Source organism: Gorilla gorilla, chromosome 4 (assembly GCF_029281585.2).
Source record: "Gorilla gorilla gorilla isolate KB3781 chromosome 4, NHGRI_mGorGor1-v2.1_pri, whole genome shotgun sequence".
In the NCBI taxonomy this organism is placed as follows: domain Eukaryota; kingdom Metazoa; phylum Chordata; class Mammalia; order Primates; family Hominidae; genus Gorilla; species Gorilla gorilla.
This window is the reverse complement of record NC_073228.2, coordinates 190,299,060-190,371,148: the sequence shown is the minus strand read 5'-3', so window position 1 is coordinate 190,371,148 and position 72,089 is coordinate 190,299,060.

Below are 72,089 nucleotides of genomic sequence, written 5' to 3'. Positions count from 1 at the left end.
TACACCGCTATCTGTATAAACATGGAAATATCTACACCGCTACCTGTATAAACATGGAAATATCAGCACCGTTATCTGTATGAACATGGAAGTACCTACACCGCTATCTCTATGAAGATGGAAATATCTACACCGCTATCTGTATGAACATGGAAATAGCTACACCGCTATCTGTATGAACATGGAAATATCTACACCGCTATCTGTGTAAATATGCATACATCTTCACCGCAATCTGTATAAACGTGGAAATATCTACACCGCTATCTGTATAAACATGGAAATATCTACTCCGCTACCTGTAAAAACATGGAAATATCAGCACCGCTATCTGTATCAACATGGAAATATCAGCCCCTCTATCTGTATGAATATGGAAATATCTACACCACACTCTGTTTGAACAAGGAAATATCTACACCGCTATGTGTATGAACATGGAATTATCTTCACCGCCATCTGTATGAACATGGATATGTCTACACAGCCATCTGGATGAACATGGAAATATCTACGCCGCTATCGGTATGAACATGGAAATAGCTACACCGCTATCTGTATGAACATGGAAATATCTGCACCGCCATCTGTATGTACATATAAATATCTACTCCGCCATCTGTATTAAGAAGTAGATATCTACACCGCTACATGTATAAACATGGAAATATCTACACCGCTATCTGTATAAACATGGAAATATCTACACCGCTATCTGTTTAAACATGGAAATATCAGCACCACTATCAGTATGAACATGGAAATATCTGCACCGCTATCTGTATGAACATGGAAATATCTACACCGCTATCTGTATAAACATGGAAATATCTACACTGCTATCTGCATGAACATGGATATATCTACACAGCCATCTGGATGAACATGGAAATATCTACACCGCTATCTGTATGGACATGGAAATATCTGCACCGCAATCTCTATGAACATGGAAATATCTACACCGCTATCTGTTTGAACATGGAAATATCTAAACTGCTATCTGCATGAAAATGGAAATATCTACACAGCTATCTGCATATACATGGAAATATCTACACAGCTATCTCTTTACACATGGAAATAACTACACCGCTATCTGTATGAACATGGAAATATCTTCACCGCCATCTGTATGAACATGGATATATCTACACAGCCATCTGGAAGAGCATGGAAATATCTACACCGCTATCTGTGTAAACATGCATACATCTTCACCGCTATCTATATAAACATGGAAATATCTACACTGCTATCTGCATGAACATGGAAGTATCTACACCGCTATCTGTTTGAACATGGAAATATCTACACCGCTATCTGCATGAAAATGGAAATATCTACACGGCGATCTGCATATACATGGAAATATCTACAAAGCTATCTCTTTACACATGGAAATAACTACAGCGCTATCTCTATAAACATGCAAATATCTACACCGCCATCTGTATGAACATGGAAATATCTGCACCGCCATCTGTATGAAGATAGAAATATCTACACCCCCATCTATATTAAGATGGAGATATCTACACCGCTATCTGTATAAACTTGGAAATATCTGCACCGCTATATGTATAAACATGGAAATATCTACACTGCTATCTGTATAAACATGGAAATATCTACACCGCTACCTGTATAAACATGGAAATATCAGCACCGTTATCTGTATGAACAAGGAAATATCTACACCGCTATCTCTATGAAGATGGAAATATCTACACCGCTATCTGTACGAACATGGAAATATCTACACCGCTATCTGTATGAACATGGAAATATCTACACCACTATCTGTATGAACATGGAAATATCTACACCGCTATCTGTATGAACATGGAAATATCTACTCCACTATCTGTATGAACATGGAAATATCTACACCGCTATCTGTATGAACATGGAAATATCTACACCGCTATCTGTGTAAACATGCATACATCTTCACCGCTACCTGTATAAACATGGAAATATCTACACCGCTATCTGTATGAACATGGAAATATCTACACCGCTATCTGTATGAACACGGAAATATCTACACCGCTATCTGTGTAAACATGCATACATCTTCACCGCTATCTGTATAAACATGGAAATATCTACACCGCTATCTGTATGAACATGGAAATATCTACACCGCTATCTGTTTGATCATGGAAATATCTAAACCGCTATCTGCATGAAAATAGAAATATCTACACAGCTATCTGCATAGACATGGAAATATCTACAAAGCTATATCTATACACATGGAAATAACTACACTGCTATCTGTATAAACATGGAAATATCTACACCGATATCTGTATGAACATGGAAATATCTTCACCGCCATCTGTATGAACATGGATATGTCTACACAGCCATCTGGAGTAACATGGAAATATCTACAACGCGATCTGTATGAACATGGAAATAGCTACACCGTTATCTGTATGAACATGGAAATAGCTACACCACTATCTGTATGAACATGGAAATATCTACACCGCTATCTGTATGAACATGGATATATCTACACAGCCATCTGGATGAACATGGAAATATCTACACCGCTATGAGTATGAACATGGAAATATCTACACCGCTATCTGTATGAACATGGATATATCTAAACAGCCATCTGGATGAACATGGAAATATCTACACCGCTATCTGTGTAAACATGCATAGATCTTCACCGCTATCTGTATAAACATGGAAATATCTACACAGCTATCTGTATGAACATGGAAATATCTACACGGCTATCTGTTTGAAGATGGAAATATCTACACCGCTATCTGCATGACAATGGAAATATCTACACAGCTATCTGCATATACATGGAAATATCTACACAGCTATCTCTTTACACATGGAAATAACTACACCGCTATCTGTATGAACATGGAAATATCTACACCGCCATCTGTATGAACATGGAAATATCTGCACCGCCATATGTATGAACATATAAATATCTACACCGCCATCTGTATTAAGATGGAGATATCTACACCGCTACCTGAATAAACATGGAAATATCTACACCGCAATCTGTATAAACATGGAAATATCTACACCGCTATCTGTATAAACATGGAAATATCTACACCACAGCCTGTATAAACATGGAAATATCAGCACCACTATCTGTATGAACATGGAATTATCTACACCGCTATCTGTATGAACATGGAAATATTTACACCGCTATCTGTATGAACATGGAAATATCTACACCGCTATCTGTATGAACATGGAAATATCTACACCGCTATCTGTTTGAACATGGAAATATCTACACCGCTGTCTGCATGAAAATGGAAATATCTACACAGCTATCTGCATACACATGGAAATATCTACACAGCTATCTCTTAACACATGGAAATAAGTAGTCCGCTATCTCTATAAACATGGAAATATCTACACCGCCATCTGTATGAACATATAAATATCTACACCGCCATCTGTATTAAGAAAGAAATATCTAAACCGCTATCTGTGTGAACATTGAAATATCTACACCGCTATCTGTATGAACATTGAAATATCTACACCGCTGCCTGTATAAACATGGAAATATCAGCACAGCAATCTGTATGAACATGGAAATATCTACACCGCTATCTGTATGAACATGGAAATATCTACACCGCTATCTGTATGAACATGGAAATATCTACACCGCTATCTGTATGAACATGCATACATCTTCACCGCTATCTGTATAAACATGGAAATATCTACACCGCTATCTGTATGAACATGGAAATATCTACACCGCTATCTGTATGAACATGGAAATATCTACACCTCTATCTGTGTAAACACGCATACATCTTCACCGCTATCTGTATAAACAAGGAAATATCTGCACCGCTATCTGTATGAACATGGAAATATCTACACCGCTATCTGTATGAACATGGAAATATCTACACCACTATCTGTGTAAACATGCATACATATTCACCGCCATCTGTATAAACAAGGAAATATCTACACCGCTATCTGTATGAACATGGAAATATCTACACCGCTATCTGTATGGACATGGAAATACATACACCGCTATCTGGATGAACATGGAAATAGCTACACCGCTATCTGTATAAACATGGAAATATCTACACCGCTATCTGTTTAAACATGGAAATATCTACACCGCTATCTGTATAAACATGGAAATATCAGCACTGCTATCAGTATGAACATGGAAATATCTTCACCGCTATCTGTATGAACATGGAAGTATCTACACCGCTATCTGTATGAACATGGAAATATCTACACCGCTATCTGTATGAACATGGAAATACCTACACCGCTATCTGTAAGAACATGGAAATATCTACACCGCTATCTGTATGAACATGGAAATATCTACACCGCTATCTGTATGAACATGCATACATCTTCACCGCTATCTGTATAAACATGGAAATATCTACACCGCTATCTGTATGAACATGGAAATATCTACACCGCTATCTGTATGAACATGGAAATATCTACACCTCTATCTGTGTAAACATAAATACATCTTCACCGCTATCTGTATAAACAAGGAAATATCTACACCGCTATCTGTATGAACATGGAAATATCTACACCGCTATCTGTATGAACATGGAAATATCTACACCACTATCTGTGTAAACATGCATAGATATTCACCGCCATCTGTATAAACAAGGAAATATCTACACCGCTATCTGTATGAACATGGAAATATCTACACCGCTATCTGTGTAAACATGCATACATCTTCACCGCTATCTGTATAAACATGGAAATATCTACACTGCTATCTGCATGAACATGGAAATATCTACACCGCTATCTGTTTGAACATGGAAATATCTACACCGCTATCTGCATGAAAATTTAAATATCTACACAGCGATCTGCATATACATGGAAATATCTACAAAGCTGTCTCTTTACACATGGAAATAACTACAGCGCTATCTCTATAAACATGCAAATATCTTCACCGCCATCTGTATGAACATGGATACATCTACACAGACATCTGGATGAGCATGGAAATATCTACACCGCTATCTGTATGAACATGGAAATATCTACACCGCTATCTGTGTAAACATGCATACATCTTCACCGCTATCTGTATAAACATGGAAATATCTACACTGCTATCTGCATGAACATGGAAATATCTACACCGCTATCTGTTTGAACATGGAAATATCTACACCGCTATCTGTGTAAACATGCATACATCTTCACCGCTATCTATATAAACATGGAAATATCTACACCGCTACCTGTATAAACGTGGAAATATCAGCACCGCTATCGGTATGAACATGGAAATATCTACACCGCTATCTCTATGAAGATGGAATTATCTACACCACTATCTGAATGAACATGGAAATATCTACACCGCTATCTGTATGAACATGGATGTATCTACACCGCTATCTGTTTGAACATGGAAATATCTACACCGCTATCTGCATGAAAATGGAAATATCTACACAGCTATCTGCATAAACATGGAAATATCTACACAGCAATCTCTTTACACATGGAGATAACTACACCGCTATCTGTATGAACATGGAAATATTTACACTGCCATCTGTATGAACATGGAAATATCTACACCGCTATCTGTATAAACATGGAAATATCTACACCACTATCTGTATGAACATGGAAATACATACACCGCTATCTGTATGAACATGGAAATATCTACACCGCTATATGTACGAACATGGAAATATCTACACCGCTATCTGTATGAACATGCATACATCTTCACCGCTATCTGTATAAACATGGAAATATCTACACAGCTATCTGTATGAACATGGAAATATCTACACCGCTATCTGTATGAACATGGAAATATCTAAACCTCTATCTGTGTAAACATGCATACATCTTCACCGCTATCTGTATAAACATGGAAATATCTACACCGCTATCTGTATGAACATGGAAATATCTACACCGCTATCTGTATGAACATGGAAATATCTACACCACTATCTGTGTAAACATGCATACATATTCACCGCTATCTGTATAAACAAGGAAATATCTACACCGCTATGTGTATGAACATGGAAATATCTACACCGCTATCTGTTTGAACATGGATATATCTACACCGCTATCTGCATGAAAATTTAAATATCTACACAGCGATCTGTATATACATGGAAATATCTACAAAGCTATCTCTTTACACATGGAAATAACTACAGCGCTATCTCTATAAACATGCAAATATCTACACCGCCATCTGTATGAACATGGAAATATCTGCACCGCCATCTGTATGAAGATATAAATATCTACACCCCCATCTATATTAAGATGGAGATATCTACACAGGTATCTGCATAAACTTGGAAATATCTACACTGCTATATGTATAAACATGGAAATATCTACACCGCTATCTGTATAAACATGGAAATATCTACACCGCTACCTGTATAAACATGGAAATATCAGCATCGTTATCTGTATGAACATGGAAGTACCTACACCGCTATCTCTATGAAGATGGAAATATCTACACCGCTATCTGTATGAACATGGAAATAGCTACACCGCTATCTGTATGAACATGGAAATATCTACACCGCTATCTGTGTAAATATGCATACATCTTCACCGCAATCTGTATAAACGTGGAAATATCTACACCGCTATCTGTATAAACATGGAAATATCTACTCCGCTACCTGTAAAAACATGGAAATATCAGCACCGCTATCTGTATCAACATGGAAATATCAGCCCCTCTATCTGTATGAATATGGAAATATCTACACCACACTCTGTTTGAACAAGGAAATATCTACACCGCTATGTGTATGAACATGGAATTATCTTCACCGCCATCTGTATGAACATGGATATGTCTACACAGCCATCTGGATGAACATGGAAATATCTACGCCGCTATCGGTATGAACATGGAAATAGCTACACCGCTATCTGTATGAACATGGAAATATCTGCACCGCCATCTGTATGTACATATAAATATCTACTCCGCCATCTGTATTAAGAAGTAGATATCTACACCGCTACATGTATAAACATGGAAATATCTACACCGCTATCTGTATAAACATGGAAATATCTACACCGCTATCTGTTTAAACATGGAAATATCAGCACCACTATCAGTATGAACATGGAAATATCTGCACCGCTATCTGTATGAACATGGAAATATCTACACCGCTATCTGTATAAACATGGAAATATCTACACTGCTATCTGCATGAACATGGATATATCTACACAGCCATCTGGATGAACATGGAAATATCTACACCGCTATCTGTATGGACATGGAAATATCTGCACCGCAATCTCTATGAACATGGAAATATCTACACCACTATCTGTTTGAACATGGAAATATCTAAACTGCTATCTGCATGAAAATGGAAATATCTACACAGCTATCTGCATATACATGGAAATATCTACACAGCTATCTCTTTACACATGGAAATAACTACACCGCTATCTGTATGAACATGGAAATATCTTCACCGCCATCTGTATGAACATGGATATATCTACACAGCCATCTGGAAGAGCATGGAAATATCTACACCGCTATCTGTATGAACGTGGAAATATATACACCGCTATCTGTGTAAACATGCATACATCTTCACCGCTATCTATATAAACATGGAAATATCTACACTGCTATCTGCATGAACATGGAAGTATCTACACCGCTATCTGTTTGAACATGGAAATATCTACACCGCTATCTGCATGAAAATGGAAATATCTACACGGCGATCTGCATATACATGGAAATATCTACAAAGCTATCTCTTTACACATGGAAATAACTACAGCGCTATCTCTATAAACATGCAAATATCTACACCGCCATCTGTATGAACATGGAAATATCTGCACCGCCATCTGTATGAAGATAGAAATATCTACACCCCCATCTATATTAAGATGGAGATATCTACACCGCTATCTGTATAAACTTGGAAATATCTACACCGCTATATGTATAAACATGGAAATATCTACACTGCTATCTGTATAAACATGGAAATATCTACACCGCTACCTGTATAAACATGGAAATATCAGCACCGTTATCTGTATGAACAAGGAAATATCTACACCGCTATCTCTATGAAGATGGAAATATCTACACCGCTATCTGTACGAACATGGAAATATCTACACCGCTATCTGTATGAACATGGAAATATCTACACCACTATCTGTATGAACATGGAAATATCTACACCGCTATCTGTATGAACATGGAAATATCTACTCCAATATCTGTATGAACATGGAAATATCTACACCGCTATCTGTATGAACATGGAAATATCTACACCGCTATCTGTGTAAACATGCATACATCTTCACCGCTACCTGTATAAACATGGAAATATCTACACCGCTATCTGTATGAACATGGAAATATCTACACCGCTATCTGTATGAACACGGAAATATCTACACCGCTATCTGTGTAAACATGCATACATCTTCACCGCTATCTGTATAAACATGGAAATATCTACACCGCTATCTGTATGAACATGGAAATATCTACACCGCTATCTGTTTGATCATGGAAATATCTAAACCGCTATCTGCATGAAAATAGAAATATCTACACAGCTATCTGCATAGACATGGAAATATCTACAAAGCTATATCTATACACATGGAAATAACTACACTGCTATCTGTATAAACATGGAAATATCTACACCGATATCTGTATGAACATGGAAATATCTTCACCGCCATCTGTATGAACATGGATATGTCTACACAGCCATCTGGAGTAACATGGAAATATCTACAACGCGATCTGTATGAACATGGAAATAGCTACACCGTTATCTGTATGAACATGGAAATAGCTACACCACTATCTGTATGAACATGGAAATATCTACACCGCTATCTGTATGAACATGGATATATCTACACAGCCATCTGGATGAACATGGAAATATCTACACCGCTATGAGTATGAACATGGAAATATCTACACCGCTATCTGTATGAACATGGATATATCTAAACAGCCATCTGGATGAACATGGAAATATCTACACCGCTATCTGTGTAAACATGCATAGATCTTCACCGCTATCTGTATAAACATGGAAATATCTACACAGCTATCTGTATGAACATGGAAATATCTACACGGCTATCTGTTTGAAGATGGAAATATCTACACCGCTATCTGCATGAAAATGGAAATATCTACACAGCTATCTGCATATACATGGAAATATCTACACAGCTATCTCTTTACACATGGAAATAACTACACCGCTATCTGTATGAACATGGAAATATCTACACCGCCATCTGTATGAACATGGAAATATCTGCACCGCCATATGTATGAACATATAAATATCTACACCGCCATCTGTATTAAGATGGAGATATCTACACCGCTACCTGAATAAACATGGAAATATCTACACCGCAATCTGTATAAACATGGAAATATCTACACCGCTATCTGTATAAACATGGAAATATCTACACCACAGCCTGTATAAACATGGAAATATCAGCACCACTATCTGTATGAACATGGAATTATCTACACCGCTATCTGTATGAACATGGAAATATCTACACCGCTATCTGTATGAACATGGAAATATCTACACCGCTATCTGTATGAACATGGAAATATCTACACCGCTATCTGTTTGAACATGGAAATATCTACACCGCTGTCTGCATGAAAATGGAAATATCTACACAGCTATCTGCATACACATGGAAATATCTACACAGCTATCTCTTAACACATGGAAATAAGTAGTCCGCTATCTCTATAAACATGGAAATATCTACACCGCCATCTGTATGAACATATAAATATCTACACCGCCATCTGTATTAAGAAAGAAATATCTAAACCGCTATCTGTGTGAACATTGAAATATCTACACCGCTATCTGTATGAACATTGAAATATCTACACCGCTGCCTGTATAAACATGGAAATATCAGCACAGCAATCTGTATGAACATGGAAATATCTTCACCGCTATCTGTATGAACATGGAAATATCTACACCGCTATCTGTATGAACATGGAAATATCTACACCGCTATCTGTATGAACATGCATACATCTTCACCGCTATCTGTATAAACATGGAAATATCTACACCGCTATCTGTATGAACATGGAAATATCTACACCGCTATCTGTATGAACATGGAAATATCTACACGTCTATCTGTGTAAACACGCATACATCTTCACCGCTATCTGTATAAACAAGGAAATATCTACACCGCTATCTGTATGAACATGGAAATATCTACACCGCTATCTGTATGAACATGGAAATATCTACACCACTATCTGTGTAAACATGCATACATATTCACCGCCATCTGTATAAACAAGGAAATATCTACACCGCTATCTGTATGAACATGGAAATATCTACACCGCTATCTGTATGGACATGGAAATACATACACCGCTATCTGGATGAACATGGAAATAGCTACACCGCTATCTGTATAAACATGGAAATATCTACACCGCTATCTGTTTAAACATGGAAATATCTACACCGCTATCTGTATAAACATGGAAATATCAGCACTGCTATCAGTATGAACATGGAAATATCTTCACCGCTATCTGTATGAACATGGAAGTATCTACACCGCTATCTGTATGAACATGGAAATATCTACACCGCTATCGGTATGAACATGGAAATACCTACACCGCTATCTGTAAGAACATGGAAATATCTACACCGCTATCTGTATGAACATGGAAATATCTACACCGCTATCTGTATGAACATGCATACATCTTCACCGCTATCTGTATAAACATGGAAATATCTACACCGCTATCTGTATGAACATGGAAATATCTACACCGCTATCTGTATGAACATGGAAATATCTACACCTCTATCTGTGTAAACATAAATACATCTTCACCGCTATCTGTATAAACAAGGAAATATCTACACCGCTATCTGTATGAACATGGAAATATCTACACCGCTATCTGTATGAACATGGAAATATCTACACCACTATCTGTGTAAACATGCATAGATATTCACCGCCATCTGTATAAACAAGGAAATATCTACACCGCTATCTGTATGAACGTGGAAATATCTACACCGCTATCTGTGTAAACATGCATACATCTTCACCGCTATCTGTATAAACATGGAAATATCTACACTGCTATCTGCATGAAAATGGAATTATCTACACCGCTATCTGTTTGAACATGGAAATATCTACACCGCTATCTGCATGAAAATTTAAATATCTACACAGCGATCTGCATATACATGGAAATATCTACAAAGCTGTCTCTTTACACATGGAAATAACTACAGCGCTATCTCTATAAACATGCAAATATCTTCACCGCCATCTGTATGAACATGGATACATCTACACAGACATCTGGATGAGCATGGAAATATCTACACCGCTATCTGTATGAACATGGAAATATCTACACCGCTATCTGTGTAAACATGCATACATCTTCACCGCTATCTGTATAAACATGGAAATATCTACACTGCTATCTGCATGAACATTTAAATATCTACACCGCTATCTGTTTGAACATGGAAATATCTACACCGCTATCTGTGTAAACATGCATACATCTTCACCGCTATCTATATAAACATGGAAATATCTACACCGCTACCTGTATAAACATGGAAATATCAGCACCGCTATCTGTATGAACATGGAAATATCTACACCGCTATCTCTATGAAGATGGAAATATCTACACCACTATCTGAATGAACATGGAAATATCTACACCGCTATCTGTATGAACATGGATATATCTACACCGCTATCTGTTTGAACATGGAAATATCTACACCGCTATCTGCATGAAAATGGAAATATCTACACAGCTATCTGCATAAACATGGAAATATCTACACAGCAATCTCTTTACACATGGAAATAACTACACCGCTATCTGTATGAACATGGAAATATTTACACTGCCATCTGTATGAACATGGAAATATCTACACCGCTATCTGTATAAACATGGAAATATCTACACCACTATCTGTATGAACATGGAAATACATACACCGCTATCTGTATGAACATGGAAATATCTACACCGCTATCTGTACGAACATGGAAATATCTACACCGCTATCTGTATGAACATGCATACATCTTCACCGCTATCTGTATAAACATGGAAATATCTACACAGCTATCTGTATGAACATGGAAATATCTACACCGCTATCTGTATGAACATGGAAATATCTAAACCTCTATCTGTGTAAACATGCATACATCTTCACCGCTATCTGTATAAACAAGGAAATATCTACACCGCTATCTGTATGAACATGGAAATATCTACACCGCTATCTGTATGAACATGGAAATATCTACACCACTATCTGTGTAAACATGCATACATATTCACCGCTATCTGTATAAACAAGGAAATATCTACACCGCTATGTGTATGAACATGGAAATATCTACACCGCTATCTGTTTGAACATGGATATATCTACACCGCTATCTGCATGAAAATTTATATATCTACACAGCGATCTGCATATACATGGAAATATCTACAAAGCTATCTCTTTACACATGGAAATAACTACAGCGCTATCTCTATAAACATGCAAATATCTACACCGCCATCTGTATGAACATGGAAATATCTGCACCGCCATCTGTATGAAGATATAAATATCTACACCCCCATCTATATTAAGATGGAGATATCTACACAGCTATCTGCATAAACTTGGAAATATCTACACTGCTATATGTATAAACATGGAAATATCTACACCGCTATCTGTATAAACATGGAAATATCTACACCGCTACCTGTATAAACATGGAAATATCAGCACCGTTATCTGTATGAACATGGAAGTACCTACACCGCTATCTCTATGAAGATGGAAATATCTACACCGCTATCTGTATGAACATGGAAATAGCTACACCGCTATCTGTATGAACATGGAAATATCTACACCGCTATCTGTGTAAATATGCATACATCTTCACCGCAATCTGTATAAACGTGGAAATATCTACACCGCTATCTGTATAAACATGGAAATATCTACTCCGCTACCTGTAAAAACATGGAAATATCAGCACCGCTATCTGTATCAACATGGAAATATCAGCCCCTCTATCTGTATGAATATGGAAATATCTACACCACACTCTGTTTGAACAAGGAAATATCTACACCGCTATGTGTATGAACATGGAATTATCTTCACCGCCATCTGTATGAACATGGATATGTCTACACAGTCATCTGGATGAACATGGAAATATCTACGCCGCTATCGGTATGAACATGGAAATAGCTACACCGCTATCTGTATGAACATGGAAATATCTGCACCGCCATCTGTATGTACATATAAATATCTACTCCGCCATCTGTATTAAGAAGTAGATATCTACACCGCTACATGTATAAACATGGAAATATCTACACCGCTATCTGTATAAACATGGAAATATCTACACCGCTATCTGTTTAAACATGGAAATATCAGCACCACTATCAGTATGAACATGGAAATATCTGCACCGCTATCTGTATGAACATGGAAATATCTACACCGCTATCTGTATAAACATGGAAATATCTACACTGCTATCTGCATGAACATGGATATATCTACACAGCCATCTGGATGAACATGGAAATATCTACACCGCTATCTGTATGGACATGGAAATATCTGCACCGCAATCTCTATGAACATGGAAATATCTACACCGCTATCTGTTTGAACATGGAAATATCTAAACTGCTATCTGCATGAAAATGGAAATATCTACACAGCTATCTGCATATACATGGAAATATCTACACAGCTATCTCTTTACACATGGAAATAACTACACCGCTATCTGTATGAACATGGAAATATCTTCACCGCCATCTGTATGAACATGGATATATCTACACAGCCATCTGGAAGAGCATGGAAATATCTACACCGCTATCTGTATGAACGTGGAAATATATACACCGCTATCTGTGTAAACATGCATACATCTTCACCGCTATCTATATAAACATGGAAATATCTACACTGCTATCTGCATGAACATGGAAGTATCTACACCGCTATCTGTTTGAACATGGAATTATCTACACCGCTATCTGCATGAAAATGGAAATATCTACACGGCGATCTGCATATACATGGAAATATCTACAAAGCTATCTCTTTACACATGGAAATAACTACAGCGCTATCTCTATAAACATGCAAATATCTGCACCGCCATCTGTATGAACATGGAAATATCTGCACCGCCATCTGTATGAAGATAGAAATATCTACACCCCCATCTATATTAAGATGGAGATATCTACACCGCTATCTGTATAAACTTGGAAATATCTACACCGCTATATGTATAAACATGGAAATATCTACACTGCTATCTGTATAAACATGGAAATATCTACACCGCTACCTGTATAAACATGGAAATATCAGCACCGTTATCTGTATGAACAAGGAAATATCTACACCGCTATCTCTATGAAGATGGAAATATCTACACCGCTATCTGTACGAACATGGAAATATCTACACCGCTATCTGTATGAACATGGAAATATCTACACCACTATCTGTATGAACATGGAAATATCTACACCGCTATCTGTATGAACATGGAAATATCTACTCCACTATCTGTATGAACATGGAAATATCTACACCGCTATCTGTATGAACATGGAAATATCTACACCGCTATCTGTGTAAACATGCATACATCTTCACCGCTACCTGTATAAACATGGAAATATCTACACCGCTATCTGTATGAACATGGAAATATCTACACCGCTATCTGTATGAACACGGAAATATCTACACCGCTATCTGTGTAAACATGCATACATCTTCACCGCTATCTGTATAAACATGGAAATATCTACACCGCTATCTGTATGAACATGGAAATATCTACACCGCTATCTGTTTGATCATGGAAATATCTAAACCGCTATCTGCATGAAAATAGAAATATCTACACAGCTATCTGCATAGACATGGAAATATCTACAAAGCTATATCTATACACATGGAAATAACTACACTGCTATCTGTATAAACATGGAAATATCTACACCGATATCTGTATGAACATGGAAATATCTTCACCGCCATCTGTATGAACATGGATATGTCTACACAGCCATCTGGAGTAACATGGAAATATCTACAACGCGATCTGTATGAACATGGAAATAGCTACACCGTTATCTGTATGAACATGGAAATAGCTACACCACTATCTGTATGAACATGGAAATATCTACACCGCTATCTGTATGAACATGGATATATCTACACAGCCATCTGGATGAACATGGAAATATCTACACCGCTATGAGTATGAACATGGAAATATCTACACCGCTATCTGTATGAACATGGATATATCTAAACAGCCATCTGGATGAACATGGAAATATCTACACCGCTATCTGTGTAAACATGCATAGATCTTCACCGCTATCTGTATAAACATGGAAATATCTACACAGCTATCTGTATGAACATGGAAATATCTACACGGCTATCTGTTTGAAGATGGAAATATCTACACCGCTATCTGCATGAAAATGGAAATATCTACACAGCTATCTGCATATACATGGAAATATCTACACAGCTATCTCTTTACACATGGAAATAACTACACCGCTATCTGTATGAACATGGAAATATCTACACCGCCATCTGTATGAACATGGAAATATCTGCACCGCCATATGTATGAACATATAAATATCTACACCGCCATCTGTATTAAGATGGAGATATCTACACCGCTACCTGAATAAACATGGAAATATCTACACCGCAATCTGTATAAACATGGAAATATCTACACCGCTATCTGTATAAACATGGAAATATCTACACCACAGCCTGTATAAACATGGAAATATCAGCACCACTATCTGTATGAACATGGAATTATCTACACCGCTATCTGTATGAACATGGAAATATTTACACCGCTATCTGTATGAACATGGAAATATCTACACCGCTATCTGTATGAACATGGAAATATCTACACCGCTATCTGTTTGAACATGGAAATATCTACACCGCTGTCTGCATGAAAATGGAAATATCTACACAGCTATCTGCATACACATGGAAATATCTACACAGCTATCTCTTAACACATGGAAATAAGTAGTCCGCTATCTCTATAAACATGGAAATATCTACACCGCCATCTGTATGAACATATAAATATCTACACCGCCATCTGTATTAAGAAAGAAATATCTAAACCGCTATCTGTGTGAACATTGAAATATCTACACCGCTATCTGTATGAACATTGAAATATCTACACCGCTGCCTGTATAAACATGGAAATATCAGCACAGCAATCTGTATGAACATGGAAATATCTACACCGCTATCTGTATGAACATGGAAATATCTACACCGCTATCTGTATGAACATGGAAATATCTACACCGCTATCTGTATGAACATGCATACATCTTCACCGCTATCTGTATAAACATGGAAATATCTACACCGCTATCTGTATGAACATGGAAATATCTACACCGCTATCTGTATGAACATGGAAATATCTACACCTCTATCTGTGTAAACACGCATACATCTTCACCGCTATCTGTATAAACAAGGAAATATCTACACCGCTATCTGTATGAACATGGAAATATCTACACCGCTATCTGTATGAACATGGAAATATCTACACCACTATCTGTGTAAACATGCATACATATTCACCGCCATCTGTATAAACAAGGAAATATCTACACCGCTGTCTGTATGAACATGGAAATATCTACACCGCTATCTGTATGGACATGGAAATACATACACCGCTATCTGGTTGAACATGGAAATAGCTACACCGCTATCTGTATAAACATGGAAATATCTACACCGCTATCTGTTTAAACATGGAAATATCTACACCTCTATCTGTATAAACATGGAAATATCAGCACTGCTATCAGTATGAACATGGAAATATCTTCACCGCTATCTGTATGAACATGGAAGTATCTACACCGCTATCTGTATGAACATGGAAATATCTACACCGCTATCTGTATGAACATGGAAATACCTACACCGCTATCTGAAAGAACATGGAAATATCTACACCGCTATCTGTATGAACATGGAAATATCTACACCGCTATCTGTATGAACATGCATACATCTTCACCGCTATCTGTATAAACATGGAAATATCTACACCGCTATCTGTATGAACATGGAAATATCTACACCGCTATCTGTATGAACATGGAAATATCTACACCTCTATCTGTGTAAACATAAATACATCTTCACCGCTATCTGTATAAACAAGGAAATATCTACACCGCTATCTGTATGAACATGGAAATATCTACACCGCTATCTGTATGAACATGGAAATATCTACACCACTATCTGTGTAAACATGCATAGATATTCACCGCCATCTGTATAAACAAGGAAATATCTACACCGCTATCTGTATGAACATGGAAATATCTACACCGCTATCTGTGTAAACATGCATACATCTTCACCGCTATCTGTATAAACATGGAAATATCTACACTGCTATCTGCATGAACATGGAAATATCTACACCGCTATCTGTTTGAACATGGAAATATCTACACCGCTATCTGCATGAAAATTTAAATATCTACACAGCGATCTGCATATACATGGAAATATCTACAAAGCTGTCTCTTTACACATGGAAATAACTACAGCGCTATCTCTATAAACATGCAAATATCTTCACCGCCATCTGTATGAACATGGATACATCTACACAGACATCTGGATGAGCATGGAAATATCTACACCGCTATCTGTATGAACATGGAAATATCTACACCGCTATCTGTGTAAACATGCATACATCTTCACCGCTATCTGTATAAACATGGAAATATCTACACTGCTATCTGCATGAACATGGAAATATCTACACCGCTATCTGTTTGAACATGGAAATATCTACACCGCTATCTGTGTAAACATGCATACATCTTCACCGCTATGTATATAAACATGGAAATATCTACACCGCTACCTGTATAAACATGGAAATATCAGCACCGCTATCTGTATGAACATGGAAATATCTACACCGCTATCTCTATGAAGATGGAAATATCTACACCACTATCTGAATGAAGATGGAAATATCTACACCGCTATCTGTATGAACATGGATATATCTACACCGCTATCTGTTTGAACATGGAAATATCTACACCGCTATCTGCATGAAAATGGAAATATCTACACAGCTATCTGCATAAACATGGAAATATCTACACAGCAATCTCTTTACACATGGAAATAACTACACCGCTATCTGTATGAACATGGAAATATTTACACTGCCATCTGTATGAACATGGAAATATCTACACCGCTATCTGTATAAACATGGAAATATCTACACCACTATCTGTATGAACATGGAAATACATACACCGCTATCTGTATGAACATGGAAATATCTACACCGCTATCTGTACGAACATGGAAATATCTACACCGCTATCTGTATGAACATGCATACATCTTCACCGCTATCTGTATAAACATGGAAATATCTACACAGCTATCTGTATGAACATGGAAATATCTACACCGCTATCTGTATGAACATGGAAATATCTAAACCTCTATCTGTGTAAACATGCATACGTCTTCACCGCTATCTGTATAAACAAGGAAATATCTACACCGCTATCTGTATGAACATGGAAATATCTACACCGCTATCTGTATGAACATGGAAATATCTACACCACTATCTGTGTAAACATGCATACATATTCACCGCTATCTGTATAAACAAGGAAATATCTACACCGCTATGTGTATGAACATGGAAATAACTACACCGCTATCTGTTTGAACATGGATATATCTACACCGCTATCTGCATGAAAATTTAAATATCTACACAGCGATCTGCATATACATGGAAATATCTACAAAGCTATCTCTTTACACATGGAAATAACTACAGCGCTATCTCTATAAACATGCAAATATCTACACCGCCATCTGTATGAACATGGAAATATCTGCACCGCCATCTGTATGAAGATATAAATATCTACACCCCCATCAATATTAAGATGGAGATATCTACACAGCTATCTGCATAAACTTGGAAATATCTACACTGCTATATGTATAAACATGGAAATATCTACACCGCTATCTGTATGAACATGGAAATATCTACACCGCTATCTGTATGAACTCGGAAATATCTACACCGCTATCTGTGTAAACATGCATACATCTTCACCGCTATCTGTATAAACATGGAAATATCTACACCGCTATCTGTATGAACATGGAAATATCTACACCGCTATCTTTTTGATCATGGAAATATCTAAACCGCTATCTGCATGAAAATAGAAATATCTACACAGCTATCTGCATAGACATGGAAACATCTACAAAGCTATCTCTATACCCACGGAAATAACTACACTGCTATCTGTATAAACATGGAAATATCTACACCGATATCTGTATGAACATGGAAATATCTTCACCGCCATCTGTATGAACATGGATATGTCTACACAGCCATCTGGAGTAACATGGAAATATCTACAACGCGATCTGTATGAACATGGAAATAGCTACACCGTTATCTGTATGAACATGGAAATAGCTACACCACTATCTGTATGAACATGGAAATATCTACACCGCTATCTGTATGAACATGGATATATCTACACAGCCATCTGGATGAACATGGAAATATCTACACCGCTATGAGTATGAACATGGAAATATCTACACCGCTATCTGTATGAACATGGATATATCTAAACAGCCATCTGGATGAACATGGAAATATCTACACCGCTATCTGTGTAAACATGCATAGATCTTCACCGCTATCTGTATAAACATGGAAATATCTACACAGCTATCTGTATGAACATGGAAATATCTACACGGCTATCTGTTTGAAGATGGAAATATCTACACCGCTATCTGCATGAAAATGGAAATATCTACACAGCTATCTGCATATACATGGAAATATCTACACAGCTATCTCTTTACACATGGAAATAACTACACCGCTATCTGTATGAACATGGAAATATCTACACCGCCATCTGTATGAACATGGAAATATCTGCACCGCCATATGTATGAACATATAAATATCTACACCGCCATCTGTATTAAGATGGAGATATCTACACCGCTACCTGAATAAACATGGAAATATCTACACCGCAATCTGTATAAACATGGAAATATCTACACCGCTATCTGTATAAACATGGAAATATCTACACCACAGCCTGTATAAACATGGAAATATCAGCACCACTATCTGTATGAACATGGAATTATCTACACCGCTATCTGTATGAACATGGAAATAACTACACCGCTATCTGTATGAACATGGAAATATCTACACCGCTATCTGTATGAACATGGAAATATCTACACCGCTATCTGTTTGAACATGGAAATATCTACACCGCTGTCTGCATGAAAATGGAAATATCTACACAGCTATCTGCATACACATGGAAATATCTACACAGCTATCTCTTAACACATGGAAATAAGTAGTCCGCTATCTCTATAAACATGGAAATATCTACACCGCCATCTGTATGAACATATAAATATCTACACCGCAATCTGTATTAAGAAAGAAATATCTAAACCGCTATCTGTGTGAACATTGAAATATCTACACCGCTATCTGTATGAACATTGAAATATCTACACCGCTGCCTGTATAAACATGGAAATATCAGCACAGCAATCTGTATGAACATGGAAATATCTACACCGCTATCTGTATGAACATGGAAATATCTACACCGCTATCTGTATGAACATGGAAATATCTACACCGCTATCTGTATGAACATGCATACATCTTCACCGCTATCTGTATAAACATGGAAATATCTACACCGCTATCTGTATGAACATGGAAATATCTACACCGCTATCTGTATGAACATGGAAATATCTACACCTCTATCTGTGTAAACACGCATACATCTTCACCGCTATCTGTATAAACAAGGAAATATCTGCACCGCTATCTGTATGAACATGGAAATATCTACACCGCTATCTGTATGAACATGGAAATATCTACACCACTATCTGTGTAAACATGCATACATATTCACCGCCATCTGTATAAACAAGGAAATATCTACACCGCTATCTGTATGAACATGGAAATATCTACACCGCTATCTGTATGGACATGGAAATACATACACCGCTATCTGGATGAACATGGAAATAGCTACACCGCTATCTGTATAAACATGGAAATATCTACACCGCTATCTGTTTAAACATGGAAATATCTACACCGCTATCTGTATAAACATGGAAATATCAGCACTGCTATCAGTATGAACATGGAAATATCTTCACCGCTATCTGTATGAACATGGAAGTATCTACACCGCTATCTGTATGAACATGGAAATATCTACACCGCTATCTGTATGAACATGGAAATACCTACACCGCTATCTGTAAGAACATGGAAATATCTACACCGCTATCTGTATGAACATGGAAATATCTACACCGCTATCTGTATGAACATGCATACATCTTCACCGCTATCTGTATAAACATGGAAATATCTACACCGCTATCTGTATGAACATGGAAATATCTACACCGCTATCTGTATGAACATGGAAATATCTACACCTCTATCTGTGTAAACATAAATACATCTTCACCGCTATCTGTATAAACAAGGAAATATCTACACCGCTATCTGTATGAACATGGAAATATCTACACCGCTATCTGTATGAACATGGAAATATCTACACCACTATCTGTGTAAACATGCATAGATATTCACCGCCATCTGTATAAACAAGGAAATATCTACACCGCTATCTGTACGAACATGGAAATATCTACACCGCTATCTGTGTAAACATGCATACATCTTCACCGCTATCTGTATAAACATGGAAATATCTACACTGCTATCTGCATGAACATGGAAATATCTACACCGCTATCTGTTTGAACATGGAAATATCTACACCGCTATCTGCATGAAAATTTAAATATCTACACAGCGATCTGCATATACATGGAAATATCTACAAAGCTGTCTCTTTACACATGGAAATAACTACAGCGCTATCTCTATAAACATGCAAATATCTTCACCGCCATCTGTATGAACATGGATACATCTACACAGACATCTGGATGAGCATGGAAATATCTACACCGCTATCTGTATGAACATGGAAATATCTACACCGCTATCTGTGTAAACATGCATACATCTTCACCGCTATCTGTATAAACATGGAAATATCTACACTGCTATCTGCATGAACATGGAAATATCTACACCGCTATCTGTTTGAACATGGAAATATCTACACCGCTATCTGTGTAAACATGCATACATCTTCACCGCTATCTATATAAACATGGAAATATCTACACCGCTACCTGTATAAACGTGGAAATATCAGCACCGCTATCTGTATGAACATGGAAATATCTACACCGCTATCTGTATGAACATGGATGTATCTACACCGCTATCTGTTTGAACATGGAAATATCTACACCGCTATCTGTGTAAACATGCATACATCTTCACCGCTATGTATATAAACATGGAAATATCTACACCGCTACCTGTATAAACATGGAAATATCAGCACCGCTATCTGTATGAACATGGAAATATCTACACCGCTATCTCTATGAAGATGGAAATATCTACACCACTATCTGAATGAAGATGGAAATATCTACACCGCTATCTGTATGAACATGGATATATCTACACCGCTATCTGTTTGAACATGGAAATATCTACACCGCTATCTGCATGAAAATGGAAATATCTACACAGCTATCTGCATAAACATGGAAATATCTACACAGCAATCTCTTTACACATGGAAATAACTACACCGCTATCTGTATGAACATGGAAATATTTACACTGCCATCTGTATGAACATGGAAATATCTACACCGCTATCTGTATAAACATGGAAATATCTACACCACTATCTGTATGAACATGGAAATACATACACCGCTATCTGTATGAACATGGAAATATCTACACCGCTATCTGTACGAACATGGAAATATCTACACCGCTATCTGTATGAACATGCATACATCTTCACCGCTATCTGTATAAACATGGAAATATCTACACAGCTATCTGTATGAACATGGAAATATCTACACCGCTATCTGTATGAACATGGAAATATCTAAACCTCTATCTGTGTAAACATGCATACGTCTTCACCGCTATCTGTATAAACAAGGAAATATCTACACCGCTATCTGTATGAACATGGAAATATCTACACCGCTATCTGTATGAACATGGAAATATCTACACCACTATCTGTGTAAACATGCATACATATTCACCGCTATCTGTATAAACAAGGAAATATCTACACCGCTATGTGTATGAACATGGAAATATCTACACCGCTATCTGTTTGAACATGGATATATCTACACCGCTATCTGCATGAAAATTTAAATATCTACACAGCGATCTGCATATACATGGAAATATCTACAAAGCTATCTCTTTACACATGGAAATAACTACAGCGCTATCTCTATAAACATGCAAATATCTACACCGCCATCTGTATGAACATGGAAATATCTGCACCGCCATCTGTATGAAGATATAAATATCTACACCCCCATCAATATTAAGATGGAGATATCTACACAGCTATCTGCATAAACTTGGAAATATCTACACTGCTATATGTATAAACATGGAAATATCTACACCGCTATCTGTATGAACATGGAAATATCTACACCGCTATCTGTATGAACTCGGAAATATCTACACCGCTATCTGTGTAAACATGCATACATCTTCACCGCTATCTGTATAAACATGGAAATATCTACACCGCTATCTGTATGAACATGGAAATATCTACACCGCTATCTTTTTGATCATGGAAATATCTAAACCGCTATCTGCATGAAAATAGAAATATCTACACAGCTATCTGCATAGACATGGAAATATCTACAAAGCTATCTCTATACCCACGGAAATAACTACACTGCTATCTGTATAAACATGGAAATATCTACACCGATATCTGTATGAACATGGAAATATCTTCACCGCCATCTGTATGAACATGGATATGTCTACACAGCCATCTGGAGTAACATGGAAATATCTACAACGCGATCTGTATGAACATGGAAATAGCTACACCGTTATCTGTATGAACATGGAAATAGCTACACCACTATCTGTATGAACATGGAAATATCTACACCGCTATCTGTATGAACATGGATATATCTACACAGCCATCTGGATGAACATGGAAATATCTACACCGCTATGAGTATGAACATGGAAATATCTACACCGCTATCTGTATGAACATGGATATATCTAAACAGCCATCTGGATGAACATGGAAATATCTACACCGCTATCTGTGTAAACATGCATAGATCTTCACCGCTATCTGTATAAACATGGAAATATCTACACAGCTATCTGTATGAACATGGAAATATCTACACGGCTATCTGTTTGAAGATGGAAATATCTACACCGCTATCTGCATGAAAATGGAAATATCTACACAGCTATCTGCATATACATGGAAATATCTACACAGCTATCTCTTTACACATGGAAATAACTACACCGCTATCTGTATGAACATGGAAATATCTACACCGCCATCTGTATGAACATGGAAATATCTGCACCGCCATATGTATGAACATATAAATATCTACACCGCCATCTGTATTAAGATGGAGATATCTACACCGCTACCTGAATAAACATGGAAATATCTACACCGCAATCTGTATAAACATGGAAATATCTACACCGCTATCTGTATAAACATGGAAATATCTACACCACAGCCTGTATAAACATGGAAATATCAGCACCACTATCTGTATGAACATGGAATTATCTACACCGCTATCTGTATGAACATGGAAATAACTACACCGCTATCTGTATGAACATGGAAATATCTACACCGCTATCTGTATGAACATGGAAATATCTACACCGCTATCTGTTTGAACATGGAAATATCTACACCGCTGTCTGCATGAAAATGGAAATATCTACACAGCTATCTGCATACACATGGAAATATCTACACAGCTATCTCTTAACACATGGAAATAAGTAGTCCGCTATCTCTATAAACATGGAAATATCTACACCGCCATCTGTATGAACATATAAATATCTACACCGCAATCTGTATTAAGAAAGAAATATCTAAACCGCTATCTGTGTGAACATTGAAATATCTACACCGCTATCTGTATGAACATTGAAATATCTACACCGCTGCCTGTATAAACATGGAAATATCAGCACAGCAATCTGTATGAACATGGAAATATCTACACCGCTATCTGTATGAACATGGAAATATCTACACCGCTATCTGTATGAACATGGAAATATCTACACCGCTATCTGTATGAACATGCATACATCTTCACCGCTATCTGTATAAACATGGAAATATCTACACCGCTATCTGTATGAACATGGAAATATCTACACCGCTATCTGTATGAACATGGAAATATCTACACCTCTATCTGTGTAAACACGCATACATCTTCACCGCTATCTGTATAAACAAGGAAATATCTGCACCGCTATCTGTATGAACATGGAAATATCTACACCGCTATCTGTATGAACATGGAAATATCTACACCACTATCTGTGTAAACATGCATACATATTCACCGCCATCTGTATAAACAAGGAAATATCTACACCGCTATCTGTATGAACATGGAAATATCTACACCGCTATCTGTATGGACATGGAAATACATACACCGCTATCTGGATGAACATGGAAATAGCTACACCGCTATCTGTATAAACATGGAAATATCTACACCGCTATCTGTTTAAACATGGAAATATCTACACCGCTATCTGTATAAACATGGAAATATCAGCACTGCTATCAGTATGAACATGGAAATATCTTCACCGCTATCTGTATGAACATGGAAGTATCTACACCGCTATCTGTATGAACATGGAAATATCTACACCGCTATCTGTATGAACATGGAAATACCTACACCGCTATCTGTAAGAACATGGAAATATCTACACCGCTATCTGTATGAACATGGAAATATCTACACCGCTATCTGTATGAACATGCATACATCTTCACCGCTATCTGTATAAACATGGAAATATCTACACCGCTATCTGTATGAACATGGAAATATCTACACCGCTATCTGTATGAACATGGAAATATCTACACCTCTATCTGTGTAAACATAAATACATCTTCACCGCTATCTGTATAAACAAGGAAATATCTACACCGCTATCTGTATGAACATGGAAATATCTACACCGCTATCTGTATGAACATGGAAATATCTACACCACTATCTGTGTAAACATGCATAGATATTCACCGCCATCTGTATAAACAAGGAAATATCTACACCGCTATCTGTACGAACATGGAAATATCTACACCGCTATCTGTGTAAACATGCATACATCTTCACCGCTATCTGTATAAACATGGAAATATCTACACTGCTATCTGCATGAACATGGAAATATCTACACCGCTATCTGTTTGAACATGGAAATATCTACACCGCTATCTGCATGAAAATTTAAATATCTACACAGCGATCTGCATATACATGGAAATATCTACAAAGCTGTCTCTTTACACATGGAAATAACTACAGCGCTATCTCTATAAACATGCAAATATCTTCACCGCCATCTGTATGAACATGGATACATCTACACAGACATCTGGATGAGCATGGAAATATCTACACCGCTATCTGTATGAACATGGAAATATCTACACCGCTATCTGTGTAAACATGCATACATCTTCACCGCTATCTGTATAAACATGGAAATATCTACACTGCTATCTGCATGAACATGGAAATATCTACACCGCTATCTGTTTGAACATGGAAATATCTACACCGCTATCTGTGTAAACATGCATACATCTTCACCGCTATCTATATAAACATGGAAATATCTACACCGCTACCTGTATAAACGTGGAAATATCAGCACCGCTATCTGTATGAACATGGAAATATCTACACCGCTATCTGTATGAACATGGATGTATCTACACCGCTATCTGTTTGAACATGGAAATATCTACACCGCTATCTGCATGAAAATGGAAATATCTACACAGCTATCTGCATAAACATGGAAATATCTACACAGCAATCTCTTTACACATGGAGATAACTACACCGCTATCTGTATGAACATGGAAATATTTACACTGCCATCTGTATGAACATGGAAATATCTACACCGCTATCTGTATAAACATGGAAATATCTACACCACTATCTGTATGAACATGGAAATACATACACCGCTATCTGTATGAACATGGAAATATCTACACCGCTATCTGTACGAACATGGAAATATCTACAGCGCTATCTGTATGAACATGCATACATCTTCACCGCTATCTGTATAAACATGGAAATATCTACACAGCTATCTGTATGAACATGGAAATATCTACACCGCTATCTGTATGAACATGGAAATATCTAAACCTCTATCTGTGTAAACATGCATACATCTTCACCGCTATCTGTATAAACATGGAAATATCTACACCGCTATCTGTATGAACATGGAAATATCTACACCGCTATCTGTATGAACATGGAAATATCTACACCACTATCTGTGTAAACATGCATACATATTCACCGCTATCTGTATAAACAAGGAAATATCTACACCGCTATGTGTATGAACATGGAAATATCTACACCGCTATCTGTTTGAACATGGATATATCTACACCGCTATCTGCATGAAAATTTAAATATCTACACAGCGATCTGTATATACATGGAAATATCTACAAAGCTATCTCTTTACACATGGAAATAACTACAGCGCTATCTCTATAAACATGCAAATATCTACACCGCCATCTGTATGAACATGGAAATATCTGCACCGCCATCTGTATGAAGATATAAATATCTACACCCCCATCTATATTAAGATGGAGATATCTACACAGGTATCTGCATAAACTTGGAAATATCTACACTGCTATATGTATAAACATGGAAATATCTACACCGCTATCTGTATAAACATGGAAATATCTACACCGCTACCTGTATAAACATGGAAATATCAGCACCGTTATCTGTATGAACATGGAAGTACCTACACCGCTATCTCTATGAAGATGGAAATATCTACACCGCTATCTGTATGAACATGGAAATAGCTACACCGCTATCTGTATGAACATGGAAATATCTACACCGCTATCTGTGTAAATATGCATACATCTTCACCGCAATCTGTATAAACGTGGAAATATCTACACCGCTATCTGTATAAACATGGAAATATCTACTCCGCTACCTGTAAAAACATGGAAATATCAGCACCGCTATCTGTATCAACATGGAAATATCAGCCCCTCTATCTGTATGAATATGTAAATATCTACACCACACTCTGTTTGAACAAGGAAATATCTACACCGCTATGTGTATGAACATGGAATTATCTTCACCGCCATCTGTATGAACATGGATATGTCTACACAGCCATCTGGATGAACATGGAAATATCTACGCCGCTATCGGTATGAACATGGAAATAGCTACACCGCTATCTGTATGAACATGGAAATATCTGCACCGCCATCTGTATGTACATATAAATATCTACTCCGCCATCTGTATTAAGAAGTAGATATCTACACCGCTACATGTATAAACATGGAAATATCTACACCGCTATCTGTATAAACATGGAAATATCTACACCGCTATCTGTTTAAACATGGAAATATCAGCACCACTATCAGTATGAACATGGAAATATCTGCACCGCTATCTGTATGAACATGGAAATATCTACACCGCTATCTGTATAAACATGGAAATATCTACACTGCTATCTGCATGAACATGGATATATCTACACAGCCATCTGGATGAACATGGAAATATCTACACCGCTATCTGTATGGACATGGAAATATCTGCACCGCAATCTCTATGAACATGGAAATATCTACACCACTATCTGTTTGAACATGGAAATATCTAAACTGCTATCTGCATGAAAATGGAAATATCTACACAGCTATCTGCATATACATGGAAATATCTACACAGCTATCTCTTTACACATGGAAATAACTACACCGCTATCTGTATGAACATGGAAATATCTTCACCGCCATCTGTATGAACATGGATATATCTACACAGCCATCTGGAAGAGCATGGAAATATCTACACTGCTATCTGTATGAACGTGGAAATATATACACCGCTATCTGTGTAAACATGCATACATCTTCACCGCTATCTATATAAACATGGAAATATCTACACTGCTATCTGCATGAACATGGAAGTATCTACACCGCTATCTGTTTGAACATGGAAATATCTACACCGCTATCTGCATGAAAATGGAAATATCTACACGGCGATCTGCATATACATGGAAATATCTACAAAGCTATCTCTTTACACATGGAAATAACTACAGCGCTATCTCTATAAACATGCAAATATCTACACCGCCATCTGTATGAACATGGAAATATCTGCACCGCCATCTGTATGAAGATAGAAATATCTACACCCCCATCTATATTAAGATGGAGATATCTACACCGCTATCTGTATAAACTTGGAAATATCTACACCGCTATATGTATAAACATGGAAATATCTACACTGCTATCTGTATAAACATGGAAATATCTACACCGCTACCTGTATAAACATGGAAATATCAGCACCGTTATCTGTATGAACAAGGAAATATCTACACCGCTATCTCTATGAAGATGGAAATATCTACACCGCTATCTGTACGAACATGGAAATATCTACACCGCTATCTGTATGAACATGGAAATATCTACACCACTATCTGTATGAACATGGAAATATCTACACCGCTATCTGTATGAACATGGAAATATCTACTCCAATATCTGTATGAACATGGAAATATCTACACCGCTATCTGTATGAACATGGAAATATCTACACCGCTATCTGTGTAAACATGCATACATCTTCACCGCTACCTGTATAAACATGGAAATATCTACACCGCTATCTGTATGAACATGGAAATATCTACACCGCTATCTGTATGAACACGGAAATATCTACACCGCTATCTGTGTAAACATGCATACATCTTCACCGCTATCTGTATAAACATGGAAATATCTACACCGCTATCTGTATGAACATGGAAATATCTACACCGCTATCTGTTTGATCATGGAAATATCTAAACCGCTATCTGCATGAAAATAGAAATATCTACACAGCTATCTGCATAGACATGGAAATATCTACAAAGCTATATCTATACACATGGAAATAACTACACTGCTATCTGTATAAACATGGAAATATCTACACCGATATCTGTATGAACATGGAAATATCTTCACCGCCATCTGTATGAACATGGATATGTCTACACAGCCATCTGGAGTAACATGGAAATATCTACAACGCGATCTGTATGAACATGGAAATAGCTACACCGTTATCAGTATGAACATGGAAATAGCTACACCACTATCTGTATGAACATGGAAATATCTACACCGCTATCTGTATGAACATGGATATATCTACACAGCCATCTGGATGAACATGGAAATATCTACACCGCTATGAGTATGAACATGGAAATATCTACACCGCTATCTGTATGAACATGGATATATCTAAACAGCCATCTGGATGAACATGGAAATATCTACACCGCTATCTGTGTAAACATGCATAGATCTTCACCGCTATCTGTATAAACATGGAAATATCTACACAGCTATCTGTATGAACATGGAAATATCTACACGGCTATCTGTTTGAAGATGGAAATATCTACACCGCTATCTGCATGAAAATGGAAATATCTACACAGCTATCTGCATATACATGGAAATATCTACACAGCTATCTCTTTACACATGGAAATAACTACACCGCTATCTGTATGAACATGGAAATATCTACACCGCCATCTGTATGAACATGGAAATATCTGCACCGCCATATGTATGAACATATAAATATCTACACCGCCATCTGTATTAAGATGGAGATATCTACACCGCTACCTGAATAAACATGGAAATATCTACACCGCAATCTGTATAAACATGGAAATATCTACACCGCTATCTGTATAAACATGGAAATATCTACACCACAGCCTGTATAAACATGGAAATATCAGCACCACTATCTGTATGAACATGGAATTATCTACACCGCTATCTGTATGAACATGGAAATATCTACACCGCTATCTGTATGAACATGGAAATATCTACACCGCTATCTGTATGAACATGGAAATATCTACACCGCTATCTGTTTGAACATGGAAATATCTACACCGCTGTCTGCATGAAAATGGAAATATCTACACAGCTATCTGCATACACATGGAAATATCTACACAGCTATCTCTTAACACATGGAAATAAGTAGTCCGCTATCTCTATAAACATGGAAATATCTACACCGCCATCTGTATGAACATATAAATATCTACACCGCCATCTGTATTAAGAAAGAAATATCTAAACCGCTATCTGTGTGAACATTGAAATATCTACACCGCTATCTGTATGAACATTGAAATATCTACACCGCTGCCTGTATAAACATGGAAATATCAGCACAGCAATCTGTATGAACATGGAAATATCTTCACCGCTATCTGTATGAACATGGAAATATCTACACCGCTATCTGTATGAACATGGAAATATCTACACCGCTATCTGTATGAACATGCATACATCTTCACCGCTATCTGTATAAACATGGAAATATCTACACCGCTATCTGTATGAACATGGAAATATCTACACCGCTATCTGTATGAACATGGAAATATCTACACGTCTATCTGTGTAAACACGCATACATCTTCACCGCTATCTGTATAAACAAGGAAATATCTACACCGCTATCTGTATGAACATGGAAATATCTACACCGCTATCTGTATGAACATGGAAATATCTACACCACTATCTGTGTAAACATGCATACATATTCACCGCCATCTGTATAAACAAGGAAATATCTACACCGCTATCTGTATGAACATGGAAATATCTACACCGCTATCTGTATGGACATGGAAATACATACACCGCTATCTGGATGAACATGGAAATAGCTACACCGCTATCTGTATAAACATGGAAATATCTACACCGCTATCTGTTTAAACATGGAAATATCTACACCGCTATCTGTATAAACATGGAAATATCAGCACTGCTATCAGTATGAACATGGAAATATCTTCACCGCTATCTGTATGAACATGGAAGTATCTACACCGCTATCTGTATGAACATGGAAATATCTACACCGCTATCTGTATGAACATGGAAATACCTACACCGCTATCTGTAAGAACATGGAAATATCTACACCGCTATCTGTATGAACATGGAAATATCTACACCGCTATCTGTATGAACATGCATACATCTTCACCGCTATCTGTATAAACATGGAAATATCTACACCGCTATCTGTATGAACATGGAAATATCTACACCGCTATCTGTATGAACATGGAAATATCTACACCTCTATCTGTGTAAACATAAATACATCTTCACCGCTATCTGTATAAACAAGGAAATATCTACACCGCTATCTGTATGAACATGGAAATATCTACACCGCTATCTGTATGAACATGGAAATATCTACACCACTATCTGTGTAAACATGCATAGATATTCACCGCCATCTGTATAAACAAGGAAATATCTACACCGCTATCTGTATGAACGTGGAAATATCTACACCGCTATCTGTGTAAACATGCATACATCTTCACCGCTATCTGTATAAACATGGAAATATCTACACTGCTATCTGCATGAAAATGGAATTATCTACACCGCTATCTGTTTGAACATGGAAATATCTACACCGCTATCTGCATGAAAATTTAAATATCTACACAGCGATCTGCATATACATGGAAATATCTACAAAGCTGTCTCTTTACACATGGAAATAACTACAGCGCTATCTCTATAAACATGCAAATATCTTCACCGCCATCTGTATGAACATGGATACATCTACACAGACATCTGGATGAGCATGGAAATATCTACACCGCTATCTGTATGAACATGGAAATATCTACACCGCTATCTGTGTAAACATGCATACATCTTCACCGCTATCTGTATAAACATGGAAATATCTACACTGCTATCTGCATGAACATGGAAACATCTACACCGCTATCTGTTTGAACATGGAAATATCTACACCGCTATCTGTGTAAACATGCATACATCTTCACCGCTATCTATATAAACATGGAAATATCTACACCGCTACCTGTATAAACATGGAAATATCAGCACCGCTATCTGTATGAACATGGAAATATCTACACCGCTATCTCTATGAAGATGGAAATATCTACACCACTATCTGAATGAACATGGAAATATCTACACCGCTATCTGTATGAACATGGATATATCTACACCGCTATCTGTTTGAACATGGAAATATCTAAACCGCTATCTGCATGAAAATGGAAATATCTACACAGCTATCTGCATAAACATGGAAATATCTACACAGCAATCTCTTTACACATGGAAATAACTACACCGCTATCTGTATGAACATGGAAATATTTACACTGCCATCTGTATGAACATGGAAATATCTACACCGCTATCTGTATAAACATGGAAATATCTACACCACTATCTGTATGAACATGGAAATACATACACCGCTATCTGTATGAACATGGAAATATCTACACCGCTATCTGTACGAACATGGAAATATCTACACCGCTATCTGTATGAACATGCATACATCTTCACCGCTATCTGTATAAACATGGAAATATCTACACAGCTATCTGTATGAACATGGAAATATCTACACCGCTATCTGTATGAACATGGAAATATCTAAACCTCTATCTGTGTAAACATGCATACATCTTCACCGCTATCTGTATAAACAAGGAAATATCTACACCGCTATCTGTATGAACATGGAAATATCTACACCGCTATCTGTATGAACATGGAAATATCTACACCACTATCTGTGTAAACATGCATACATATTCACCGCTATCTGTATAAACAAGGAAATATCTACACCGCTATGTGTATGAACATGGAAATATCTACACCGCTATCTGTTTGAACATGGATATATCTACACCGCTATCTGCATGAAAATTTATATATCTACACAGCGATCTGCATATACATGGAAATATCTACAAAGCTATCTCTTTACACATGGAAATAACTACAGCGCTATCTCTATAAACATGCAAATATCTACACCGCCATCTGTATGAACATGGAAATATCTGCACCGCCATCTGTATGAAGATATAAATATCTACACCCCAATCTATATTAAGATGGAGATATCTACACAGCTATCTGCATAAACTTGGAAATATCTACACTGCTATATGTATAAACATGGAAATATCTACACCGCTATCTGTATAAACATGGAAATATCTACACCGCTACCTGTATAAACATGGAAATATCAGCACCGTTATCTGTATGAACATGGAAGTACCTACACCGCTATCTCTATGAAGATGGAAATATCTACACCGCTATCTGTATGAACATGGAAATAGCTACACCGCTATCTGTATGAACATGGAAATATCTACACCGCTATCTGTGTAAATATGCATACATCTTCACCGCAATCTGTATAAACGTGGAAATATCTACACCGCTATCTGTATAAACATGGAAATATCTACTCCGCTACCTGTAAAAACATGGAAATATCAGCACCGCTATCTGTATCAACATGGAAATATCAGCCCCTCTATCTGTATGAATATGGAAATATCTACACCACACTCTGTTTGAACAAGGAAATATCTACACCGCTATGTGTATGAACATGGAATTATCTTCACCGCCATCTGTATGAACATGGATATGTCTACACAGTCATCTGGATGAACATGGAAATATCTACGCCGCTATCGGTATGAACATGGAAATAGCTACACCGCTATCTGTATGAACATGGAAATATCTGCACCGCCATCTGTATGTACATATAAATATCTACTCCGCCATCTGTATTAAGAAGTAGATATCTACACCGCTACATGTATAAACATGGAAATATCTACACCGCTATCTGTATAAACATGGAAATATCTACACCGCTATCTGTTTAAACATGGAAATATCAGCACCACTATCAGTATGAACATGGAAATATCTGCACCGCTATCTGTATGAACATGGAAATATCTACACCGCTATCTGTATAAACATGGAAATATCTACACTGCTATCTGCATGAACATGGATATATCTACACAGCCATCTGGATGAACATGGAAATATCTACACCGCTATCTGTATGGACATGGAAATATCTGCACCGCAATCTCTATGAACATGGAAATATCTACACCGCTATCTGTTTGAACATGGAAATATCTAAACTGCTATCTGCATGAAAATGGAAATATCTACACAGCTATCTGCATATACATGGAAATATCTACACAGCTATCTCTTTACACATGGAAATAACTACACCGCTATCTGTATGAACATGGAAATATCTTCACCGCCATCTGTATGAACATGGATATATCTACACAGCCATCTGGAAGAGCATGGAAATATCTACACCGCTATCTGTATGAACGTGGAAATATATACACCGCTATCTGTGTAAACATGCATACATCTTCACCGCTATCTATATAAACATGGAAATATCTACACTGCTATCTGCATGAACATGGAAGTATCTACACCGCTATCTGTTTGAACATGGAATTATCTACACCGCTATCTGCATGAAAATGGAAATATCTACACGGCGATCTGCATATACATGGAAATATCTACAAAGCTATCTCTTTACACATGGAAATAACTACAGCGCTATCTCTATAAACATGCAAATATCTGCACCGCCATCTGTATGAACATGGAAATATCTGCACCGCCATCTGTATGAAGATAGAAATATCTACACCCCCATCTATATTAAGATGGAGATATCTACACCGCTATCTGTATAAACTTGGAAATATCTACACCGCTATATGTATAAACATGGAAATATCTACACTGCTATCTGTATAAACATGGAAATATCTACACCGCTACCTGTATAAACATGGAAATATCAGCACCGTTATCTGTATGAACAAGGAAATATCTACACCGCTATCTCTATGAAGATGGAAATATCTACACCGCTATCTGTACGAACATGGAAATATCTACACCGCTATCTGTATGAACATGGAAATATCTACACCACTATCTGTATGAACATGGAAATATCTACACCGCTATCTGTATGAACATGGAAATATCTACTCCACTATCTGTATGAACATGGAAATATCTACACCGCTATCTGTATGAACATGGAAATATCTACACCGCTATCTGTGTAAACATGCATACATCTTCACCGCTACCTGTATAAACATGGAAATATCTACACCGCTATCTGTATGAACATGGAAATATCTACACCGCTATCTGTATGAACACGGAAATATCTACACCGCTATCTGTGTAAACATGCATACATCTTCACCGCTATCTGTATAAACATGGAAATATCTACACCGCTATCTGTATGAACATGGAAATATCTACACCGCTATCTGTTTGATCATGGAAATATCTAAACCGCTATCTGCATGAAAATAGAAATATCTACACAGCTATCTGCATAGACATGGAAATATCTACAAAGCTATCTCTATACACATGGAAATAACTACACTGCTATCTGTATAAACATGGAAATATCTACACCGATATCTGTATGAACATGGAAATATCTTCACCGCCATCTGTATGAACATGGATATGTCTACACAGCCATCTGGAGTAACATGGAAATATCTACAGCGCGATCTGTATGAGCATGGAAATAGCTACACCGTTATCTCTATGAACATGGAAATAGCTACACCACTATCTGTATGAACATGGAAATATCTACACCGCTATCTGTATGAACATGGATATATCTACACAGCCATCTGGATGAACATGGAAATATCTACACCGCTATGAGTATGAACATGGAAATATCTACACCGCTATCTGTATGAACATGGATATATCTAAACAGCCATCTGGATGAACATGGAAATATCTACACAGCTATCTCTTTACACATGGAAATAACTACACCGCTATCTGTATGAACATGGAAATATCTACACCGCCATCTGTATGAACATGGAAATATCTGCACCGCCATATGTATGAACATATAAATATCTACACCGCCATCTGTATTAAGATGGAGATATCTACACCGCTACCTGAATAAACTTGGAAATATCTACACCGCAATCTGTATAAAGATGGAAATATCTACACCGCTATCTGTATAAACATGGAAATATCTACACCACAGCCTGTATAAACATGGAAATATCAGCACCACTATCTGTATGAACATGGAATTATCTACACCGCTATCTGTATGAACATGGAAATATCTACACCGCTATCTGTATGAACATGGAAATATCTACACCGCTATCTGTATGAACATGGAAATATCTACACCGCTATCTGTTTGAACATGGAAATATCTACACCGCTGTCTGCATGAAAATGGAAATATCTACACAGCTATCTGCATACACATGGAAATATCTACACAGCTATCTCTTAACACATGGAAATAAGTAGTCCGCTATCTCTATAAACATGGAAATATCTACACCGCCATCTGTATGAACATATAAATATCTACACCGCCATCTGTATTAAGAAAGAAATATCTAAACCGCTATCTGTGTGAACATTGAAATATCTACACCGCTATCTGTATGAACATTGAAATATCTACACCGCTGCCTGTATAAACATGGAAATATCAGCACAGCAATCTGTATGAACATGGAAATATCTACACCGCTATCTGTATGAACATGGAAATATCTACACCGCTATCTGTATGAACATGGAAATAGCTCCACCGCTATCTGTATGAACATGGAAATATCTACACAGCCATCTGGATGAACATGGAAATATCTACTCCGCTATCGGTGTAAACATGCATAGATCTTCACCGCTATCTGAATAAACATGGAAATATCTACACCGCTATCTGTATGAACATGGAAATATCTACACGGCTATCTGTTTGAAGATGGAAATATCTACACCGCTATCTGCATGAAAATGGAAATATCTACACAGCTATCTGCATATACATGGAAATATCTACACAGCTATCTCTTTACACATGGAAATAACTACACCGCTATCTGTATGAACATGGAAATATCTACACCGCCATCTGTATGAACATGGAAATATCTGCACCGCCATATGTATGAACATATAAATATCTACACCGCCATCTGTATTAAGATGGAGATATCTACACCGCTACCTGAATAAACATGGAAATATCTACACCGCAATCTGTATAAACATGGAAATATCTACACCGCTATCTGTATAAACATGGAAATATGTACACCACAGCCTGTATAAACATGGAAATATCAGCACCACTATCTGTATGAACATGGAATTATCTACACCGCTATCTGTATGAACATGGAAATATCTACACCGCTATCTGTATGAACATGGAAATATCTACACCGCTATCTGTATGAACATGGAAATATCTACACCGCTATCTGTTTGAACATGGAAATATCTACACCGCTGTCTGCATGAAAATGGAAATATCTACACAGCTATCTGCATACACATGGAAATATCTACACAGCTATCTCTTAACACATGGAAATAAGTAGTCCGCTATCTCTATAAACATGGAAATATCTACACCGCCATCTGTATGAACATATAAATATCTACACCGCCATCTGTATTAAGAAAGAAATATCTAAACCGCTATCTGTGTGAACATTGAAATATCTACACCGCTATCTGTATGAACATTGAAATATCTACACCGCTGCCTGTATAAACATGGAAATATCAGCACAGCAATCTGTATGAACATGGAAATATCTACACCGCTATCTGTATGAACATGGAAATATCTACACCGCTATCTGTATGAACATGGAAATATCTACACCGCTATCTGTATGAACATGCATACATCTTCACCGCTATCTGTATAAACATGGAAATATCTACACCGCTATCTGTATGAACATGGAAATATCTACACCGCTATCTGTATGAACATGGAAATATCTACACCTCTATCTGTGTAAACACGCATACATCTTCACCGCTATCTGTATAAACAAGGAAATATCTACACCGCTATCTGTATGAACATGGAAATATCTACACCGCTATCTGTATGAACATGGAAATATCTACACCACTATCTGTGTAAACATGCATACATATTCACCGCCATCTGTATAAACAAGGAAATATCTACACCGCTATCTGTATGAACATGGAAATATCTACACCGCTATCTGTATGGACATGGAAATACATACACCGCTATCTGGATGAACATGGAAATAGCTACACCGCTATCTGTATAAACATGGAAATATCTACACCGCTATCTGTTTAAACATGGAAATATCTACACCTCTATCTGTATAAACATGGAAATATCAGCACTGCTATCAGTATGAACATGGAAATATCTTCACCGCTATCTGTATGAACATGGAAGTATCTACACCGCTATCTGTATGAACATGGAAATATCTACACCGCTATCTGTATGAACATGGAAATACCTACACCGCTATCTGAAAGAACATGGAAATATCTACACCGCTATCTGTATGAACATGGAAATATCTACACCGCTATCTGTATGAACATGCATACATCTTCACCGCTATCTGTATAAACATGGAAATATCTACACCGCTATCTGTATGAACATGGAAATATCTACACCGCTATCTGTATGAACATGGAAATATCTACACCTCTATCTGTGTAAACATAAATACATCTTCACCGCTATCTGTATAAACAAGGAAATATCTACACCGCTATCTGTATGAACATGGAAATATCTACACCGCTATCTGTATGAACATGGAAATATCTACACCACTATCTGTGTAAACATGCATAGATATTCACCGCCATCTGTATAAACAAGGAAATATCTACACCGCTATCTGTATGAACATTTAAATATCTACACCGCTATCTGTGTAAACATGCATACATCTTCACCGCTATCTGTATAAACATGGAAATATCTACACTGCTATCTGCATGAACATGGAAATATCTACACCGCTATCTGTTTGAACATGGAAATATCTACACCGCTATCTGCATGAAAATTTAAATATCTACACAGCGATCTGCATATACATGGAAATATCTACAAAGCTGTCTCTTTACACATGGAAATAACTACAGCGCTATCTCTATAAACATGCAAATATCTTCACCGCCATCTGTATGAACATGGATACATCTACACAGACATCTGGATGAGCATGGAAATATCTACACCGCTATCTGTATGAACATGGAAATATCTACACCGCTATCTGTGTAAACATGCATACATCTTCACCGCTATCTGTATAAACATGGAAATATCTACACTGCTATCTGCATGAACTTGGAAATATCTACACCGCTATCTGTTTGAACATGGAAATATCTACACCGCTATCTGTGTAAACATGCATACATCTTCACCGCTATGTATATAAACATGGAAATATCTACACCGCTACCTGTATAAACATGGAAATATCAGCACCGCTATCTGTATGAACATGGAAATATCTACACCGCTATCTCTATGAAGATGGAAATATCTACACCACTATCTGAATGAACATGGAAATATCTACACCGCTATCTGTGTGAACATGGATATATCTACACCGCTATCTGTTTGAACATGGAAATATCTACACCGCTATCTGCATGAAAATGGAAATATCTACACAGCTATCTGCATAAACATGGAAATATCTACACAGCAATCTCTTTACACATGGAAATAACTACACCGCTATCTGTATGAACATGGAAATATTTACACTGCCATCTGTATGAACATGGAAATATCTACACCGCTATCTGTATAAACATGGAAATATCTACACCACTATCTGTATGAACATGGAAATACATACACCGCTATCTGTATGAACATGGAAATATCCACACCGCTATCTGTACGAACATGGAAATATCTACACCGCTATCTGTATGAACATGCATACATCTTCACCGCTATCTGTATAAACATGGAAATATCTACACAGCTATCTGTATGAACATGGAAATATCTACACCGCTATCTGTATGAACATGGAAATATCTAAACCTCTATCTGTGTAAACATGCATACATCTTCACCGCTATCTGTATAAACAAGGAAATATCTACACCGCTATCTGTATGAACATGGAAATATCTACACCGCTATCTGTATGAACATGGAAATATCTACACCACTATCTGTGTAAACATGCATACATATTCACCGCTATCTGTATAAACAAGGAAATATCTACACCGCTATGTGTATGAACATGGAAATATCTACACCGCTATCTGTTTGAACATGGATATATCTACACCGCTATCTGCATGAAAATTTAAATATCTACACAGCGATCTGCATATACATGGAAATATCTACAAAGCTATCTCTTTACACATGGAAATAACTACAGCGCTATCTCTATAAACATGCAAATATCTACACCGCCATCTGTATGAACATGGAAATATCTGCACCGCCATCTGTATGAAGATATAAATATCTACACCCCCATCAATATTAAGATGGAGATATCTACACAGCTATCTGCATAAACTTGGAAATATCTACACTGCTATATGTATAAACATGGAAATATCTACACCGCTATCTGTATGAACATGGAAATATCTACACCGCTATCTGTATGAACACGGAAATTTCTACACCGCTATCTGTGTAAACATGCATACATCTTCACCGCTATCTGTATAAACATGGAAATATCTACACCGCTATCTGTATGAACATGGAAATATCTACACCGCTATCTGTTTGATCATGGAAATATCTAAACCGCTATCTGCATGAAAATAGAAATATCTACACAACTATCTGCATAGACATGGAAATATCTACAAAGCTATCTCTATACCCATGGAAATAACTACACTGCTATCTGTATAAACATGGAAATATCTACACCGATATCTGTATGAACATGGAAATATCTTCACCGCCATCTGTATGAACATGGATATGTCTACACAGCCATCTGGAGTAACATGGAAATATCTACAACGCGATCTGTATGAACATGGAAATAGCTACACCGTTATCTGTATGAACATGGAAATAGCTACACCACTATCTGTATGAACATGGAAATATCTACACCGCTATCTGTATGAAAATGGATATATCTACACAGCCATCTGGATGAACATGGAAATATCTACACCGCTATGAGTATGAACATGGAAATATCTACACCGCTATCTGTATGAACATGGATATATCTAAACAGCCATCTGGATGAACATGGAAATATCTACACCGCTATCTGTGTAAACATGCATAGATCTTCACCGCTATCTGTATAAACATGGAAATATCTACACAGCTATCTGTATGAACATGGAAATATCTACACGGCTATCTGTTTGAAGATGGAAATATCTACACCGCTATCTGCATGAAAATGGAAATATCTACACAGCTATCTGCATATACATGGAAATATCTACACAGCTATCTCTTTACACATGGAAATAACTACACCGCTATCTGTATGAACATGGAAATATCTACACCGCCATCTGTATGAACATGGAAATATCTGCACCGCCATATGTATGAACATATAAATATCTACACCGCCATCTGTATTAAGATGGAGATATCTACACCGCTACCTGAATAAACATGGAAATATCTACACCGCAATCTGTATAAACATGGAAATATCTACACCGCTATCTGTATAAACATGGAAATATCTACACCACAGCCTGTATAAACATGGAAATATCAGCACCACTATCTGTATGAACATGGAATTATCTACACCGCTATCTGTATGAACATGGAAATAACTACACCGCTATCTGTATGAACATGGAAATATCTACACCGGTATCTGTATGAACATGGAAATATCTACACCGCTATCTGTTTGAACATGGAAATATCTACACCGCTGTCTGCATGAAAATGGAAATATCTACACAGCTATCTGCATACACATGGAAATATCTACACAGCTATCTCTTAACACATGGAAATAAGTAGTCCGCTATCTCTATAAACATGGAAATATCTACACCGCCATCTGTATGAACATATAAATATCTACACCGCCATCTGTATTAAGAAAGAAATATCTAAACCGCTATCTGTGTGAACATTGAAATATCTACACCGCTATCTGTATGAACATTGAAATATCTACACCGCTGCCTGTATAAACATGGAAATATCAGCACAGCAATCTGTATGAACATGGAAATATCTACACCGCTATCTGTATGAACATGGAAATATCTACACCGCTATCTGTATGAACATGGAAATATCTACACCGCTATCTGTATGAACATGCATACATCTTCACCGCTATCTGTATAAACATGGAAATATCTACACCGCTATCTGTATGAACATGGAAATATCTACACCGCTACCTGTATGAACATGGAAATATCTACACCTCTATCTGTGTAAACACGCATACATCTTCACCGCTATCTGTATAAACAAGGAAATATCTGCACCGCTATCTGTATGAACATGGAAATATCTACACCGCTATCTGTATGAACATGGAAATATCTACACCACTATCTGTGTAAACATGCATACATATTCACCGCCATCTGTATAAACAAGGAAATATCTACACCGCTATCTGTATGAACATGGAAATATCTACACCGCTATCTGTATGGACATGGAAATACATACACCGCTATCTGGATGAACATGGAAATAGCTACACCGCTATCTGTATAAACATGGAAATATCTACACCGCTATCTGTTTAAACATGGAAATATCTACACCGCTATCTGTATAAACATGGAAATATCAGCACTGCTATCAGTATGAACATGGAAATATCTTCACCGCTATCTGTATGAACATGGAAGTATCTACACCGCTATCTGTATGAACATGGAAATATCTACACCGCTATCTGTATGAACATGGAAATACCTACACCGCTATCTGTAAGAACATGGAAATATCTACACCGCTATCTGTATGAACATGGAAATATCTACACCGCTATCTGTATGAACATGCATACATCTTCACCGCTATCTGTATAAACATGGAAATATCTACACCGCTATCTGTATGAACATGGAAATATCTACACCGCTATCTGTATGAACATGGAAATATCTACACCTCTATCTGTGTAAACATAAATACATCTTCACCGCTATCTGTATAAACAAGGAAATATCTACACCGCTATCTGTATGAACATGGAAATATCTACACCGCTATCTGTATGAACATGGAAATATCTACACCACTATCTGTGTAAACATGCATAGATATTCACCGCCATCTGTATAAACAAGGAAATATCTACACCGCTATCTGTATGAACATGGAAATATCTACACCGCTATCTGTGTAAACATGCATACATCTTCACCGCTATCTGTATGAACATGGAAATATCTACACCGCTATCTCTATGAAGATGGAAATATCTACACCACTATCTGAATGAACATGGAAATATCTACACCGCTATCTGTATGAACATGGATATATCTACACCGCTATCTGTTTGAACATGGAAATATCTACACCGCTATCTGCATGAAAATGGAAATATCTACACAGCTATCTGCATAAACATGGAAATATCTACACAGCAATCTCTTTACACATGGAAATAACTACACCGCTATCTGTATGAACATGGAAATATTTACACTGCCATCTGTATGAACATGGAAATATCTACACCGCTATCTGTATAAACATGGAAATATCTACACCACTATCTGTATGAACATGGAAATACATACACCGCTATCTGTATGAACATGGAAATATCTACACCGCTATCTGTACGAACATGGAAATATCTACACCGCTATCTGTATGAACATGCATACATCTTCACCGCTATCTGTATAAACATGGAAATATCTACACAGCTATCTGTATGAACATGGAAATATCTACACCGCTATCTGTATGAACATGGAAATATCTAAACCTCTATCTGTGTAAACATGCATACATCTTCACCGCTATCTGTATAAACATGGAAATATCTACACCGCTATCTGTATGAACATGGAAATATCTACACCGCTATCTGTATGAACATGGAAATATCTACACCACTATCTGTGTAAACATGCATACATATTCACCGCTATCTGTATAAACAAGGAAATATCTACACCGCTATGTGTATGAACATGGAAATATCTACACCGCTATCTGTTTGAACATGGATATATCTACACCGCTATCTGCATGAAAATTTAAATATCTACACAGCGATCTGTATATACATGGAAATATCTACAAAGCTATCTCTTTACACATGGAAATAACTACAGCGCTATCTCTATAAACATGCAAATATCTACACCGCCATCTGTATGAACATGGAAATATCTGCACCGCCATCTGTATGAAGATATAAATATCTACACCCCCATCTATATTAAGATGGAGATATCTACACAGCTATCTGCATAAACTTGGAAATATCTACACTGCTATATGTATAAACATGGAAATATCTACACCGCTATCTGTATAAACATGGAAATATCTACACCGCTACCTGTATAAACATGGAAATATCAGCACCGTTATCTGTATGAACATGGAAGTACCTACACCGCTATCTCTATGAAGATGGAAATATCTACACCGCTATCTGTATGAACATGGAAATAGCTACACCGCTATCTGTATGAACATGGAAATATCTACACCGCTATCTGTGTAAATATGCATACATCTTCACCGCAATCTGTATAAACGTGGAAATATCTACACCGCTATCTGTATAAACATGGAAATATCTACTCTGCTACCTGTAAAAACATGGAAATATCAGCACCGCTATCTGTATCAACATGGAAATATCAGCCCCTCTATCTGTATGAATATGGAAATATCTACACCACACTCTGTTTGAACAAGGAAATATCTACACCGCTATGTGTATGAACATGGAATTATCTTCACCGCCATCTGTATGAACATGGATATGTCTACACAGCCATCTGGATGAACATGGAAATATCTACGCCGCTATCGGTATGAACATGGAAATTGCTACACCGCTATCTGTATGAACATGGAAATATCTGCACCGCCATCTGTATGTACATATAAATATCTACTCCGCCATCTGTATTAAGAAGTAGATATCTACACCGCTACATGTATAAACATGGAAATATCTACACCGCTATCTGTATAAACATGGAAATATCTACACCGCTATCTGTTTAAACATGGAAATATCAGCACCACTATCAGTATGAACATGGAAATATCTGCACCGCTATCTGTATGAACATGGAAATATCTACACCGCTATCTGTATAAACATGGAAATATCTACACTGCTATCTGCATGAACATGGATATATCTACACAGCCATCTGGATGAACATGGAAATATCTACACCGCTATCTGTATGGACATGGAAATATCTGCACCGCAATCTCTATGAACATGGAAATATCTACACCACTATCTGTTTGAACATGGAAATATCTAAACTGCTATCTGCATGAAAATGGAAATATCTACACAGCTATCTGCATATACATGGAAATATCTACACAGCTATCTCTTTACACATGGAAATAACTACACCGCTATCTGTATGAACATGGAAATATCTTCACCGCCATCTGTATGAACATGGATATATCTACACAGCCATCTGGAAGAGCATGGAAATATCTACACCGCTATCTGTATGAACGTGGAAATATATACACCGCTATCTGTGTAAACATGCATACATCTTCACCGCTATCTATATAAACATGGAAATATCTACACTGCTATCTGCATGAACATGGAAGTATCTACACCGCTATCTGTTTGAACATGGAAATATCTACACCGCTATCTGCATGAAAATGGAAATATCTACACGGCGATCTGCATATACATGGAAATATCTACAAAGCTATCTCTTTACCCATGGAAATAACTACAGCGCTATCTCTATAAACATGCAAATATCTACACCGCCATCTGTATGAACATGGAAATATCTGCACCGCCATCTGTATGAAGATAGAAATATCTACACCCCCATCTATATTAAGATGGAGATATCTACACCGCTATCTGTATAAACTTGGAAATATCTACACCGCTATATGTATAAACATGGAAATATCTACACTGCTATCTGTATAAACATGGAAATATCTACACCGCTACCTGTATAAACATGGAAATATCAGCACCGTTATCTGTATGAACAAGGAAATATCTACACCGCTATCTCTATGAAGATGGAAATATCTACACCGCTATCTGTACGAACATGGAAATATCTACACCGCTATCTGTATGAACATGGAAATATCTACACCACTATCTGTATGAACATGGAAATATCTACACCGCTATCTGTATGAACATGGAAATATCTACTCCACTATCTGTATGAACATGGAAATATCTACACCGCTATCTGTATGAACATCGAAATATCTACACCGCTATCTGTGTAAACATGCATACATCTTCACCGCTACCTGTATAAACATGGAAATATCTACACCGCTATCTGTATGAACATGGAAATATCTACACCGCTATCTGTATGAACACGGAAATATCTACACCGCTATCTGTGTAAACATGCATACATCTTCACCGCTATCTGTATAAACATGGAAATATCTACACCGCTATCTGTATGAACATGGAAATATCTACACCGCTATCTGTTTGATCATGGAAATATCTAAACCGCTATCTGCATGAAAATAGAAATATCTACACAGCTATCTGCATAGACATGGAAATATCTACAAAGCTATATCTATACACATGGAAATAACTACACTGCTATCTGTATAAACATGGAAATATCTACACCGATATCTGTATGAACATGGAAATATCTTCACCGCCATCTGTATGAACATGGATATGTCTACACAGCCATCTGGAGTAACATGGAAATATCTACAACGCGATCTGTATGAACATGGAAATAGCTACACCGTTATCTGTATGAACATGGAAATAGCTACACCACTATCTGTATGAACATGGAAATATCTACACCGCTATCTGTATGAACATGGATATATCTACACAGCCATCAGGATGAACATGGAAATATCTACACCGCTATGAGTATGAACATGGAAATATCTACACCGCTATCTGTATGAACATGGATATATCTAAACAGCCATCTGGATGAACATGGAAATATCTACACCGCTATCTGTGTAAACATGCATAGATCTTCACCGCTATCTGTATAAACATGGAAATATCTACACAGCTATCTGTATGAACATGGAAATATCTACACGGCTATCTGTTTGAAGATGGAAATATCTACACCGCTATCTGCATGAAAATGGAAATATCTACACAGCTATCTGCATATACATGGAAATATCTACACAGCTATCTCTTTACACATTGAAATAACTACACCGCTATCTGTATGAACATGGAAATATCTACACCGCCATCTGTATGAACATGGAAATATCTGCACCACCATATGTATGAACATATAAATATCTACACCGCCATCTGTATTAAGATGGAGATATCTACACCGCTACCTGAATAAACATGGAAATATCTACACCGCCATCTGTATAAACATGGAAATATCTACACCGCTATCTGTATAAACATGGAAATATCTACACCACAGCCTGTATAAACATGGAAATATCAGCACCACTATCTGTATGAACATGGAATTATCTACACCGCTATCTGTATGAACATGGAAATATCTACACCGCTATCTGTATGAACATGGAAATATCTACACCGCTATCTGTATGAACATGGAAATATCTACACCGCTATCTGTTTGAACATGGAAATATCTACACCGCTGTCTGCATGAAAATGGAAATATCTACACAGCTATCTGCATACACATGGAAATATCTACACAGCTATCTCTTAACACATGGAAATAAGTAGTCCGCTATCTCTATAAACATGGAAATATCTACACCGCCATCTGTATGAACATATAAATATCTACACCGCCATCTGTATTAAGAAAGAAATATCTAAACCGCTATCTGTGTGAACATTGAAATATCTACACCGCTATCTGTATGAACATTGAAATATCTACACCGCTGCCTGTATAAACATGGAAATATCAGCACAGCAATCTGTATGAACATGGAAATATCTACACCGCTATCTGTATGAACATGGAAATATCTACACCGCTATCTGTATGAACATGGAAATATCTACACCGCTATCTGTATGAACATGCATACATCTTCACCGCTATCTGTATAAACATGGAAATATCTACACCGCTATCTGTTTGAACATGGAAATATCTACACCGCTATCTGTATGAACATGGAAATATCTACACCTCTATCTGTGTAAACACGCATACATCTTCACCGCTATCTGTATAAACAAGGAAATATCTACACCGCTATCTGTATGAACATGGAAATATCTACACCGCTATCTGTATGAACATGGAAATATCTACACCACTATCTGTGTAAACATGCATACATATTCACCGCCATCTGTATAAACAAGGAAATATCTACACCGCTATCTGTATGAACATGGAAATATCTACACCGCTATCTGTATGGACATGGAAATACATACACCGCTATCTGGATGAACATGGAAATAGCTACACCGCTATCTGTATAAACATGGAAATATCTACACCGCTATCTGTTTAAACATGGAAATATCTACACCGCTATCTGTATAAACATGGAAATATCAGCACTGCTATCAGTATGAACATGGAAATATCTTCACCGCTATCTGTATGAACATGGAAGTATCTACACCGCTATCTGTATGAACATGGAAATATCTACACCGCTATCTGTATGAACATGGAAATACCTACACCGCTATCTGTAAGAACATGGAAATATCTACACCGCTATCTGTATGAACATGGAAATATCTACACCGCTATCTGTATGAACATGCATACATCTTCACCGCTATCTGTATAAACAAGGAAATATCTACACCGCTATCTGTATGAACATGGAAATATCTACACCGCTATCTGTATGAACATGGAAATATCTACACCTCTATCTGTGTAAACATAAATACATCTTCACCGCTATCTGTATAAACAAGGAAATATCTACACCGCTATCTGTATGAACATGGAAATATCTACACCGCTATCTGTATGAACATGGAAATATCTACACCACTATCTGTGTAAACATGCATAGATATTCACCGCCATCTGTATAAACAAGGAAATATCTACACCGCTATCTGTATGAACATGGAAATATCTACACCGCTATCTGTGTAAGCATGCATACATCTTCACCGCTATCTGTATAAACATGGAAATATCTACACTGCTATCTGCATGAACATGGAAATATCTACACCGCTATCTGTTTGAACATGGAAATATCTACACCGCTATCTGCATGAAAATTTAAATATCTACACAGCGATCTGCATATACATGGAAATATCTACAAAGCTGTCTCTTTACACATGGAAATAACTACAGCGCTATCTCTATAAACATGCAAATATCTTCACCGCGATCTGTATGAACATGGATACATCTACACAGACATCTGGATGAGCATGGAAATATCTACACCGCTATCTGTATGAACATGGAAATATCTACACCGCTATCTGTGTAAACATGCATACATCTTCACCGCTATCTGTATAAACATGGAAATATCTACACTGCTATCTGCATGAACATGGAAATATCTACACCGCTATCTGTTTGAACATGGAAATATCTACACCGCTATCTGTGTAAACATGCATACATCTTCACCGCTATCTATATAAACATGGAAATATCTACACCGCTACCTGTATAAACATGGAAATATCAGCACCGCTATCTGTATGAACATGGAAATATCTACACCGCTATCTCTATGAAGATGGAAATATCTACACCACTATCTGAATGAACATGGAAATATCTACACCGCTATCTGTATGAACATGGATATATCTACACCGCTATCTGTTTGAACATGGAAATATCTACACCGCTATCTGCATGAAAATGGAAATATCTACACAGCTATCTGCATAAACATGGAAATATCTACACAGCAATCTCTTTACACATGGAAATAACTACACCGCTATCTGTATGAACATGGAAATATTTACACTGCCATCTGTATGAACATGGAAATATCTACACCGCTATCTGTATAAACATGGAAATATCTACACCACTATCTGTATGAACATGGAAATACATACACCGCTATCTGTATGAACATGGAAATATCTACACCGCTATCTGTACGAACATGGAAATATCTACACCGCTATCTGTATGAACATGCATACATCTTCACCGCTATCTGTATAAACATGGAAATATCTACACAGCTATCTGTATGAACATGGAAATATCTACACCGCTATCTGTATGAACATGGAAATATCTAAACCTCTATCTGTGTAAACATGCATACATCTTCACCGCTATCTGTATAAACAAGGAAATATCTACACCGCTATCTGTATGAACATGGAAATATCTACACCGCTATCTGTATGAACATGGAAATATCTACACCACTATGTGTGTAAACATGCATACATATTCACCGCTATCTGTATAAACAAGGAAATATCTACACCGCTATCTGTATGAACATGGAAATATCTACACCGCTATCTGTTTGAACATGGATATATCTACACCGCTATCTGCATGAAAATTTAAATATCTACACAGCGATCTGCATATACATGGAAATATCTACAAAGCTATCTCTTTACACATGGAAATAACTACAGCGCTATCTCTATAAACATGCAAATATCTACACCGCCATCTGTATGAACATGGAAATATCTGCACCGCCATCTGTATGAAGATATAAATATCTACACCCCCATCTATATTAAGATGGAGATATCTACACAGCTATCTGCATAAACTTGGAAATATCTACACTGCTATATGTATAAACATGGAAATATCTACACCGCTATCTGTATAAACATGGAAATATCTACACCGCTACCTGTATAAACATGGAAATATCAGCACCGTTATCTGTATGAACATGGAAGTACCTACACCGCTATCTCTATGAAGATGGAAATATCTACACCGCTATGTGTATGAACATGGAAATAGCTACACCGCTATCTGTATGAACATGGAAATATCTACACCACTACCTGTATGAACATGGAAATATCTACACAGCTATCTGTATGAACATGGATATATCTACACAGCCATCAGGATGAACATGGAAGTATCTACACCGCTATCTGTATGAACATGGAAATATCTACACCGCTATCTGTGTAAATATGCATACATCTTCACCGCAATCTGTATAAACGTGGAAATATCTACACCGCTATCTGTATAAACATGGAAATATCTACTCCGCTACCTGTAAAAACATGGAAATATCAGCACCGCTATCTGTATCAACATGGAAATATCAGCCCCTCTATCTGTATGAATATGGAAATATCTACACCACACTCTGTTTGAACAAGGAAATATCTACACCGCTATGTGTATGAACATGGAATTATCTTCACCGCCATCTGTATGAACATGGATATGTCTACACAGCCATCTGGATGAACATGGAAATATCTACGCCGCTATCAGTATGAACATGGAAATAGCTACACCGCTATCTGTATGAACATGGAAATATCTGCACCGCCATCTGTATGTACATATAAATATCTACTCCGCCATCTGTATTAAGAAGTAGATATCTACACCGCTACATGTATAAACATGGAAATATCTACACCGCTATCTGTATAAACATGGAAATATCTACACCGCTATCTGTTTAAACATGGAAATATCAGCACCACTATCAGTATGAACATGGAAATATCTGCACCGCTATCTGTATGAACATGGAAATATCTACACCGCTATCTGTATAAACATGGAAATATCTACACTGCTATCTGCATGAACATGGATATATCTACACAGCCATCTGGATGAACATGGAAATATCTACACCGCTATCTGTATGGACATCGAAATATCTGCACCGCAATCTCTATGAACATGGAAATATCTACACCGCTATCTGTTTGAACATGGAAATATCTAAACTGCTATCTGCATGAAAATGGAAATATCTACACAGCTATCTGCATATACATGGAAATATCTACACAGCTATCTCTTTACACATGGAAATAACTACACCGCTATCTGTATGAACATGGAAATATCTTCACCGCCATCTGTATGAACATGGATATATCTACACAGCCATCTGGAAGAGCATGGAAATATCTACACCGCTATCTGTATGAACGTGGAAATATATACACCGCTATCTGTGTAAACATGCATACATCTTCACCGCTATCTATATAAACATGGAAATATCTACACTGCTATCTGCATGAACATGGAAGTATCTACACCGCTATCTGTTTGAACATGGAAATATCTACACCGCTATCTGCATGAAAATGGAAATATCTACACGGCGATCTGCATATACATGGAAATATCTACAAAGCTATCTCTTTACACATGGAAATAACTACAGTGCTATCTCTATAAACATGCAAATATCTACACCGCCATCTGTATGAACATGGAAATATCTGCACCGCCATCTGTATGAAGATAGAAATATCTACACCCCCATCTATATTAAGATGGAGATATCTACACCGCTATCTGTATAAACTTGGAAATATCTACACCGCTATATGTATAAACATGGAAATATCTACACTGCTATCTGTATAAACATGGAAATATCTACACCGCTACCTGTATAAACATGGAAATATCAGCACCGTTATCTGTATGAACAAGGAAATATCTACACCGCTATCTCTATGAAGATGGAAATATCTACACCGCTATCTGTACGAACATGGAAATATCTACACCGCTATCTGTATGAACATGGAAATATCTACACCACTATCTGTATGAACATGGAAATATCTACACCGCTATCTGTATGAACATGGAAATATCTACTCCACTATCTGTATGAACATGGAAATATCTACACCGCTATCTGTATGAACATGGAAATATCTACACCGCTATCTGTGTAAACATGCATACATCTTCACCGCTACCTGTATAAACATGGAAATATCTACACCGCTATCTGTATGAACATGGAAATATCTACACCGCTATCTGTATGAACACGGAAATATCTACACCGCTATCTGTGTAAACATGCATACATCTTCACCGCTATCTGTATAAACATGGAAATATCTACACCGCTATCTGTATGAACATGGAAATATCTACACCGCTATCTGTTTGATCATGGAAATATCTAAACCGCTATCTGCATGAAAATAGAAATATCTACACAGCTATCTGCATAGACATGGAAATATCTACAAAGCTATCTCTATACACATGGAAATAACTACACTGCTATCTGTATAAACATGGAAATATCTACACCGATATCTGTATGAACATGGAAATATCTTCACCGCCATCTGTATGAACATGGATATGTCTACACAGCCATCTGGAGTAACATGGAAATATCTACAACGCGATCTGTATGAACATGGAAATAGCTACACCGTTATCTGTATGAACATGGAAATAGCTACACCACTATCTGTATGAACATGGAAATATCTACACCGCTATCTGTATGAACATGGATATATCTACACAGCCATCTGGATGAACATGGAAATATCTACACCGCTATGAGTATGAACATGGAAATATCTACACCGCTATCTGTATGAACATGGATATATCTAAACAGCCATCTGGATGAACATGGAAATATCTACACCGCTATCTGTGTAAACATGCATAGATCTTCACCGCTATCTGTATAAACATGGAAATATCTACACAGCTATCTGTATGAACATGGAAATATCTACACCGCTATCTGTTTGAAGATGGAAATATCTACACCGCTATCTGCATGAAAATGGAAATATCTACACAGCTATCTGCATATACATGGAAATATCTACACAGCTATCTCTTTACACATGGAAATAACTACACCGCTATCTGTATGAACATGGAAATATCTACACCGCCATCTGTATGAACATGGAAATATCTGCACCGCCATATGTATGAACATATAAATATCTACACCGCCATCTGTATTAAGATGGAGATATCTACACCGCTACCTGAATAAACATGGAAATATCTACACCGCAATCTGTATAAACATGGAAATATCTACACCGCTATCTGTATAAACATGGAAATATCTACACCACAGCCTGTATAAACATGGAAATATCAGCACCACTATCTGTATGAACATGGAATTATCTACACCGCTATCTGTATGAACATGGAAATATCTACACCGCTATCTGTATGAACATGGAAATATCTACACCGCTATCTGTATGAACATGGAAATATCTACACCGCTATCTGTTTGAACATGGAAATATCTACACCGCTGTCTGCATGAAAATGGAAATATCTACACAGCTATCTGCATACACATGGAAATATCTACACAGCTATCTCTTAACACATGGAAATAAGTAGTCCGCTATCTCTATAAACATGGAAATATCTACACCGCCATCTGTATGAACATATAAATATCTACACCACCATCTGTATTAAGAAAGAAATATCTAAACCGCTATCTGTGTGAACATTGAAATATCTACACCGCTATCTGTATGAACATTGAAATATCTACACCGCTGCCTGTATAAACATGGAAATATCAGCACAGCAATCTGTATGAACATGGAAATATCTACACCGCTATCTGTATGAACATGGAAATATCTACACCGCTATCTGTATGAACATGGAAATAGCTACACCGCTATCTGTATGAACATGGAAATATCTACACAGCCATCTGGATGAACATGGAAATATCTACTCCGCTATCTGTGTAAACATGCATAGATCTTCACCGCTATCTGAATAAACATGGAAATATCTACACCGCTATCTGTATGAACATGGAAATATCTACAGCGCTATCTGTATGAACATGGAAATATCTACACCGCTATCTGTTTGAACATGGAAATATCTACACCGCTATCTGCATGAAAATGGAAATATCTACACTGCTATCTGCATATACATGGAAATATCTACACAGCTATCTCTTTACACATGGAAATAACTACACCGCTATCTGTATGAACATGGAAATATCTACACCGCCATCTGTATGAACATGGAAATATCTGCACCGCCATATGTATGAACATATAAATATCTACACCGCCATCTGTATTAAGATGGAGATATCTACACCGCTACCTGAATAAACATGGAAATATCTACACCGCAATCTGTATAAACATGGAAATATCTACACCGCTATCTGTATAAACATGGAAATATCTACACCACAGCCTGTATAAACATGGAAATATCAGCACCACTATCTGTATGAACATGGAATTATCTACACCGCTATCTGTATGAACATGGAAATATCTACACCGCTATCTGTATGAACATGGAAATATCTACACCGCTATCTGTATGAACATGGAAATATCTACACCGCTATCTGTTTGAACATGGAAATATCTACACCGCTGTCTGCATGAAAATGGAAATATCTACACAGCTATCTGCATACACATGGAAATATCTACACAGCTATCTCTTAACACATGGAAATAAGTAGTCCGCTATCTCTATAAACATGGAAATATCTACACCGCCATCTGTATGAACATATAAATATCTACACCACCATCTGTATTAAGAAAGAAATATCTAAACCGCTATCTGTGTGAACATTGAAATATCTACACCGCTATCTGTATGAACATTGAAATATCTACACCGCTGCCTGTATAAACATGGAAATATCAGCACAGCAATCTGTATGAACATGGAAATATCTACACCGCTATCTGTATGAACATGGAAATATCTACACCGCTATCTGTATGAACATGGAAATAGCTACACCGCTATCTGTATGAACATGGAAATATCTACACAGCCATCTGGATGAACATGGAAATATCTACTCCGCTATCTGTGTAAACATGCATAGATCTTCACCGCTATCTGAATAAACATGGAAATATCTACACCGCTATCTGTATGAACATGGAAATATCTACAGCGCTATCTGTATGAACATGGAAATATCTACACCGCTATCTGTTTGAACATGGAAATATCTACACCGCTATCTGCATGAAAATGGAAATATCTACACTGCTATCTGCATATACATGGAAATATCTACACAGCTATCTCTTTACACATGGAAATAACTACACCGCTATCTGTATGAGCATGGAAATATCTACACCGCCATCTGTATGAACATGGATATATGTGCACCGCCATCTGTATGAACATATAAATATCTACACCGCCATCTGTATTTAGATGGAGATATCTACACTGCTATCTGTATAAACAAGGAAATATCTACACCGCTATCTGTATAAACATGGAAATATCTACACCTCTATCAGTATAAACATGGAAATATCTACACCGCTACCTGTATAAACATGGAAATATCAGCACCGCTATCTGTATGAACATGGAATTATCTACACCGCTATCTGTATGAACATGGAAATATCTACACCGCTATCTGTATGAACATGGAAATATCTACACCGCTATCTGTATGAACATGGAAATATCTACACCGCTATCTGTTTGAACATGGAAATATCTACACCGCTGTCTGCATGAATATGGAAATATCTACACAGCTATGTGCATACACATGGCAATATCTACACAGCTATCTCTTAACACATGGAAATAAGTACTCCACTATCTCTATAAACATGGAAATATCTACAGCAACATCTGTAGGAACATGGAAATATCTGCAAAGCCATCTGTATGAACATATAAATATCTACACCGCCATCTGTATTAAGAAGGAAATATCTAAACCGCTATCGGTATGAACATTGAAATATCTACACCGCTATCTGTATGAACATTGAAATATCTACACCGCTGCCTGTATAAACATGGAAATATCTACACCGCTATCTGTATGAACATGGAAATAGCTACACCGCTATCTGTATGAACACGGAAATAGCTACACCGCTATCTGTATGAACATGGAAATATCTACACAGCCATCTGGATGAACATGGAAATATCTACTCCGCTATCAGTGTAAACATGCATAGATCTTCACCGCTATCTGTATAAACATGGAAATATCTACACTGCTATCTGTATGAACATGGAAATATCTACACCGCTATCTGTATGAACATGGAAATATCTACACCGCTATCTGTTTGAACATGGAAATACCTACACCGCTATCTACATGAAAATGGAAATATCTACACTGCTATCTGCATATACATGGAAATATCTACACAGCTATCTCTTTACACATGGAAATAACTACACCGCTATCTGTATGAGCATGGAAATATCTACACCGCCATCTGTATGAACATGGAAATATCTGCACCGCCATCTGTATGAACATATAAATATCTACACCGCCATCTGTATTTAGATGGAGATATCTACACTGCTATCTGTAAAACAAGGAAATATCTACACCGCTATCTGTATAAACATGGAAATATCTACACCGCTATCTGTATAAACATGGAAATATCTACACCGCTACCTGTATAAACATGGAAATATCAGCACCGCTATCTGTATTAACATGGAATTATCTACACCGCTATCTGTATGAACATGGAAATATCTACACTGCTATCTGTATGAACATGGAAATATCTACATCGCTATCTGCATGAACATGGAAATATCTACACCGCTATCTATTTGAACATGGAAATATCTACACCGCTGTCTGCATGAATATGGAAATATCTACACAGCTATGTGCATACACATGGAAATATCTACACAGCTATCTCTTAACACATGGAAATAAGTACTCCGCTATCTCTATAAACATGGAAATATCTACAGCAACATCTGTAGGAACATGGAAATACCTGCACCGCCATCTGTATGAACATATAAATATCTACACCTCCTTCTGTATTAAGAAGGAAATATCTAAACCGCTATCGGTATGAACATTGAAATATCTACACCGCTATCTGCATGAAAATGTAAATATCTACACAGCTATCTGCATATACATGGAAATATCTACAAAGCTATCTCTTTACACATGGAAATAACTACACCACTATCTCTACAAACATGGAAATATCAACACCGCCATCTGTATGAACATGGAAATATCTGCACCGCCATCTGTATGAACATATAAAATTCTACACCGCCATCTCTATTAAGATGGAGATATCTACACCGCTATCTGTATAAACGTGGAAATATCTACACCGCTATCTGTACGAACATGGAAATATCTAAACCGCTATCTGTATGAACATGGAAATAGCTGCACCGCTATCTGTATGAACATGGAAATATCTACAGCACTATCTGTATGAATATGGAAATATGTACACCGATATCTGTATGAACATGGATATATCTACACAGCCATCTGGATGAACATGGAAATATCTACACCGCTATCTGTATGAACATGGAAATATCTACACCGCTATCTGTGTAAACATGCAAACATCTTCACCGCTATCTGTATAAACGTGGATATATCTACACCGCTATCTGTATGAACATGGAAATATCTACACCGCTATCTGTTTGACCATGTAAATATCTAAACCTCTATCTGCTTGAAAATGGAAATATCTACACAGCTATCTGCATATACGTGGAAATATCTACACAACTATCTCTTTAAACATGGAAATAACTACACCGCTATCTGTATGAACATGGAAATATCTACACCGCCATCTGTATGAACATGGAAATATCTGCATGAAAATCTGTATGAACATGGAAATATCTTCACCGCCATCTGTATGAACATGGATATTTCTACACAGCCATCTGGATGAACATGGAAATATCTACACCGAGATCTGTATGAACATGGAGATATCTACTCCGCTATCTGTGTAAACATGCATACATCTTCACCGCTATCTATATAAACATGGAAATATCTACACCGCTACCTGTATAAACATGGAAATATCAGCACCGCTATCTGTATGAACATGGAAATATCTACACCGCTATCTCTATGAAGATGGAAATATCTACACCACTATCTGAATGAACATGGAAATATCTACACCGCTATCTGTATGAACATGGATATATCTACACCGCTATCTGTTTGAACATGGAAATATCTACACTGCTATCTGCATGAAAATGGAAATATCTACACAGCTATCTGCATAAACATGGAAATATCTACACAGCAATCTCTTTACACATGGAAATAACTACACCGCTATCTGTATGAACATGGAAATATTTACACTGCCATCTGTATGAACATGGAAATATCTACACCGCTATCTGTATAAACATGGAAATATCTACACCACTATCTGTATGAACATGGAAATACATACACCGCTATCTGTATGAACATGGAAATATCTACACCGCTATCTGTATGGACATGGAAATATCTACACCGCTATCTGTATGAACACGGAAATATCTACACCGCTATCTGTGTAAACATGCATACATCTTCACCGCTATCTGTATAAACATGGAAATATCAGCACCGCTATCAGTATGAACATGGAAATATCTTCACCGCTATCTGTATGAACATGGAAGTATCTACACCGCTATCTGTATGAACATGGAAATATCTACACCGCTATCTGTATGAACATGGAAATACCTACACCGCTATCTGTATGAACATGGAAATATCTACACCGCTATCTGTATGAACATGGAAATATCTACACCGCTATCTGTATGAACATGCATACATCTTCACCGCTATCTGTATAAACATGGAAATATCTACACCGCTATATGTATGAACATGGAAATATCTACACCGCTATCTGTATGAACATGGAAATATCTACACCTCTATCTGTGTAAACACGCATACATCTTCACCGCTATCTGTATAAACAAGGAAATATCTACACCGCTATCTGTATGAACATGGAAATATCTACACCGCTACCTGTATGAACATGGAAATATCTACACCACTATCTGTGTAAACATGCATACATATTCACCGCCATCTGTATAAACAAGGAAATATCTACACCGCTATCTGTATGAACATGGAAATATCTACACCGCTATCTGTATGGACATGGAAATACATACACCGCTATCTGGATGAACATGGAAATAGCTACACCACTATCTGTATAAACATGGAAATATCTACACCGCTATCTGTTTAAACATGGAAATATCTACACCGCTATCTGGATGAACATGGAAATATCTACACCGCTATCTGTGTAAACATGCATACATCTTCACCGCTATCTGTATAAACATGGAAATATCTACACTGCTATCTGCATGAACATGGAAATATCTACACCGCTATCTGTTTGAACATGGAAATATCTACACCGCTATCTGCATGAAAATTTAAATATCTACACAGCGATCTGCATATACATGGAAATATCTACAAAGCTGTCTCTTTACACATGGAAATAACTACAGCGCTATCTCTATAAACATGCAAATATCTTCACCGCCATCTGTATGAACATGGATACATCTACACAGACATCTGGATGAGCATGGAAATATCTACACCGCTATCTGTATGAACATGGAAATATCTACACCGCTATCTGTGTAAACATGCATACATCTTCACCGCTATCTGTATAAACATGGAAATATCTACACTGCTATCTGCATGAACATGGAAATATCTACACCGCTATCTGTTTGAACATGGAAATATCTACACCGCTATCTGTGTAAACATGCATACATCTTCACCGCTATCTATATAAACATGGAAATATCTACACCGCTACCTGTATAAACATGGAAATATCAGCACCGCTATCTGTATGAACATGGAAATATCTACACCGCTATCTCTATGAAGATGGAAATATCTACACCACTATCTGAATGAACATGGAAATATCTACACCGCTATCTGTATGAACATGGATATATCTACACCGCTATCTGTTTGAACATGGAAATATCTACACCGCTATCTGCATGAAAATGGAAATATCTACACAGCTATCTGCATAAACATGGAAATATCTACACAGCAATCTCTTTACACATGGAAATAACTACACCGCTATCTGTATGAACATGGAAATATTTACACTGCCATCTGTATGAACATGGAAATATCTACACCGCTGTCTGTATAAACATGGAAATATCTACACCACTATCTGTATGAACATGGAAATACATACACCGCTATCTGTATGAACATGGAAATATCTACACCGCTATCTGTATGAACATGGAAATACATACACCGCTATCTGGATGAACATGGAAATAGCTACACCGCTATCTGTATAAACATGGAAATATCTACACCGCTATCTGTTTAAACATGGAAATATCTACACCGCTATCTGTATAAACATGGAAATATCAGCACCGCTATCAGTATGAACATGGAAATATCTTCACCGCTATCTGTATGAATATGGAAATATCTACACCGTTATCTGTATGAACATGGAAATACCTACACCGCTATCTGTATGAACATGGAAATACCTACACCGCTATCTGTATGAACATGGAAATATCTACACCGCTATCTGTACGAACATGGAAATATCTACACCGCTATCTGTATGAACATGCATACATCTTCACCGCTATCTGTATAAACATGGAAATATCTACACAGCTATCTGTATGAACATGGAAATATCTACACCGCTATCTGTATGAACATGGAAATATCTAAACCTCTATCTGTGTAAACATGCATACATCTTCACCGCTATCTGTATAAACAAGGAAATATCTACACCGCTATCTGTATGAACATGGAAATATCTACACCGCTATCTGTATGAACATGGAAATATCTACACCACTATCTGTGTAAACATGCATACATATTCACCGCTATCTGTATAAACAAGGAAATATCTACACCGCTATCTGTATGAACATGGAAATATCTACACCGCTATCTGTTTGAACATGGATATATCTACACCGCTATCTGCATGAAAATTTAAGTATCTACACAGCGATCTGCATATACATGGAAATATCTACAAAGCTATCTCTTTACACATGGAAATAACTACAGCGCTATCTCTATAAACATGCAAATATCTACACCGCCATCTGTATGAACATGGAAATATCTGCACCGCCATCTGTATGAAGATATAAATATCTACACCCTCATCTATATTAAGATGGAGATATCTACACAGCTATCTGCATAAACTTGGAAATATCTACACTGCTATATGTATAAACATGGAAATATCTACACCGCTATCTGTATAAACATGGAAATATCTACACCGCTACCTGTATAAACATGGAAATATCAGCACCGTTATCTGTATGAACATGGAAGTACCTACACCGCTATCTCTATGAAGATGGAAATATCTACACCGCTATCTGTATGAACATGGAAATAGCTACACCGCTATCTGTATGAACATGGAAATATCTACACCACTACCTGTATGAACATGGAAATATCTACACAGCTATCTGTATGAACATGGATATATCTACACAGCCATCAGGATGAACATGGAAATATCTACACCGCTATCTGTATGAACATGGAAATATCTACACCGCTATCTGTGTAAATATGCATACATCTTCACCGCAATCTGTATAAACGTGGAAATATCTACACCGCTATCTGTATAAACATGGAAATATCTACTCCGCTACCTGTAAAAACATGGAAATATCAGCACCGCTATCTGTATCAACATGGAAATATCAGCCCCTCTATCTGTATGAATATGGAAATATCTACACCACACTCTGTTTGAACAAGGAAATATCTACACCGCTATGTGTATGAACATGGAATTATCTTCACCGCCATCTGTATGAACATGGATATGTCTACACAGCCATCTGGATGAACATGGAAATATCTACGCCGCTATCGGTATGAACATGGAAATAGCTACACCGCTATCTGTATGAACATGGAAATATCTGCACCGCCATCTGTATGTACATATAAATATCTACTCCGCCATCTGTATTAAGAAGTAGATATCTACACCGCTACATGTATAAACATGGAAATATCTACACCGCTATCTGTATAAACATGGAAATATCTACACCGCTATCTGTTTAAACATGGAAATATCAGCACCACTATCAGTATGAACATGGAAATATCTGCACCGCTATCTGTATGAACATGGAAATATCTACACCGCTATCTGTATAAACATGGAAATATCTACACTGCTATCTGCAAGAACATGGATATATCTACACAGCCATCTGGATGAACATGGAAATATCTACACCGCTATCTGTATGGACATGGAAATATCTGCACCGCAATCTCTATGAACATGGAAATATCTACACCGCTATCTGTTTGAACATGGAAATATCTAAACTGCTATCTGCATGAAAATGGAAATATCTACACAGCTATCTGCATATACATGGAAATATCTACACAGCTATCTCTTTACACATGGAAATAACTACACCGCTATCTGTATGAACATGGAAATATCTTCACCGCCATCTGTATGAACATGGATATATCTACACAGCCATCTGGAAGAGCATGGAAATATCTACACCGCTATCTGTATGAACGTGGAAATATATACACCGCTATCTGTGTAAACATGCATACATCTTCACCGCTATCTATATAAACATGGAAATATCTACACTGCTATCTGCATGAACATGGAAGTATCTACACCGCTATCTGTTTGAACATGGAAATATCTACACCGCTATCTGCATGAAAATGGAAATATCTACACGGCGATCTGCATATACATGGAAATATCTACAAAGCTATCTCCTTACTCATGGAAATAACTACAGCGCTATCTCTATAAACATGCAAATATCTACACCGCCATCTGTATGAACATGGAAATATCTGCACCGCCATCTGTATGAAGATAGAAATATCTACACCCCCATCTATATTAAGATGGAGATATCTACACCGCTATCTGTATAAACTTGGAAATATCTACACCGCTATATGTATAAACATGGAAATATCTACACTGCTATCTGTATAAACATGGAAATATCTACACCGCTACCTGTATAAACATGGAAATATCAGCACCGTTATCTGTATGAACAAGGAAATATGTACACTGCTATCTCTATGAAGATGGAAATATCTACACCGCTATCTGTACGAACATGGATATATCTACACCGCTATCTGTATGAACATGGAAATATCTACACCACTATCTGTATGAACATGGAAATATCTACACCGCTATCTGTATGAACATGGAAATATCTACTCCACTATCTGTATGAACATGGAAATATCTACTCCACTATCTGTATGAACATGGAAATATCTACACCGCTATCTGTATGAACATGGAAATATCTACACCGCTATCTGTGTAAACATGCATACATCTTCACCGCTACCTGTATAAACATGGAAATATCTACACCGCTATCTGTATGAACATGGAAATATCTACACCGCTATCTGTATGAACACGGAAATATCTACACCGCTATCTGTGTAAACATGCATACATCTTCACCGCTATCTGTATAAACATGGAAATATCTACACCGCTATCTGTATGAACATGGAAATATCTACACCGCTATCTGTTTGATCATGGAAATATCTAAACCGCTATCTGCATGAAAATAGAAATATCTACACAGCTATCTGCATAGACATGGAAATATCTACAAAGCTATCTCTATACACATGGAAATAACTACACTGCTATCTGTATAAACATGGAAATATCTACACCGATATCTGTATGAACATGGAAATATCTTCACCGCCATCTGTATGAACATGGATATGTCTACACAGCCAGCTGGAGTAACATGGAAATATCTACAGCGCGATCTGTATGAGCATGGAAATAGCTACACCGTTATCTGTATGAACATGGAAATAGCTACACCACTATCTGTATGAACATGGAAATATCTACACCGCTATCTGTATGAACATGGATATATCTACACAGCCATCTGGATGAACATGGAAATATCTACACCGCTATGAGTATGAACATGGAAATATCTACACCGCTATCTGTATGAACATGGATATATCTAAACAGCCATCTGGATGAACATGGAAATATCTACACCGCTATCTGTGTAAACATGCATAGATCTTCACCGCTATCTGTATAAACATGGAAATATCTACACCGCTATCTGTATGAACATGGAAATATCTACACCGCTATCTGTATGGACATGGAAATACATACACCGCTATCTGGATGAACATGGAAATAGCTACACCGCTATCTGTATAAACATGGAAATATCTACACCGCTATCTGTTTAAACATGGAAATATCTACACCGCTATCTGTATAAACATGGAAATATCAGCACTGCTATCAGTATGAACATGGAAATATCTTCACCGCTATCTGTATGAACATGGAAGTATCTACACCGCTATCTGTATGAACATGGAAATATCTACACCGCTATCTGTATGAACATGGAAATATCTACACCTCTATCTGTGTAAACATAAATACATCTTCACCGCTATCTGTATAAACAAGGAAATATCTACACCGCTATCTGTATGAACATGGAAATATCTACACCGCTATCTGTATGAACATGGAAATATCTACACCACTATCTGTGTAAACATGCATAGATATTCACCGCCATCTGTATAAACAAGGAAATATCTACACCGCTATCTGTATGAACATGGAAATATCTACACCGCTATCTGTGTAAACATGCATACATCTTCACCGCTATCTGTATAAACATGGAAATATCTACACTGCTATCTGCATGAACATGGAAATATCTACACCGCTATCTGTTTGAACATGGAAATATCTACACCGCTATCTGCATGAAAATTTAAATATCTACACAGCGATCTGCATATACATGGAAATATCTACAAAGCTGTCTCTTTACACATGGAAATAACTACAGCGCTATCTCTATAAACATGCAAATATCTTCACCGCCATCTGTATGAACATGGATACATCTACACAGACATCTGGATGAGCATGGAAATATCTACACCGCTATCTGTATGAACATGGAAATATCTACACCGCTATCTGTGTAAACATGCATACATCTTCACCGCTATCTGTATAAACATGGAAATATCTACACTGCTATCTGCATGAACATCGAAATATCTACACCGCTATCTGTTTGAACATGGAAATATCTACACCGCTATCTGTGTAAACATGCATACATCTTCACCGCTATCTATATAAACATGGAAATATCTACACCGCTACCTGTATAAACATGGAAATATCAGCACCGCTATCTGTATGAACATGGAAATATCTACACCGCTATCTCTATGAAGATGGAAATATCTACACCACTATCTGAATGAACATGGAAATATCTACACCGCTATCTGTATGAACATGGATATATCTACACCGCTATCTGTTTGAACATGGAAATATCTACACCGCTATCTGCATGAAAATGGAAATATCTACACAGCTATCTGCATAAACATGGAAATATCTACACAGCAATCTCTTTACACATGGAAATAACTACACCGCTATCTGTATGAACATGGAAATATTTACACTGCCATCTGTATGAACATGGAAATATCTACACCGCTATCTGTATAAACATGGAAATATCTACACCACTATCTGTATGAACATGGAAATACATACAACGCTATCTGTATGAACATGGAAGTATCTACACCGCTATCTGAATGAACATGGAAATACATACACCGCTATCTGGATGAACATGGAAATAGCTACACCGCTATCTGTATAAACATGGAAATATCTACACCGCTATCTGTTTAAACATGGAAATATCTACACCGCTATCTGTATAAACATGGAAATATCAGCACTGCTATCAGTATGAACATGGAAATATCTTCACCGCTATCTGTATGAACATGGAAGTATCTACACCGCTATCTGTATGAACATGGAAATATCTACACCGCTATCTGTATGAACATGGAAATACCTACACCGCTATCTGTAAGAACATGGAAATATCTACACCGCTATCTGTATGAACATGGAAATATCTACACCGCTATCTGTATGAACATGCATATATCTTCACCGCTATCTGTATAAACATGGAAATATCTACACCGCTATCTGTATGAACATGGAAATATCTACACCGCTATCTGTATGAACATGGAAATATCTACACCTCTATCTGTGTAAACATAAATACATCTTCACCGCTATCTGTATAAACAAGGAAATATCTACACCGCTATCTGTATGAACATGGAAATATCTACACCGCTATCTGTATGAACATGGAAATATCTACACCACTATCTGTGTAAACATGCATAGATATTCACCGCCATCTGTATAAACAAGGAAATATCTACACCGCTATCTGTATGAACATGGAAATATCTACACCGCTATCTGTGTAAACATGCATACATCTTCACCGCTATCTGTATAAACATGGAAATATCTACACTGCTATCTGCATGAACATGGAAATATCTACACCGCTATCTGTTTGAACATGGAAATATCTACACCGCTATCTGCATGAAAATTTAAATATCTACACAGCGATCTGCATATACATGGAAATATCTACAAAGCTGTCTCTTTACACATGGAAATAACTACAGCGCTATCTCTATAAACATGCAAATATCTTCACCGCCATCTGTATGAACATGGATACATCTACACAGACATCTGGATGAGCATGGAAATATCTACACCGCTATCTGTATGAACATGGAAATATCTACACCGCTATCTGTGTAAACATGCATACATCTTCACCGCTATCTGTATAAACATGGAAATATCTACACTGCTATCTGCATGAACATCGAAATATCTACACCGCTATCTGTTTGAACATGGAAATATCTACACCGCTATCTGTGTAAACATGCATACATCTTCACCGCTATCTATATAAACATGGAAATATCTACACCGCTACCTGTATAAACATGGAAATATCAGCACCGCTATCTGTATGAACATGGAAATATCTACACCGCTATCTCTATGAAGATGGAAATATCTACACCACTATCTGAATGAACATGGAAATATCTACACCGCTATCTGTATGAACATGGATATATCTACACCGCTATCTGTTTGAACATGGAAATATCTACACCGCTATCTGCATGAAAATGGAAATATCTACACAGCTATCTGCATAAACATGGAAATATCTACACAGCAATCTCTTTACACATGGAAATAACTAAACCGCTATCTGTATGAACATGGAAATATTTACACTGCCATCTGTATGAACATGGAAATATCTACACCGCTATCTGTATAAACATGGAAATATCTACACCACTATCTGTATGAACATGGAAATACATACAACGCTATCTGTATGAACATGGAAGTATCTACACCGCTATCTGAATGAACATGGAAATACATACACCGCTATCTGGATGAACATGGAAATAGCTACACCGCTATCTGTATAAACATGGAAATATCTACACCGCTATCTGTTTAAACATGGAAATATCTACACCGCTATCTGTATAAACATGGAAATATCAGCACCGCTATCAGTATGAACATGGAAATATCTTCACCGCTATCTGTATGAATATGGAAATATCTACACCGTTATCTGTATGAACATGGAAATACCTACACCGCTATCTGTATGAACATGGAAATACCTACACCGCTATCTGTATGAACATGGAAATATCTACACCGCTATCTGTACGAACATGGAAATATCTACACCGCTATCTGTATGAACATGCATACATCTTCACCGCTATCTGTATAAACATGGAAATATCTACACAGCTATCTGTATGAACATGGAAATATCTACACCGCTATCTGTATGAACATGGAAATATCTAAACCTCTATCTGTGTAAACATGCATACATCTTCACCGCTATCTGTATAAACAAGGAAATATCTACACCGCTATCTGTATGAACATGGAAATATCTACACCGCTATCTGTATGAACATGGAAATATCTACACCACTATCTGTGTAAACATGCATACATATTCACCGCTATCTGTATAAACAAGGAAATATCTACACCGCTATCTGTATGAACATGGAAATATCTACACCGCTATCTGTTTGAACATGGATATATCTACACCGCTATCTGCATGAAAATTTAAGTATCTACACAGCGATCTGCATATACATGGAAATATCTACAAAGCTATCTCTTTACACATGGAAATAACTACAGCGCTATCTCTATAAACATGCAAATATCTACACCGCCATCTGTATGAACATGGAAATATCTGCACCGCCATCTGTATGAAGATATAAATATCTACACCCTCATCTATATTAAGATGGAGATATCTACACAGCTATCTGCATAAACTTGGAAATATCTACACTGCTATATGTATAAACATGGAAATATCTACACCGCTATCTGTATAAACATGGAAATATCTACACCGCTACCTGTATAAACATGGAAATATCAGCACCGTTATCTGTATGAACATGGAAGTACCTACACCGCTATCTCTATGAAGATGGAAATATCTACACCGCTATCTGTATGAACATGGAAATAGCTACACCGCTATCTGTATGAACATGGAAATATCTACACCACTACCTGTATGAACATGGAAATATCTACACAGCTATCTGTATGAACATGGATATATCTACACAGCCATCAGGATGAACATGGAAATATCTACACCGCTATCTGTATGAACATGGAAATATCTACACCGCTATCTGTGTAAATATGCATACATCTTCACCGCAATCTGTATAAACGTGGAAATATCTACACCGCTATCTGTATAAACATGGAAATATCTACTCCGCTACCTGTAAAAACATGGAAATATCAGCACCGCTATCTGTATCAACATGGAAATATCAGCCCCTCTATCTGTATGAATATGGAAATATCTACACCACACTCTGTTTGAACAAGGAAATATCTACACCGCTATGTGTATGAACATGGAATTATCTTCACCGCCATCTGTATGAACATGGATATGTCTACACAGCCATCTGGATGAACATGGAAATATCTACGCCGCTATCGGTATGAACATGGAAATAGCTACACCGCTATCTGTATGAACATGGGAATAACTACACCGCTATCTGTATGAACATGCAAATATCTGCACCGCCATCTGTATGTACATATAAATATCTACTCCGCCATCTGTATTAAGAAGTAGATATCTACACCGCTACATGTATAAACATGGAAATATCTACACCGCTATCTGTATAAACATGGAAATATCTACACTGCTATCTGTTTAAACATGGAAATATCAGCACCACTATCAGTATGAACATGGAAATATCTGCACCGCTATCTGTATGAACATGGAAATATCTACACCGCTATCTGTATAAACATGGAAATATCTACACTGCTATCTGCATGAACATGGA